Here is a 71,849-nt window from a genome sequence, read left to right as displayed (position 1 = left end):
TTACAAGTAGTCTCTTCTATTTTATGTCATTATTATCATTCTTTAAAAACTTTTTGGTTTATTTTTATTTATTTGAGTGTTACAGAGAAAGAGGCAGAGAGAGAGAGAGAGAATGGGTGCGCCAGGGCTTCTAGCCACTGTAGAGGAATTCCAGATGCATGCGCCCCCTTGTGCATCTGGCTAACATGGGTCCTGGGGAATCGAGCCTCGAACCGGGGTCCTTAGGCTTCACAGGCAAGTGCTTAACTGCTAAGCCATCTCTCCAGCCCTCATTGTTATCATTTGATCAGAGTTTCTAGAAGCCCTTGCTCTGTCTATCATGTGCAGACACTGAAGGAAAGCATAGCATATTAGCCAGAAAGCAGGCCCTCCCCAGACACCAAATTTACCACCTTGATGTTGGATTTCCTGGCCTCTATAAGGGTGGAAAACAACTGCAGCTTATAAGCCACCAGCTCGTGATATTTTGCTGGTAAAGCAGTGAGAGTGGAAAAGCAGTAGAAGCCAAATCACATGGGCCTTGTAGGCTGTTTCAGAGTTTGGAATGTATTCTATAAACTGTACGAGGTGATGTCACATCCCAAGATGCAGAGACCCAAGTGTGGTAAAATTGTTAAAATTCAGGGAAGAGCATCACGTTTAGAATCTTGAATGGAAATGGATAACTAAAGCAGTCTTTTGTGCCCAACCTCTATCATTAGTCAAAAATTAATTGAAATCCAAAACTTTGGAATTTTGCACTGGATGGTTTATGAAACCAAGCACATCTTTTTGAAATGGATTTAGCATACTCAAGGGAGCAGTTTTGATCCACTGCCTGTCTTTGAAAGGACATAGAACAGTATCACTCCTTTCTTTTTCTCTAACCACAGGTAATTGGAAATCACAAGTGATTCTTTTTTTTTTTTTAAATTAAAAAAAGCTATTTTATTTATTTACAAGCAGAGAGAGAGAGAGAGAGAGAGAGAGAAAATGGGCACGCCAGGGCCTTCAGCCATTGCAAATGAACTCCAGATGCATGCGTCTCTTTGTGCATCTGGCCTTATGTGGGTACTGGGGAATTGAACCTAGGTCATTAGGCTTTGCAGACACGTGTCTTATCTGCTGAGCCATCTCTCCAGCCCACAAGTGATTCTTACTTTATTGGTTTGGGCTCAGAAATGACTGTCCCTCCAACGAGTGATAATTTGTTGTGAAAGTGATCATTTATGGTGAAAGTGCCCTTTCCAGGTATCCACATTATGGTTACGGGTTGCAATTATGTATTACCAGGATTTTAAGCAACTAGGGAGAAACGTTTCATTGAGCCAGATTTTGATGCCATGGCTCTTCCTGTTGGCTATCTCGCTGCTGACACTGATAAGCATCTGCTCCCTGTTTTCCCAAACGGAGACTACTGGTGAGCGTCTTTGGCTTTTTAGTCATAACACATCTTCCTAATTCCCTTTTGCCTTTCCTGGAGCTGACCTCACTCACACTTTCGGGTCCCAGAGCATACTACTCTGTGCTTCTCCAAGAACAGCTCGGAATGTTTACCCAGAGAATTCGTTGATAGTTTGACTCATTCGTTTGTTAACATTATACGATGGAATGGAATCCTTGCTTCTCTCCAGCCTTGACAGTTCTTGGCAGTAATTGCTACTTACTTCATTGATATTGCCATTAGGGAGTTGGGGAGAAAACCACTCACTCTTCTTCTTACCCCCAGTCTTGACTCAGATATGCCTCCTCACGGGAAGTTTGTTGAGCCGCTTGTCTCTCATTCTCCACCCCAACAGAAGACCCCAAGCTCTTGTGAAAGCAGACCTCTTCCTATGCTGAAGCACATTCTCTTATTTCTGCCTCCGGGCCATTGCTCATTCATCCCACCAGTGTAGAACTTCCCACTCACCTCTGTCCAGCCAACATTTTTATTTTATTTTATTTTTATTTATTTATGACAGACAGAGAGAGAATGGACGCACCACAGCCTCCAGCTACTGCAAACGCAGCCCAGATGCATGTGCCACCATGTGCATCTGGCTTACGTGGGACCTGGAGAATCGAACCTGGATCCTTAGGCTTCACAAGCAAGTGCCTTAACCGCTAAGCCATCTCTCCAGCCCCAGCATTTTTTGTTTAATTAAAAACATATTTTGTATGGATACATCCTGTGGTGGTACCATCTTTTGCCTCCTCCTGGCCCCCATTCCACAGGGGCCTCCCCAGTGGGGTACCCGCCAACATTCTGTGTCGGCCTCCTTCACTCTTTCCTCAGGAGTCTGACTTCCCCTTGGACCACAGAGGCACCTCTTCAGATTTCCCAAAGACGGCAGCTGGATGCCAAGATCTGACTAAAGGGTTAAACCTGTGGCTAGACTGGGGAGAAAAACAGCTGTTTAGGGAAGAAGTCGGCAAGCAAAAGAAAGCCTGCACTTAGAAAACAGTTGTAGGGGCTGGAGAGATGGCTCAGCGGTTCAGGCACTTGCCTGAAAAGCCTAACAACTGGGGTTCAATTTCCCCAGTACCCACGTAAAGCCAGCTGTGCACAGTGGCGCATGTAATCTAGGGTTTGTTTGCAGTGGCTAGAGGCCCTGGCACATAGCATCCATTCTCTCTCCTCTCTTTCTGTCTCCTGGCCAATAAATGAAATATTAATAAAAGAAAGAAAGAGAGCTGGAGAGATGGCTTAGCGGTTAAGCGCTTGCCTGTGAAGACTAAGAACCCCGGTTCGAGGCTCGATTCCCCGGGACCCACGTGAGCCACATGCACAAGGGTGTGCACGCATCTGGAGTTCATCTGCAGTGGCTGGAGGCCCTGCCGTGCCCATTCTCTCTCTTTCTTTCTATCTGCCTCTTTCTCTCTCTGTCTGTTGCTGTCAAATAAATAAATAAAAATGAAAAATTAAAAACCAAGAAAGAACAAGAAAACAGTTGTAGTTTTTGCCGTGACCTCTACATTCCGTGACCCCAGGTGAGTGAGTCACTTCATTTACAGATGAGGTCCTCATCTGATAGGAGAGGGCAGGACGTCCTGTTTCTCAGAGCTGCGGGCAAACGAGGCCACACTGCTTGGGACTCAGTGCTTGGGACGCAGTAGAATCTTCAAAGAGGCGAGTTCTGTTCTATCACGTTGGAGGGAAGGGACTGGCCCAGACTTCCTACTTGCACCCAGAAACTCAGGTGAGTTAGTGTGCAGCTGGGAACAAGGACCAACAAGTGGGGAAAGGGCGAGAATCCTTGCAAGTTACAAACCACAGAGGGAAGAGGGTCAGCACTTGCCCAAGGCCTCCGGGTAGCATCAGAAGTGGACAGTGACATTTAGGAAGTTGTGTGAGTCGCAGGGCAGCCTGGGCACCAGCTAAGAATTCAACACGCAAGGACAGGAGCAGTGACCACGCGTATGCATGGCCTGTGGCCTTCGTTTCCTTAGGCCAACGGAATGTGGGCCAAAGTAACATGCCAGCTTCACGCGGAGGCCTTAAGAGCATGCTGTAGGCAGCTTCTGCTCCTCTGCCGACATCGCCCGCCAGCATAGCTGCCCCAACCCATCTGCAGACCAAGGAACAGGTACCCGCTGTTGTGTGCCCTGAGACTCTGTGGCTTACTGCGCAGTTCTGTGGCAGCAGTCGCTGGCTGATGCTCCTTTCCCTTCAGGACAGGCCAGGGTAGTAGTTTCAAATCACAATTCAATGGAAACACACGTATGTACTTGCACTCCTTACTGGATGCACACCTTCCCATCTGGATTGAACTCTCTAAGCCAGCAAAGAACAGGAGTTTCAGGGAAGAAGCAAAAGTCCTGTGAGACAGTTGTTAAAACATCATAGTAAACTGGGCATGGCCGTGCATGCCTCCAATCCTAGCACCTGGGGAGGCTGAGGCAGAAGGATCATGGTGAGTTCAAGGTCAGCTTGGAGCCACAGAGGGAGTGAGTTCGAGGCCAGCCCGGGCTAGAGTGAGACCCTACCTCAAAAACAAAACAAACTAATAGTGAGAGGAAAACTCTTCCCCCAGAATGTGGAGATTTCTATATTTCAGTACTATCAAACCTCGGCTTCTTAAACTGTGTTTCACATAGCTGAATGTGGGAGTCATGAAATATTTGGCAACAGTAACAGGTTCCTGAGTGTGCAAAGACCAAAAGTGATTTCAAAATCAGATGTGTAATGAATTGGAGGTCTTTCTGGCAGCACTCACCCGTGTTGCGTCACTTGACTTCACTGCAACCTCACAACGTCCACATTGGACAACGCATGCGCCATCATGTCACACCACACCCACCGGCAGATGCTGCCTGGAACACCTGGCCTCAGATCCAAGACAACTGTATGCTATTAGCCAGTGTTTTTTCTGCATATATGAAGCTTTCTGCTCTTATAGAAAAGTAATGATCTCATTATGGAAAACAGCATTTTCCTACCATTATTCCTTAGCATGTATCACATCAGTATACGTTTGGATTGGATTGGATTTGAATAATTTATTTTAAAAATTTCTGTTTGAGCACTAAATGAGACATCTTTGTCATACCCTTCAAGGCTCAGGGACCATTGCAGAAGAGGCTGCAGAAACCAGAGAAATAACTGCTTACCTTGCTGTCTTCCACCTTTGACAGTTATGACCTCACAGTGGCTGCTGCTACTTACACAAGACCCGCATAATAGGAGGGAAAAAATTATGATGTCAGAATAGAAGAAAGAGGGTCAGGCATGGTGGTGCACACCTTTAATTCCAGCACGTGGGAGGCAGAGGCTTGCTGTGAGTTTGAGGTCACCTGGGACTACAACAGAGTGAGTTCCAGGTCATCCCAGTCTAGAGTGAGACCCTACCTCACCAAACTGCCCTGTAAGAATTTTCTTAATGCTCATACCCATATATTAATGCTACTCTCTCTTTTGGTTACAGAAGCTTCTCTTTTCAGATGGCCATGACCACTGGGATGACTCAAAAGGCACCGTAGTTCTGAGGAATGACAGAGGAGTGCTAAGCACTGAAACATCTATCACACCTTCCAAGGCTCAGGGTCCATTGCAGAAGAGGTGGCAGAAATAATGTATGAGCCAAAGGAAGGGTAGGACTGTTTACAATGCAATCTTCTAGATACAAATTGGCTTCAATATTTATGACCTCGCAGTGCCTAGTACTACCTACACAAGGGCCTCATAATAGGAGGAAAAGATGATGACATCAAAATAAAAGAGAGACTAATTGAGAAGGGGAAGGGATATGATAGAGAGTGGATTTGTGAAGGGGAAAGTGGGTGGAGTGAATTATCATGGTTTATTGTGTATAATTATGGAAGTTGTCAATAAAAAAGTTAAAAAAAGAAATAAAAAAAAGAAGAGAGACTAGTTGGAAAGAAGAAAGGATTCACTGGAAGGGGAGAGGGAGAAAAGAAAGGGTGATGGGAAGGTTTATGATCATGGTATATTGTTTATACTGATAGTTGTTCATAAAAAGCTTTTTAAATATTTTTTATATTTTATTTTTGTTTATTTGAGAAAGAGAGAGATAGGTAGATAGAGAATGAGCATGCCAGAGCCTCCAGCCACTGCAAACAAACCCCAGACATATGCACCAACTTCTGCATCTGGGTAACATGGGTCTTAGAGAATTGGGTCCTTTGGCTTTGCAGGCAAGCATCTTAACTGCTAAGCATCTCTCCAGCCTGATAAAAAGTTTTTAAAACTGCTTTTTGAGTTGACTTGAGTTTCACTAAAAATAAATATTCTAGTTAGTATTAGGACATGATTTCTATCAAGAACTGCCATTTTGTGCTACATATTTATGCAAATCAATGTTCTCATCATTGGCCATAATAAAACAAAAATATTGGTCAACTCTGAAAAACACTGATGGTGGAATCAAACGTTCAGCCAAGATTTAATTCTTCTATGTGCATGTGTACACGTGGCTGTGTGCGGATGCTGTGGGATAATCTCAGTAACATTCCTCAGGCACTATTCAACTTTTTTGAGACAAGGTCTCTCACTGGCCTTTGACTTGTCAAGGAGGCTAGAATGACTGGTCAGGGAGCCCCGGAGATCCAGTTGTCTGCACCTCCCCAGCACTGGGATAATAAGTAGGTGCCATCATGCCCAGTGGATTTATTTTTTTACATGGTTTGTATAGATCAAATTTAGGTCTTCATGCTTGTAAGACAAATACTTTACTAATGGGGCTATCTCCTCAGCACAAGATTTAATTCATTTTTTAAAAAAATATATTTATTTATTTAGCTGGGCATGTTGGCGCACACCTTTAATCCCAGCACTTGGGAGGCAGAGGTAGGAGGATCGCCGTGAGTTCGAGGCCACCCTGAGACCACATAGTAAATTCCAGGTCAGCCTGAGCTAGAGCGAGACCCTACCTCGAAAAATAAAAAAAAAAAAAAAAAAACCAAATATTTATTTGAGAGAGAAAGAGAGACAGAACTGGTGAGCCTCTAGCCACTGCAAACAAACTCCAGACACATGCACCACCTTGTGCATCTGGCTTCACATGGACACTGGGGAACTGAACCTGGGTCCTATGACTTTGCTGGCAAGCACCTTAACCACTAAGCTATCTCTCCAGCTCCAAGATTTAATTCTTCACGTAAAATAAATAAGGAAATTTACCTTGGTAGTATAAAATTTTGTTTTAGTCTTTAATAAATTATAAAAGCATATGAATCTGGGCTAGAGAGATGGCTTAGCAGTTAAAGTACTTGCTTGTGAAGCCCAAGGACCCAGGTTCAACTTCCTAGAACCACGTGAGGCAGATACATAAGGTCATGCATGTGCACAAGCCGGCACACATGTCTAGAGTTGGATTTTATTGGCTGGGAGCCCTGGCATACCAATTCTCTCTCTCTCTCATAAAAAAATTAAAAAGTATATTTTTCAAAGGATTGTTTTAAAATAAATTTATTTGTGATTTATTATCAGTAAATGCTTGAGTTGTATACCTATTTTATATACTTACATATCTACGATCATGGGAAAATTTGTAAGGCAAAAAGGGGTCATAAGTGGAAAAAGTTTAAGAAGCTCTGGTATAAACAACATCATTCATTATTTGTATAAAAATGTATACTGTGTCCTGAAAAAGAACATTAGCCTTTCACAAGGTCACAGTTGGCACCACAATTAGTCCCTTAGTAGGCCACTCCGCTGTTCTAGCAGGCAACTGCTTCTGAGGGTTGGGAAGAGGGTAGAGACGTGAACTCTGGGCACGTTTCCTGCGGCACGTCTCCTCTGCTGCAGAACATTTCTCTGTTCAGAGTCAAAGTTCTACCTGCTGTCCTGAAAGTCTATGGAAGATGCTACCTGCCCAAGTCACAGTGGTCAGACTCCATGCACTCTGGAAAATACCAGAGAAAAAAACCGAAGGGATGAAGGGATTTTGGCTCCGTCTGAGAGTGTTCAGCCCATGGTCACTTGGTACCATTACTTCTGGGCCTGTGGAAGGGTAGAGCGCGCAGGCGGAAGGGCATGGGGGAGCAGGGCTGCTCAGCGTGTGGTGGGCAGCAAGCCCGCAGACAGAAGGGGCCAGGCAGAACCTTCAAAGCACACTCCCCCTGCCTTACTTCCCACAATGAGACCTCCACTTCCTGCTTTTTGTTTCCTTCCAATAACACCATCAAATGATGAACCCATCAGTGAATTAATCTTCTGATAAAGCCTCAGCCTTCCTGATCCAATCACTTCTGGAATCCCCATCAACCGGCAACCAAGCCTTTAAAGATATTTGACCCTTCAAGGGTGGCGGGATATCTGCTGTGTTGGTCTAAGATCTTTGGCATACTAACTGGGCTCAGATCCATTTATGCATAGCTCAGTGGTAAGTGCAGGAGGCAATCGACCTTCTCAGTGTCTTCAGCCTCTCTAGCACTGTTTCAAGTCTCTTGCCATCAAGCAGAACTGTTAGTCACCCAGCTATCCTGCATACCTCCATTACCGTGCTTGCATTTGGGGCCAAGCTGCAGAAGGATGGTGTGATGGTTAATCTCTGGGCATGTCTGTGAGGGATTTTCTAGATTAGATTAGATTAGTTGAGGTAGGAGGAACCACCCTGTCCGTGGGTGGCACCATTCCATGAGCTGGATTCCTGGAGGAAAAGAAGAGAGCTAGCTGGACGTTCAGCTTTTGTTGCTCTCTACCTCCTCCCTGCTGGCATAATGATGTGAACCTGACTTCCTGCCTCTGGCATGCTTTCCCCATCGATATGGACTCTATCCTCTGGAACTATAGGCCAAATGAATCTCTTTTTAAAATTTATTTTTATTTATTTGACAGAGAGAAAGAGGCAGAGAGAGAGACAGACAGAGAGAATGGGCACGCCAGGGCCTTCAGCCACTGTAAACAAACTCTAGATGCATGCGCCACCTTGTGTATCTGGCTAACATGGGTCCTGGGGAATCAAACCTGGGTCTTTTGACTTTGCAGGCAAGTGCTTAACTGCTAATCCATCCCTCCAGCCCCCAAATAAACTCTTTCCTTCCCTAAGTTGCTTTTGGTTGGGTGATTTGTCTCAGTACGTGATAGAGATGGAAAGAGGGAGTGAGAAAGTTGCCCCCTCTTGGTACCATTGGTGGCATTCAGAAAGTTGCCCCTCTCGGTGTTGCCTCCCCTTAGGCTCCTGGGGTTGCCTCTATGTCACCATGACCACAGGATCCTTTGGAAGCTGGAGCACGAGAGGTAGAAAGAGGGAGAAGTCCAGGGAGGACGCCGGCACTTTCTCTGAACATCAATCAGGACTTTCCACCCGGTTCTAAGGAGACTGGAGAACTTGAGAGCTTTCCTTGTAGGGCCCTTGGTCCCATTTCCAGATTTGAGACTGCACTGCAGGCTGGGCAAGGGGTACTGAGGGGAAAATATAGAAAGGTCAGCTCACCACCAGTTTGGCAGTCCTTTGCACGCCCCTTCCCCCCAGACCAGCCGGGACTCATTTCAGAGCTCTCACAAAGGAGCTGCCTGCATCCCGCCGATGCTTCACAATTGAGAGACACCTGGGGCCAGGGCACCCCAAAACCCAGTTTCTCGGTTTGCTTCACACTTGTTTCATAGCATGCTTGTCATCACAACATTCTGGGGAAGTATCCAGACTTGTGGGTGTAGGTTCAGTTTTCGTTAATACGTTGTATCAGAGAGAGAATTCTCTTGTTTTCTCCCCGTCTGTAACATGTGGACTAAATATAGCCATGATTCATGTATTAACTACGCATCCATTTAATTTCCTGGGGTAAACAGAGCCATAAAACTTCTCCTACCTCCAGGCAGTCTTGATTTCGGCATTGAACTTTGTCAGGAGCTTTGTTCCTTTTTTATTTGAACAATCTCTGGGCATGTAATTATGAGGTTGCTGATGAGTATGTATAGTAAAAAACAAGTTTTCAGATTAGTGAACCTTTTCTGCATTTAAAGAAAAACACTTTCCTTCCCACAGAAGCTCCTGATAGAGATGACATTCCTACTGGGTCACTGAAATTGTAAAGTAAGTTTTGTCTTTAATCTCCTTTCTTCTTCTGACATGTTAGATAAAACATACTACTCAAAACATTGTATTCTAAAATAGCTGTTTTTATTACCAGAGTATTATTTTAATGTTACTAATGATGCTGTTGAAACATTGAAAATTAGCTTCCCAACAGCAATTACTCTTCATGGAGAACTTAATCCACCTTAGTAACTGTAGATGTGTGTATTTATGTATGTCAGGGGGGCATTTCATGAGCTGGGTATTTTTTTGGAGGAAGGAGTTGTTTATTTTTACTTTTCTGCATTTTCAAGTAATGTATGACTTCAGAGGAGGTATCACTTTTATCTGACAAAATAATACTTATAAAAATGGCTGAATTTATATTAGGGGTTTAGAAAAATTGTTGGATATTTTATTTTGAGGCAGGCTGTTACTGGGTAACCCAAGCTTAAGGCCCTTCCGTCTCAAGTGCTGAGGCAACAGTTGTACACCCCACAGCCAGCTTGGAAAACTGGGTCAGGAGCCTCCTTAGGTCTGTAAACCCATCACCCATTGGCTTCTCCATCTGGGTCTAGTGAGCTCATGTGCACAGGTTATGATCATCACTGTTCTACTTACTCACTCCCAAAGATTTATGGTGAGAATTAGATGAGGAGAGAAAATAAAAACCCTTTACTTATTTATAACATTCTGTGCCTGCATGGACCTCATACAAATACTGAAATTATAATAATGAAAAATTCAATAAGAAAAGGAAATATAATTATTGCTGTGGATATCATCCCTTTGGGGTCATAATTCTGATATATGAGTTAAAATTATAGCATTTAGTTTTTTAGTGTTCTTTTATTCTGGAATCAACCTTGATGTAATATTCCCTGAAGATCACAGGTCAAAGGTCTGGCAACCAGCACATACATGTATTTGTTTGACTTACCCAAGGTTAGCCTATGTAGCATTTTTAAGAATGAAAAATTCACTGGGCGTGGTGGCACACGCCTTTAATCCCAGCATTTGGGAGGCAGAGGGAGGAGGATCGCTGTGAGTTTGAGGCCACCCTGAGACTACATAGTGAATTCCAGGTCAGCCTGGGGTAGAGTGAAACCCTACCTTGAAAAACAAAACAACAAAACAAAGAAAGTAAAACTTGTGCTGGAGAAATGGCTTAGTGGTTAAGGCTCTTGCCTGTGAAGCCTAAGGACCCATGCTCAATTCTCCAGATCCCATGCAAGCCAGATGCACAAAGGTGAGGCAAGCATAAGGTCACACATACCCACTAGGTGGGGCAAGCGTCTGGAGTTTGATTACAGTGGCTGAGGCCCTGGTGCACCAATTCACTCTCTCTCTCTCTTTCTGTCGCTCTCAAATAATAAAGAAATAAAGAAATAAATAACAAATGTAAACCTCATGTACTTAGCCAAAGGGGAATTAAAGAAGAACATGGGACATGGATGAGTGATTGATGTTAGCAGTTGTCCATTCCTTGAGCTGAACAAGAAGTTGGTCCCTCTTTGCAGGCCGTCTGGCTGTGCACCTGGGCTGGTACACTTGCTGGCAGGACCTGCTGGATGAGAAAACATTGAGTTAGAGACCTTGTGGTTGACACGTAAGATCAACTTGTCTTTACATGAATTCAAATTTTGTTTTCAACATAATTGTTGGCTTTTTGAAAAATTTATTTGCACATGTGTATGGTATGCACCAGGGGTCTTTTGTCACTGCAAAGGAGTTCCAGACATGTGCCTTTTTTTTTTTTTTTTTTTTTTTGAGGTAGGGTCTCATTTTAGCTCAGGCTGACCTGGAATTCTCTATGCAGTCTCAGGGTGGCCTCAAACTCACAGAGATCCTCCTACCTCTGCCTCCCGAGTGCTGGGATTAAAGGTGTGCGCCACCATGCCTGGCTTACATGTGCTATTGTGTGTGTGCATGCTGGGAACTTAACTCAGGTCAGGAGGCTTTGCAAGCAAGTATCTTTAACTGCAGAGCCACCTCCCTAGCCCAATCAGTGATTTGCCGTAAGGACTCTGATTATCCTTGGATCATCTTTTGATCATCTTTGGCCATCAGTGTCTGTGACGACTCTGTAGAAACAACTTGTATTTACATTAAGCACTGTAGAATTGAAAGCTCTATGGAAACAAAACAAGATAAGACATGGATGTAGAAGTATTTCTGAAAGCAAATGCTTAATGAACCAATTCTCGTATTGTTTCAGCATTTCTAGTGACATTCTAGAAAGCTGTCATCAAGCTTCCTCTTCAAGGAGTCACTGCATATGGTGAGTTTGTCGATCCTAATGACAAAAGAGATGGGTGCTATTCTTCATCTGGAATTCACTACTAATGTGTGAACTCAAGAAACAGTTCAAATGGGTTCTGTGGAAGCAGGGTGTTTTTCTTTGTGCATGTAGTATGGTACTGGGGAGTGAAGGAATTTCATTAATTCCACGATAACCAGTCTTAAATCTGGTAAGAAGGCATTAAAAAAAAAATACTTTTAGCTGGGCATGGTGCCGCACGCCTTTAATCCCAGCACTTGGGAGGCAGAGGTAGGAGGATCACCATGAGTTGGAGGCTACCCTGAGACTACAGAGTGATTTCTAGGTCAGCCTGAGCTAGAGTGAGACCCTACCTCGAAAAAAAAAAAAATCCCTTTTATTTATTTTCAAGCAGAGAGAGAGAGAGAAGAGAAGAGACACTGACAGAGAATGGGCGCACCAGGACCTCTAGCTGCTGCAAATGAACTCTAGATGCATGTGCCACTTTGTGCATCTGGCTTTACAAGGATACTGGGGACTCAAACCCCAGTCACTAGGATTTGCAGGCAACCACCTTAACTGCTGAGCCATCTCTTTAGCCCAAGAAGGTATATTTTTGAGTAGGAATATGGCTTGAGTCTGGTGTTCATAGTTCATAGGTAGAAAAGAAGGATAGTAGGTCCTATGGATTCACAGAAGAGCACATGATGTCAACCTTCAAAGAAATGTCACCTAGATTTATTTGTTTGTTTGTTTTTGAGGTAGGGTCTGCCTCCCCAGTGCTGGGATTAAAGGCATGCACCACCACGCCCAGCTTCCATCTAGATTTCTTTAGAGATGACTGCCATACATGACACATAATTAGAGGTAGACTTTTCAGTGCAATGAAATTGTGCTGACTTTCTGGGGTGACATCAGTGTTCACCTTTAATACACTGCAAAACTAAATCTTCTAGTTTTTTATTTGTTGATAATCCTTAGAAAATGTTACTTTAAAATGCATTTTCTGGGGCTGGAGAGATGGCTTAGCGGTTAAGCGCTTGCCTGTGAAGCCTAAGGACCCCGGTTCAAGGCTCGGTTCCCCAGGTCCCACTTTAGCCAGATGCACAAGGGGGCGCACGCGTCTGGAGTTCGTTTGCAGAGGCTGGAGGCCCTGGCGCGCCCATTCTCTCTCTCTCCCTCTATCTCCTCTATCTGTCTTTCTCCCTGTGTCTGTCACTCTCAAATAAATAAATAAAAAATGAACAAAAAATATTTTTAAAAAAATGCATTTTCTTCCTTTTCCCCTTATCCCTTCCTTTCCCTTCTTTCCTTTTGTGAGGTAGTGTCACATTATATAGCCCAGGCTGGCTTGTAATTCACCATCCTCCTGCCTCTGCCTCCTGAGTGCTGGATTTATAGGACTTTTCCATACCATACCCGGCATAGAATTTCTATCTGTAGCTGGATGTGGTAGGACATGCCTGTAATCCTGGCACTTAGGAGGTGGAGGCAGGAGGATCAGTAGTTCAAGGCCAGCCTGGACTTCATGAGATTTTGTCTCAAAATAAATAAATAAAAAAATAGAGCCCAGTGTGGTGGTGCACGCCTTTAATCCCAGCACTTGTGAGGCAGAGGTAGGAGGATTGTCATGAGTTCGAGGCCACCTTCAGACTACATAGTGAATTCCATGTCCGCCTGGGCTAGATCAAGACCGTACCTTGAAAAATCAAAATAAATAAATAAATACAAAATAACTCTCTTGCTTTGGGCTAGGTGCCTAGCTCAGTAGTAGAGCAAGGTTGCCTAGTCTGCACAGATTCCTGGGTTCAATCCTCAGCACCACACCACACGCACAAAGAAAAACACCCTGCTTCACAGAACCCATTTGAACTGCTTCTTGAATTCAATAATACCTACACTGACTGGACATTTCTGCTCTCATATATACTGTGTCCCACTTTCCTGTACATGCAAGAATTACATGTACACACCACAATGTAAAGTTGAAAGAGGGAAAATTGAAATGTTTTCCTATAGCAAAAACAAAATGTAATTAGTACGCGTATGTGGTATTACAGAATTAAACTTGAGAGAAAAGTAACTGACTTTGTATAGTAAAAAGGAATCTAGCTTCCTTTGATATTAAAATCATAAATAATTAATGCCTACCCATATATCTCTCTTGACATACAATTGAATCATCAGAGGACTCTATTAGCAAAGAAGTTATGCGGGTAGTTTTCCCCCAAACCTGGCTCTGTCGTTCTAAAATGTTAGGTAGTAGGTAGCTCTTTCCCTCCTTCTCAGAGAAAATTCTTCCATGCAAGAACACAAAGACTAAAGATCTGTTTACTGACACATCTCTTTCAGCATAATTATGGCTTAAATCAGTAGTGTCTTGCTCATAAGGCTAAGTGATGTTCTTCTGTTTTGTTTACAGGGAAGAGCTATAGGAAAGGCTGTTATTTCTAAATGTTGCATGCTTTTGTTTGTGATTTGGTGGTAGATGTGAGAGACCGTGGAGTCAGAAAAGTCCTGTTGTTGATTTAATTTGTAAGTCTACATTTGAGTTCTTGGGTATTTTCAGGCACTGAATACAAAGACTTGAGGGACCTGGGGAAAGACTAGGGCTCCAGACGTGAGACCATTTCTGACAGGGTCTGCTCAGTGAAATTGTTTTTAAACTGTTCTTGTCTGCTTTTGAGAAAGGGTCCCACTGGGTAGGCTATGTTGTCCTGGACATCACTATGTAGTCCAAACTGACTGCAAACTCTGGACGATCTTCCTTCCTAAGCCTCTTCAAGTGTGGGCACTGTAAATGTGTGCCACTGCGTCCAATTTGAACTATTCTTTTTTTAAAAAAAATTATTTATTTATTTATTTGAAAGTGACAGAGAGCAAAAGAAGCAGAGAGAGAGAGAGAGAGAATGGGTGCGCCAGGGCCTCCAGCCACTGCAAACGAACTCCAGATGCGTGCGCCCCTTTGTGCATCTGGCTAACGTGGGTCCTGGGGAATCAAGCCTCAAACCAGGGCCCATAGGCTTCATAGGTAAGCACTTTACCACTAAGCCACTCTCCAGCCCATGAACTATTCTTTTTTATAAAGAATATTTTAATATTTTTATTCACTTATCTTCAAGGAAAGAGACAGAGGAAAGAGTGAGTATGGGTGCCTTAGGGCCTCTTTATTTTGTAAATGAACTCCAGATGCATGTGTCACTTTGTGCATCTGGCTTTATGTGGGCACTGGGGACTGGAATCCAGGCTATCAGGCTTTGCAAGCAAGCGCCATTCATTTTCTCCAGTCCCTTCAACTGTGTGTGTGTTTCAAGGAAGGGTCTTGACCTGGAACTCACTCTGTATTCCCAGGCTGGCTTTGAATTCACATCACTCCTTCTACCTCTGCCTCCCAAGTGCTGGGATGAAGAGCATGCACCAGGCCATTCTTGTCCTTGCATTATGTAGCACTAAGGAGGAACTTGAATTTGCGGAGCTGGGAGCCACACCTGCCTCCACTTTCTAAGTGGTAGGATTACAGGTAGGGGCCACAATGCTTAGTTCATTCAGTGCTAAGAACGGAACTTAGGGCTCTGCACATGCTAGACAAGCATGCTTCCAGCTTAGTTTCATCCCCAGCTTTCATATGCTAATTTTACAAGGCTTTTTTTGTCTAGAACTCATTCTCCTGCCTCAGTTTCTATATATAATAACCATATAAATCTAAGCCCCAAGTACCCATCCATGTAAAGCCAGATGCTCAAAGTGGCTTATAACTTGTAAATTAAAAGAAAAAACAGAGGACTGGAGGGATGGGTTAATAGTTAAGGCATTTGCCTGCAAAGCCAAAGGACACCGGTTCGATTCCCCAGGACCCACATTAGCCAGATGCATAAGGTGGTGCATGTGTCTGGAGTTTGTTTGCAGTGGCTGGAGACCCTGGCACACCCATTTTCTTTCTCTCCCCCTTTCTCTCTGTCAAATAAATTTAAAAATAAAGGAGATTTCTTTTTTATAAAAGAATATAACAAAAAGATCATTCCCTCTGACCAAATAGGCTTTATCCCAGGAATGCAGGTATGGTTCAAAATGCACAAATCAATAAATATAATACACTATATAAATGGACTGAAGGACAAAAATCACATGATCATCTCAATAGATGCAGAAAAAGCATTTGACAAAATCTAACATCCCTTCATGATAAAAGTCCTACATAAACTTTAAGCAGAAGGAACATATTCCACCATAATACAGGCTATTTATGACAAACCTACAGTTTGAAGCTTTTTCACTAAAATCAGGAACAAGACAAGGGTGTTCACTGTCTCCACTTTTATTCAATATAATACTAGAAGTCTCAGCTATCGCAATAAGGCAAGAGACACACATAAAAGGGATACAAACTGGAAAGGAAGAGATGAAATTATTATTTGCAGGTGATATGAGTCTATACATAAAAGACCCTAAATACTACCAGCAAACTGTTAGAGCTGATAAACACTTTTAGCAATGTAGCAGTATACAAAATAAACACACAACACCCATCGGCTTTCCTATATACTAACAACAAACATGCAGAGGATGAAATCAGGGAATCACTCCCATTCACAATTGCATCAGAAAAATAAATAAACTTTAAAACACACAAGACAGAAATTGCAGAAGACATTTGGAAATGGAAAGACATCCCATGTTCTTGGATTAGAAGAACCAATATTGTGAAAATGTCAATCCTACCAAAAGTAATTTACATATTTAATGCAATCCCCATTAAAATTCTAATGGCATTCTTCACAGAAATAGAAGAAAAAATTCTAAAATTCATTTTGAAGCACAAAAAATCCTCAAGTAGCCAAAACAAATTTGAGCAACAAAAATAAGGCTTGTGGTATCACCAGGCCCAATTTTAAACTATATTACAAAGTCATAGTAACAAAAACAACATGGTACTGGCACAAAGACAGACACGTAGATCAATGGAACAGAATAGAGGACCCAGATGTAATTCCAGGCAGCTACAGCTATCTGATTTTTAACAAAAATGCCCAAAATATTCATTGTAGAAAAGACAGCCTCTTTAACAAATGGTGTTGGGAAAATTGGATATCTATATGTAGAAGGAGGAAAATAGGTCCTTTTTCTCTCTCCATGCACAATAATCAAGTCCAAATGGATCAAAGACTTTAATATCAGACCTGAAACTCTGAACCTGCTACAGGAAAGTAGGGGAAACCCTTTAACATATTGGAATAGGCAAAGTCTTTCTGAATATAATCCCAGTTGCTCAGGAAATAAAACCACTAATCAACCACTAGGATCTCATGAAGTTACAAAGCTTTTGTATAACAAAAACACTGTGAATAGAGCAAAGAGTCAAACTACAGAATAGGAGAAAATCTTTCCCACTATACATCTGGCAGAGGATTAATATCTAAGATACACAAAGAACACAGAAAAATAAATAATAAGAAATCAAACAACCCAATTAAAAAATGGGCTATGAAACTAAATAGAGAGTTCTCAAAAGAAGAAATGCAGATGGCATATAGACATCTAAAAAATCTTCAGCATCCTTAGCCATCAGGAAATTCTAATTAAAACTACTTTAAGATTTCATGTCATTCCTGTCAGAATGGCTATCATCAAGAAAACAAATAACAGTAAATTGTGGCAAGGATGCAGAAAAACAAGAACCCTGCTACACTGTTGCTGGGAATGTAATCTGATACAACCTGTGGAAATCAGTGTGGAGGTTCCTGAGACAGCTAAAAAATTGATTTACCATATGACCTAGCTAGACCACTCCTAGGCATACCTAAGGACTCTTCTCATTACCTTGGAGATATTTGCACATCCATGTTAATTGCTGCTCTACTCACAGTAACTAGGAAATAGAACCAGACTTTATGTCCCTCAACTGATGAATGGTTAATAAAGATGTAGTACATTACACAATGGAGTTTTATTTGGCAGTAAAGGAAAATGAAATTATGAAATCTGCAGGGAAATGGATGGATCAGGAAGGGATTATATTAAGTGAGGCAACCCAGGCCCAGAAAGTCAAATGTCACATGTTCTCTTACATATGTGGATCCTAGCTAAAATGTTTAGACTTGTGTGTGAGGCCAGTAAGCTAGAAAAGAGCTGTAAGAGAGGGAGGAGGGGACTCAAGGGGATGGCATTGTATATATGTAACTAGATGAACAGATTTGTGGGGGTGAAATAGCCTTAGTGAGGTCAGGGGAAGAGACTGAGTAAAAAGAAGGTGGGGAAAGAGTTAATCAAAATTCAAGAAATTGTGAATAAGCCATATGAAAAACTAGTTTTTTGAGTAATGGCATACCCAGAAGCCATAGACTGTTGCTAGAAAAACTTTCAATGCCAGGGGTGGGACACTTTCCAGTGAGTTGTTGGCCCGGGAGGTCTCTGATGCTCCCAAAACATTATAGGCTATTGCCAAAGCTCTTGGTTTCCCACCAGAGATAGATGATAAGACCCTATTACTGAAGATTCCACATGCCTGGGCTGCAAGGTCACTGAGAAATCAGGCTGGGCCTAAGCTGAAAACCTCCTCCCTGTAGATCAGCTCACAGAAAGCTGGAAAACATTGCACTGCATGTAGTCCTATGGGAGGCAGAAGTTACCAGTGGTGAAAACAGCGGATACTATAAGCCTCAAGTTTGGCCAGCCAGGCCAAATGACTCAACAGGTGCGATAGTGGCATGTCTGTTATGGGGGAAACCAACTGCTCTCTAATTGGACTGGAGGCCCACTCTATGGGAGGGAATACATGCCTGGTACTGAAAACCTAATCAAAAGCCTGTGATGGGGGTGATCATGAGCATTAGGAGGGTAATGCCTGCTCTTGTCTGGCTAAGTGCATATATTATGCTCACCAAACTTCCCTGTAAGCGCTTTACAAAAGGTACATACCCGTATGTTAATGTACTCTCACTTTTGGTTAAAGACGCTTCTCTTTTCCTATGGTAGAGACCACTGGGATGACCCAAGAGGCAATGCAGTGCTGAGAAGATGTGACAGAGGAGTGCTCAGCACTGAAACATCTCTATCACACCCTCCGAGGCTCAGGGTCCATTGCAGAAGAGGTGGCAGAAAGAATTTAAGAGCCAAAGGAAGAATAGGACTCCTTACAATGCAATTGCCCAGAAATTGGCCTCAGTATCCATGACCTCACCGCGCCTAGCACTACCTTCATCGGACCCTCATAATAAGAGGAAAAGATGATGATATCAAAATAAAAAGACAAATTGAGAGAGGGAGGGGATATGATAGAGTGTGGATTTGTGAAGGGGAAGGTGGGGGAGGGAGGAATTATCATGATTTATTGTTTGTAAGTATGGAACTTGTCAATAATAATAATAGAAAAGGCCCCGAGGCAGGAACATCTTTGGTGTGTTAGGGCAACAAGGAAGCGAGTGTCACAAGACACCAGTTTGAGGAGAGAGGTATAGGAGGCCGGAGATTCAGCCTCAGGGGCAGGGCTAGCTGAGCTGGTATCATGGGGAAAGAAGGCCACAGTGAAATAACAGCTTAAGGCTGGTAGCCATGATGAAGGAACATGAGGAAGTTCTTCTGTTTTCTCAGTGTCCTAAGAAGTGCCAAGAATGAGGTCAGGGTCAGAAAAATTGGAATGCTAGAGAAGAGGATGTGATATCTGGAGCGTGTCACCATGAAGGCTGACACAAGCCTCTGCCATAGGGTGGCTGAGGTGGGTGGAAATCATTAGAGAAACTAAAGAAAGTAGCGTGCTGAGGAATGGAGTGGATAACGAAATCAGCAAGATGACAAGACGAGCCGGGAAGGGAATGCCCCAGTGAAGCAGGTGCTAGAAGGCGCACAGGGGAAGCATGACTTACAAATGCAGAGAGCAGCCGGGCTGTTTAAAGCCCCGGATTTCAAAAGAGCTGAGGGTGTTTGCCGGAGATGAGTCAGAGTCTCATTTTCATGATCAGGAATTCGAGGTACTGATAACGGAATAATTTGAACTAGTTCCATCTGATTGCCAATATTTTCATTATAGCAGCTCAGGTCTGGACTGGGATTCTGGCTTTGGAACCCATATTTCAACATTCTCTTATCCTTGCTGAATCTGGCTCCCAACCGGTTGCTGGGATCTAATGTAAATGATTGCTTCCTGTGACCTATCATGGAAAATCTCTAGTACATAAAAGCTGAGATACTAGTATAACAAAGTTCCTATGGACCTGTCACTCGGCTTAAATAATTTCTATTTCAAGGCTCATCTTCAGTCTTCCACACTCCCAGTTTCCTACCATTTCTATTATTTTGAAATAAGTCTTTGACTACATAACATTTTAACAGTATTTCAATATTTCTCTAAATGTTAAAGAATTACTGGGTGTGAGGGCACACGCCTTTAATCCTAGCACCCCAGTAGGCTGAGGTAGGAGGACTGATGCGAATTCGAGGTCATTCTGGGCTACAGAGTGAGTTCGATTCCAGATTAGCCTGGGCAAGAGTGAGATCTTGTTTCAAAAAAAAAAAAAAAAAAAAACTATTATTTTTGAGATTGCATCTAAGGTAGATAGGGTGATGCATGCCTGTAAGGTAGATAGGGTGATGCATGCCTGTAATTCTAGCTGAAGTACAGGACTAATACAAATTTGAGGCTAGCCTAGATGACATAGTGAGTTCCAAGCCAGCCTTGTGCTAGATAAGACTCTGTATCAATACGTGGGGCTGCCTGAAGACATGAAGTCATAAGTGTCGCGTGTATTTTGCCTTTAAAACACTTCTAGGCCAGGTGTAGTGGCACATGTCAATAATCCCAGCACCTGGGTGGTAGAGGCAGGAAGATCAGAAGTTCAAGGTCATCTTCCTCTACATAGTAAGTTGGGGAACCAACCTGGGCTACGTGAGAGCCCCTGGCCAAAAAACAAACAAACAAACAAAAAATAGTGATGGTTTTTCATCACTGTCAACTTGAGTGGATTTAGAATCGTCTTGGTAGGAGATTGAGGCACACTTGTAGGTGCATCTGAGAGGGCATCTCGGAACAGACTTAGGCGGAAAGACATACCGTAAATGGATATAATAGCAGCATCCCATAGATTTTGACCTTGGATGGAATAAGACAGGACAAGGGAGGAAGCAAGCTGAGCATCGAAAGATGTTTATTCTAAGATGTGGGCAAGTAGCCTCATGTTCGGCCACCACACCTTCCTCACCAAGATGGACTGTATCCTCAAACAATGAGCCCAAATCAATCCTTTCTCCCTTAAGCTGCTTCTTGTCAGAGGTTTCGTCACAAAAGCAATGAGAAAAGCAACTAACACAATACTAAATTGTGTCCTATTTTTAAATTTTTAAAAATGTTTTTATTTATATATTTATTTGACAGAGAAAGAGAGAGAGAATGGGCGAGCCAGGGCCTCTGGCCACTGCAAACGAACTCCAAATGCTCTTGAACCCGTGTGCAGCTGGCTAACGTGGGTCCTGGGGAATCAAACCTGGGTCTTTTGGCTTTGCAGGCAAGTGCCTGAACTTCTAAGCCATCCCTCCAGCCCCTACTGTTTTAAAAAATTATTTATTTAAAAGAGACAGACCAAGAAAGTGGCAGATATAGAGAATGGGTGCCCCTGCCACTGCAAAGATACCCCAGGTGCATGTGCCACTTTGTGCATCTGGCTTTACCTGGGTACTGGGAAATCAAACCCAGGTCATCAGACTTGCAAGCAAGCACCTTTAAACACCGAGCCATCTCTCCAGCCTTGTATCCTACTTTTGTTATTTTTTTGAGAGAGAGAATTGGCACACCAGGGCCTCCAGCCACTGAAACAAACTCCAGATGTGCAGTACCTTGTGCATCTGGCTTACATGGGACCTGAAGAGTCAAACATGGGTCCTTAGGCTTCTCAGGCAAGCACCCTAACCACTAGACAATCTCTCCAGCTCCCTGTATCCTACTTTTAAAATCAGTCTACATTTTCAGGATGCAGTTTCACATTTCCTTTTTTTGAGCTACGGTCTCACTCTAGCCCAGGCTGACCTGGAATTCACAATGTAGTCTCAGGGTGGCCTAGAACTCACAGCCATCCACCAACCTCTGCCTCCCACGTGCTGGGATTAAAGGCGTGTGCCACCATGCCTGGCTTTGTTGTTTTACTCAAATAGACTTAGTTAAATAAGAATACAGGATTTGGTTCTAACAGCCTGGAAGAAGAAGGCATGGACAATTCAAACACCGTGAGAGACTTTCCAATGCTCAGCTACATTCTCCACAGATTCATAAAACATTAACTCTTCTCGGAAAGGTGATAGCTAATTTATAACAATGGAGGTTCAAGCAAGTGCAAGAACAATTATAGCAAGTACCTGGGATCTATTTCTGTTCATGAAAATGCCACAGGGGTGCAGTAGCTTTGCATTCAGAAGCTAGGGTTGATTTTCTGTTCTCTTATTATGGTCAACTTAAGAAAGTAGCAATATACCTCCTATATATGTTCAGGGACTGTGAAATATCTGTGAATATTCCAAAACCTTAAACATTTCCAAATGTTAGGAAACACATGCACATTTAGCAAGTTCTCTTCTCATTACTCTGGCTGGAGATGGAGAAGAGATAAGGAATGGTGCAAATTGCCAGACGCTATTAATTATGAAAGATAAAAACTGCTGTACGGAAACCAGGCCGTGTGAGTCTCACGGAAGTTGGGTGCATTTAGCATTAGGTTTTACCAAGTACTGATGGATCTGCATGGTGGAGCCAGACAGACAGGTCTACACCACAGGATCCCTGAGAAGCAATTTAGGGAGAGAACTGGAAAAACGCCAGAGCTAAGCTTGCCTTTGGTAGCACTAAGAGTACAATGGAAGACTGAGCACCAGTGAGACATGAACACACTCTGTCTAGCAAACCACCGTTACCGCGCACAGACGGCCCTTCTGTGACTGTTGGGCTGAGCCCCTTGCCTCGACCTGCCCTGCTCTCGCCCCTCTCAACTTGACTCAGTCCTCTCCCATCCCTAGTTTGGCTTCCTGCCTTTCTGAAGCCCTATTGTGCCATAGCTGTTCTATCTTTTGCCACAGTGCCAACACAGTCGTTAACTCATGGGGCAGCAAAATGATTTCCAAGTCACTGAGAAACAAGTACAAACACTGGAGTACCAGCCACCCCCTAATTTTCATGGGAATCTGCCAATTAGAAAGCTACAGCTATTGGGGTAACTGAGTGAATAAGTAAAAACTGTCAAAACAAACAGTTTTTAAAAATATTTTATTTTTATTTACTTATTTACTTGAGACTGAGAGAAAGAAGCAGAAGGAGAGAGAGAGAGGGAGGAGGGGGGAGAGAGCGAGAGCACACAAGCTGGGGCCTCCAGCTGCTGCAAATGAACTCCAGATGCACACACCACCTTGTGCATCTGGCTTATGTGGGTCCTGCAGAATCAAACCTGAATCCTTTGGCTCTGCAGGCAAGCGCCTTATCCTCTAAGCCATCTCTCCAGCCCTCAAAACAATTTTTAGGAAGTACAGCTTATGATCACATCTTGTTACTGTGAATTATATTATGTATAACGTAAGTTCTGAGGGTACTGTTTCTTTAGAATTAAAGTTTTACAAACTTTTTACTGAACTGTAGTGTATACGGAAAAAGAGGATTTATATTTTTAAGGTGAATAGTGAGCGTCACATGGCCATAGCTACACTATAAATGTGCTGTGACTTACTAAGAGTTAAAATTGTGAATTCCTCTGCTAGAACAGTCTGTCTCAAAGTGGCACTAAGCACACTTGTGCTGAACCACACCAGACTTAGCTCTGAGTACTGTCTGGAACAGTGCATGACATATCACATTGACCAGTATGCTTTCTGATTCCTGAACATGTTGACAAATTGAATTAAATATATATATATATATATATATATATAGAATATATATAAATACACATACTGTGTATATGCAGCCTATAGTGTTCTTAACTGTTAACTACAAAGGATAAAGAAGATTGTGCAACTGAGTTGGAATGGAAACAATTTCAGAGATAGAGATCAAATTGTGTTTGTAGAAACCATTATTGGCAGCTCTGCTATCAAGTCATTTCCTGTGGGAATATTTCACTGGGAAATATTTTTATGCCTTGACTATTAAATAACCTTGGGTATATGGAACAAAACACTAGAGAACAACCAAGATTAACGCGTGAACATCACAGTGTGCATTTTGTATTTAGAACTGAGATATTAAAGTTCCCTATTCACCTCTGAAAGAATTTAAAAGCAACCAGAATATAATATGGTCTAGTGGAGAGTTGCGCAACAGACTGGAAATTAAAGCCATTTGTTTTCTCAGTTAAAATCACTATTAATTAAGAATGTTCAGTATTTAAGATGCCGTATTTATACCATGTGGGAATACAGCAGGTAGCTGTAGTTGCTGCCCTTAGAGAGCTTATGAACTTTCCTATAAGGGAGATGGGATGTGTGTACTGATCGCATAAAACAAAGAAACAACGACAACTAAACACCCAGTACCTAGAGGAGTACCTACCCATGTACTACTGAGACTGTGCGTGATGGCTAAGCAGGAGTGAAGCCAAGTGCCCCGAAGACCTTGAGCTGTCCACCTGAGATCAGAGGTGACTAATGGTGCAAAAAGGGATCCCCCTCTTCCTTTATTTTATTGAAACAGCCTCACTAGATAGCCCAGGCTGTTCTCCATGAACCAGACCCACTGCTTCAGCTTGTTTCTGCCTGGTGCGATGACAGACCTGCGCCACCACACACGGTAGGGTGGGGAAGACTTCTGCAAGTGTAGGTGACGGGGAACCTATTCCCAGAGAGGAGAGAGAGCAGGGAGAGAGGGGAAAGAGAGGGGAGGAGTGGAGGGAGAATATAGCCGTGCCAGGGCCTCTAGGGGACAGCTGCTATTTCCAAATTAGTGCTTCTCTACGCTACTTGAACTGAAACGAACAGTTAACATTTTTGTATTTTAAAAGCATATAAACATAGTCCCCATTCCACGGAGGGTCCTGCTCAGCGGGGTTACGGGTAATCACTGTGGGGTCATGAATGCTGAACTTGTATTTTTAACGTGGTAGGTCTGCAGTCAGGACACTGCCATTTGTGCCTCCACTTTCCGAGTCTGGTTGAGGTAAGAACTGATGATGGATGAACATGCATGCCTTTTGCATTAGAACGAAAAAAAATTTTTTTTTTTATAAGCAAGTCCCTTTTCTCAGCCCCAGACTTGACTTTTGGACAAAGTTTCTCTTCTTCCTCTTTGGGGGGTGCGGGGAAAGGAACCGCTGTAAATTCCCTTCCAGCAGCTCCGGATGCCGCTCAGCGCTGGGGACTTTTCGGGTACACCTGGCCGGGTGAGGTACACCTGCGCCACCCGGCTTCCCCTCGGGCCACCCGGAGGAGGGGTGTGGTCGGTGACCGGGCGGCCTCCGTGCGCCCCTTCCTCATTCTCTGACTGCCAGAGAGTCCAACTCCTCCGCCGCCGAGCCCCGGGACTCACCTTCCCGCTCCACCGTTCTCCCTCCCGCGCCCCGGTGCGCTCCCCGGTTTTCCCGCGCCTTTCGCGCCCACCCCACCCTCGGCGTCTACCCAGCGCCCCCCGCGCGCGCCCGGCCGTCTGTACCTGCGCCGCGCGCGCGCGCGCACGCGCGCACCTCCAGGAACGCGAGGCGGGCGGGCGCGCGCGGCCCGACGGCCCCCTGCGGAGCATGCGCACTGCGGCGCGCGCGCCCTATTCCTCCTCCCGCCCCCCCCCCCCCGCCCGCCCGTCCCGCCATCCCGCGGCTGAGTTATGCCAAGTATGTGAGGAGCCGGCGGCGGCGGCTATGGGAAGCCTGGGCCGCCGCGGGCTCCACCGCCGACGGGGGGACTCTGTTCGGGGACGCCGAGCCGGGTTCTCGAGGCCGGAAGTGGAGGAGCGGGTGGGGATGGCCGAGCCCGTGAGGAGGACTCCGTGCAGACCCGGCGAGAAGCGCGGTCCCGAGCGGCCGGCGCGGCAGCCATCCTCCCCGTCGCGGTCCCCGGGGCCGCTCGGACCTCGCTCGCACGGGGAACCGCACCGCCTCCCGGCGGCGGGCCGCGAGCCGGGCTCGGACGACAGCGGCTCCGACGGGGACGAGGACGCCGATTACTACGAGAACTTGCCCGGCGGCTCGGCGTCCCGGCCCGAGCCCGAGGGGGCGGAGGCGGAGCGGCGGCCCCGGCCCCGGCCCCCGCCTTCCCCGGCCGCGGGCTCCTCCCCGGGGGCGGAGGGTGGCCTCGGGGAGACGGGCAGGCTGCAGACCCAGTTGCGTGAGGCCTATTATCTGCTGATCCGGGCCATGCACGACCTGCCCCCGGACACGGGCACGCGGCCGGCCGGTGCCCGACTGTCCCGGCGCGCGGCCGCCGCTGGCCGGCGGGGACGCGGCGACCGCCCTCCGCTGCAGGTGTCCCCGCCCCGCTCCCCTCCGAGGGCACCGGGGGCGGGGAGGCGACGGCCGCTGCCTCCGCGGATGCGACTGTCCCGGAGCCGGAGTCTCGAGAGTCTCCCCGCTGGCTCCCAAGCCTCGCCCCCCTCCTCGTCCCCGTCCGTCCCGCTCCTCCCGCGCTGGCCCAGCGACGGCTGGGTCGGGTGCGGGCCGCGCGGGGACCGAGACGGGCGCCCGCCACGTGCCGGCGCGATGGACGGCTGGAGCGGCGGCGCCCGCCCGCCCCCGGCAGCACCCGCCGCCCTCCTGCCGCCCGGGTACCGCGGGCACCCGGCGGCTCGATCCCCGGGAGGTCCTGGCGGAGACCCTGCGGCTTCGTCTGTGGGACGCGGAGGCCGGGAGGACCGTCGGGACGGGTCCACCTTCCTCAAGCCGCCGGCGGTGACAGTCAAGAAACTGCAGAAGTGGATGTACAAAGGGCGCCTGCTGTCCCTGGGGATGAAGGGCCGCCCCCGTGGGCCATCCCCCCAAGTGCAAGGGACCCCTGCGGCCCCTCCAAATCTGGACCCTTGGAAAGTGCCCGAAAACCACGTCTTCTCGGTGTCTCCAGACCAAAAGATCACTTTGACAGGTAGGAGGACACTGCGCAGGCAGGTGGCTTTCGTGTTTATTACCGGGTGGGCTTCTGTCCCTGCCGGTGTGTTTGCCAAAATTGTGTGTGTGTGTGTGTGTGTGTGTGTGTGTGTGTTTACTTTTATTTATTTATTTATTTACTTAACATGTTTGCACGGACTCTGTCCCCCTTGCACCGCTCTTCTTTCTCCCTTTTTCCTATGGGTTCTTTGCTTTTCTTTCTTTTTAATTCTAGCACCAGCGTGTCTACTCCCTTAGTACAACAATGCGTAAAGGTTAAGTTCACCACAGGCTTTTTCTGTAGGTTTAGGGATGGGCGGTGCTGCCTTGATTTTTCTTTATAGCTCTAGGCAAATCCAGAGACTTTGGCGAAGTTTGTGAGCTTGAATTTGAGCCAAGGTAGAATTTTACAGGCTTGATAAACTGTCATTTTACTCATTAAACTTTTTTGGTGCACACACACACACACACACACACACACACACACACACGTCAAATCAAAACAAACCCAAAGTGTACGAATTCTTTCACTTGTGGGAAACCAAGACTATTGGTATTTTAATGAAAAGAAAATGTCATTCGTGTACTTTTTTTTTTTTTAAGCCCAGGCACTTTAGGTCATTTCTCAACTTGAATCTTATTTGTAGTAGGAGTGAATTAGTATCTTTGTTAAAGTATATTTGTCCTTAACTTGCGCTCCTTAGTTTGCATGTGCACGATTTTTTATTATCGCTTAAGTAAGTTTAGGCTGTCAGTTTCAGAAATCCCTTACTAATTAGTGTTGCAAATATCAGAAAATTATTGTGAAAGAAACTGAGGTAAAACAACATAGTTTTTTGAGCTACAATCTCAAATCTAAAAACTTTTAGTGAGCGTAAAGAGCTCGATGTTAAAAAATCTTTTAAAAATCAAATGCAGAAATGTAAAAGCATTTGGCACTTTCTTTGGTAAGAGTTACAAATCTTACAAGTCCAGGCTAATACACATTAACTTTATTATTATTAATTTCATTTTTCTCTTTCTTCTTTGAGGTAGGGTTTCACTGTAGCCAGGCTGACCTGGAATTCACTATGTAGTCTCAGGGTGGCCTCAAATTCATGGCAATCCTCCTACCTCTGCCTCTTCAGTGCTGGGATTAAAGGTGTGCACTACCACACCGGGCTTCACATTAACTTTATTTAACCATTAAATATTCAACCGTGGGGAGAAACAAAGTTCACAAAAGTTGTAATTAAACTCAGAGGGGCAGTGAAATAATTCGTTAAGACTTTTTAGATCTGTAAATCTCTATATACTAGTCAACTTTCATACCCAAGTGCATGTTATTTCACTTGAGTGAAAGAAATAGAATGTCGTTGAAGACGTGTGTGCTTCATGCCAACAAATATGTGTTTCTAGGACTAAAGTATTTGGAATTATTTATATTTTGCACAATATTTTGGTTCCCTTAATCTTGGTTCACTTATGATAATTTGAATTTCAATCATAAAGATCTGTGTAAACTTTAATCAAATATTTTGCCCTTTCGTTGCAAAGGTTGAGCATTTGCCATCTAACAGTGGCCTCAGTAATAGTATAAATATTCAAGGACTTAAGTAAGTGTATTTCCTCAAAGAGTGAATTTATTGACTTTTGTACTAAAGCATTAGAGATGAAACTTAATCAACTCTAAAAGAAGTTAAAACCAAATATCACAATGACTGTGTTTTGTAAGAAATCTAAGCAAAAACTGTCACCATGTCTGACCTAATTTTACCATTGTTAAAGCCTTTCAAATCACAAATTCAAATCTCTTGTAGGAAACATGAAAATAATTTGGGTAATTTTCAGATATCTAGTATATAGATCTGTAGAACTTTTTTTCAGTCATTTTATTTATCTGCAAGACAGAGAAGAGAGACAGACAGAAAGAATGGGTGTGCTAGAGCCTCCAGCCCCTGCAAATGAACTTCACATAAATGAGCCACTTTGTGCATCTGGCTTTACATGGGTACTGGGTAGTTGAACTCGCTTCGTTAGGCTTTGCAAGCAAGCACCTTAACTGCTGAGCTATCTCTTCAGTCACTTTTTTTTTAAATTTAAAATATTTTATTTACTTATTTGAGAGAGAGAAAGAGGCAGATAAAGAGAGAATGGGTGTGCCAGGGACTCTAGCCACTGCAGACAAATGCCAGATGCATGCACCACCTTGTTCAGCTGGCTTCTGTGGGTAGTGGGGAATTGAACCTGGGTCCTTAGGCTTCATAGGCAAATGCCTTAACTGCTAAGCCATCTCTCCAAGCCCTAGATTTGTAAAACTTAATTTTTTTTTTTTGTTGTTGTTCTTTTGAGATAGGGTCTTTCTTTAGCTCATGCTGACCTGGAATTCACTATGTTGTCTCAGGCTGACCTCACGCTCACAGTGATCCTCCTACCTTTGCTGACCAAGTGCTGGGATTAAAGGTGTCACCACCATGCCCAGCAATTTTTTTTTGTATTTTAATTAATTAATTTATTTGCAAGCAGAGAGAGGTAGAAGAGAGATAGTGAGAATGGGTGCACCAGGGCCTTAAGCCGCTGCAGACGAGCTCCAGAGGCATGTCCCTGTGTGCATCTGGCTTTACGTGGGTACTGGGACTTGAACTAGGGTTGTTAGGTTTTGCAGGCTAGCACCTTAACCACTGACCCATCTCTCCAGCCTGTTGTAGAACTTTCTGTTTTTACTTCTTTAAAACTATTTATTTATTTTTTGAGAGAGACAGATAACAGAGAGAGAATGGGCATGTCAGGGCCTCTAGCCGCTGCACATGAGCTCCAGATGCATGTGCCACCTTGTGTGTCTGGCTTACATGGGTTCTGGAGAATTGAACCTGAGTCGAAGGGATGTGCAGGCAGTCCCTTAACCTCCGAGCCATCTCTCCAGCCCTTGCAGAACTTTTTAAAACAACATTAAAAAAATTTTTTTTTGTTTGTTTTTATTTATTTATTTGAGAGCAACAGGCAGAGAGAGAAAGAGGCAGATAGAGAGAGAGGGAGAATAGGTGCACCAGGGCCTCCAGCCACTGCAAACAAACTCCAGACGTGTGCGCCCCCTTGTGAATCTGGCTAATGTGGGTCCTGGGGAATCGAGCCTTGAACTGGGGTCCTTAGGCTTCACAGGGAAGCGCTTAACCGCTAAGCAATGTCTCCAGCCCTTAGAACAACTTTTCATGATGGTTAGTTGCCCTTACTAAGACCATTCTGGATACTTCATGTGATTCTTATATCATTTTAAGCCCTCCCAAAGATAAGACAATTGTCATTTAACAACAAAACAAAGAGGTCTTGGGGTTTGTAGAAGATCTCTCAGCTGGTATTCAGACTGTTAACGTGAATCCAGTCTCTGGTCTCATGATTCCAAAACCCCTATTTATATGAGGGCAAAGAGACTCCAAAGTTCTTTAGAGGTTTGATCCAACTAATTTTATTAAGTTGCTTGGCCTGAGGAAATGAATGGAATTTTCAAAAGGGTTTTGAGGGCTAAGTAAATTCCTCAAAATGTCAAGGAAGAGGAGGGAATCCAAGAATAGGTTCTAGAACTTTTAAAAAAAATTGATTGCTATATCCATTTTTTTTAACCTTTACCTTTAAATGTTTGCTTGATGTTGATGTGATTTGGGGTATAGTTTTTCTGTTTGTTTGTTTTTCTGAGGTCGCATTTCACTTTCTAGCCCAGGCTGACCTAGAATTCACTATGTAGTCTCAGGGTGGCCTCGAACTCACAGCAATCCTCCTACCTCTGCCTCCCTAGTGCTGGGATTAAAGGTGTGTGCCACCATGACCGTCTTGGAGTACAGTTTGAATCAGGTTGTTGGGCTTGTTATGTAGCTGAGTGGTAGATAGTGCGTGCTTAGTATATTCAAGACCTAAGGTTCCATCATAGACCTGCAAATAAATAAGTACATAAAATAAAAACAGTTTTGGAAAACATAATACCAAATCCAACGGAAGCAATAGATTCCTAGTTGTATAAAACATGATAAATATTCCAAAAGGCTTATACCATATTTTAATATCATATACATGAGTATATTATCCTTTAGAATACAATCACAATGTAGACTCAAAATGACTATATAGTGGAATAGATAACCAATCTACATAAGTATCTTGAAAATGTCTGAGACCATTATGACAAATGGAAGCCAAAGTGTTTTCCTATTTTGATTTTTGGCTTCCACCAGGAACCATCAACCCTCTAATGGTATTATAATGTCAATATCTGATGCATTTAAGTGTATAGTCTTCACAAGTTGGCCAATTTGTTCCTAATTGGGACAGTTACTTAAGAAATTTAAAGTCATTACACATAGTAAATATTGGCAAGTTTCTGCAAGCCTTAAAATTATGATGGAATCATAATTTATTTCCCAAGTGTACTTCATTAGAAGTCTTTATAAATAAGTTTTAATTAGTATCCAATTCTTAGAAATATATTCAGAAGCACCAGGTTGAGCTATGTTAGTTTTACTTTGTGTTAAAGCATAATTAGCCGCCTTTGACCTGCTTTTCTTGCTACGTGATCTTTGGAAGAAACTGTTGACAGGGTTTCATTTGTTAGCATTTTATCTTCAAATTTTTGACAGTTCTGTAATTAGCTGGTGTGGTCTGTAACCATCCTAAGTGAAGGTGACTGTGGTGGAGGTTGCCACTTACTTTTCTCAAGTATTTGAAATGCTGTCTGATTTCTTTGTATCATACTTCATCCTTTCTGGGTTGCTGCCCTGCCCCCCCGCCCCCCCAATTAGTAGCAAGAGGCATGTAGACTTTTTGTTTTAGTTTGTTTTTAGTTTTTCAAGGTAGGGTCTTGCTCTAGCCCAGGCTGACCTGGAATTCACTATGGAGTCTCAGGGTGGCCTTGCACTCACAGTGATCCTCCTACCTCTGTTTCCCAAGTGCTGGGATTAAAGGTGTGCAACACCACTTTTGGACAGTCTTCAAGCTTTAAATCCCTTTCTGAGAGAAGTTGGCATTGTGGCCTTAGAAACAGTGCAGGACTTTTTTCTTTTTCTTTTTTTTTTTTTTTAAAGAATGCCATGGAACATTGGAGTTGCTTGTAGCTGGAAAAGTTCAAGAATTACAGATTCAGGAGAAAGTAATGTGTTGACTTGGAAGTCCTTAGTTTCTAGACCAATGATTCTGAGATGTCTGTTGATCTTTTGAGAATCAGGCTGTTTTCTAGACTTTTCTGTGTTCATTGTTTTAGAGTGGTGCTTTCCAAAGTTAATGCATATAGGTTCCCTGAAAATCTTGTTCAAGTATATATTCTGTCCCTGAGGAGTTTCTGCATTATAACAGCCTTTTATTGTAGACTTCTAATGTAATGCTTTTGGTAGCCCACACTTAAGAGTAGTAAGGTTCTAGATAGAGTTGCTCAGAAGTTTTGAAAAGGCAGTCTTCCTTTTTCTAATACCATATACATTTAATAGAGTAAAGCACTTGATTGCTTTCTTTCTACTTCATCTTATTTGTATGAATTAATACTTATTGCCTATAGAACATGATGTGTTTAGGTAGTTCTTCATATTAGTCTCACCTTGCACTAGTCACTCTTAGTGAGATTTTGGGATCTTCCAGAAGGGAATATAATAACAGTGGTTAACAGAATTGAGATTCTGGGTTTCGGATCAGATTTTACCATTGACCTGTCTTGTGACCTTAGACAAGTAAGTCAACTTCATGTGGTCTCTGTCCTCTGTGTGCTATGAGCCTGCAAAGATAATGGCTTGGTGTTGTGTCTGACAGACACTTAGAGTCCTTATCAGGAGGAAAGGCTGCAGGCTTTGTGTGAATACTGTCGCCCCAGGTCATTGGGATGCTGGGTGGAGAATGAAAGATTGGGAGCTGAGGGCTTCTTACCGCCTGGAGCTCAAGCTGGAAACCCTGTCAGGGGCACTTATTATTTATTCTGCTCACCTTTTGTGCTTGTGTTTGCTCTTCTGGGTTTCTTTTGTGGAGCTGTGGATCCGAAGCAGTCTCAAAGTTTCCTTCTTTTATTTTCTAGTCTCCAAAGCAAGCAGACAACTTGAAAAAGAAAAAAAAATGCTTCATCTCTTTCTACCTCCTTTATATTTTTATTTTATTAGAGAGAGAGAGAATGGGCATGTCACGGCCTCCAGCAACTACAAACAAACTCTGGACGCATGCGCTACTTTGTGCATCTGGCTTACATGGATACTGGGGAATCGAACCTGGGTCCTTAGACTTCACAAGCAAGCACCTTAACTGCTAAGCCATCTCTCCAGCCCCTACCTATTTCTAAGTTTACCTGGGACACACACTTTATTTTAAAATTTAGGCATGGATTTAGATATCTAATACCATGTTCATAAGAATACTTTTATTTGGGGCCAGGCTTGATAACACGTGCCTTTAGTTCCAGCACTAGGGGAGGCAGAGGTAGGATGATCGCTATGAGTTCGAGGTGAGCCTGAGACTACAAAGTGCATTCCAGATCGGCCTCGGTTAGAGTGAGACCTTACCTCAAAAAACCAAGGGGGAGAATACTTTTATTTGGATTTTTACTTTTTTTTTTTTTAGTATTTAATTTTTATATATTATCTGCTAGAAAGAGAGAGAGAGACAAAAAGGCAGAGGGAGTGGGAGATAATGCTTCAGGACTTCCAGTCTCTGCAAATTAACTGCTAAGTGAAAGCAATAAAGAGAGTAGAAATTGTTAAAAAATATTTCTTTTCACTGGGTGTGGCAGCACATGCCTTTAATTTCAGCACTCTGGGTGGCAGAGGTAGGAGGATTGCCATGAGTTTCAGGCCACACTGAGACTCCATAGTGAATTCCAGGTCAGCCTGGGCTAGAGTGATACCCTACCTCAAAAAACAAAACAAACAAAAAAGATTATTTTATTTATTACAGACAGACGGAGAAATAGAGGAAGTGAGACTGGGCATGCCAGGACCTCTAGCCGCTGCAGAGGAACTCCAGATACATGTGCCACCATGTGCATCCAGTTTATGTGGGACCTGGAGTATTGAACCTGGGTCCTTAGTAAGCTTCACAGTTAAGCACCTTAACGCTAAGCCATCTGTCCAGCCCTTGAATAGAAATCTTTTTTTTTTCTCAATTTTTATTAACATTTTCCATGATTATAAAAAGTATCCCATGGTAATACCCTCCCTTCCCCCTCCCCCCACTTTCCCCTTTGAATTGAATAGAAATCTTAAAATGATAAAAAGATGGGCTAGAGAGATGGTTTAGCAGTTAAGGTGTTTGCCTGTGAAGCCTAAGGACCCAGGTTCAATTCTCCAGGTCCCACGTAAGCTGGATGCACCTGGTGGCACATGCATCTGGAGTTCCTTTGCAGTGGCTAGAGGCCCTGGCATGCCCATTCTCACTTTCTCTCTCTCTTTCTCCCTCTATCTATCTCAAATAAATAAATAAATAAAACATTTTAAAAAGATGACTGCATGGTGCACATTTTCAGTTGTGTAAATGCATAATTGCTTGACTTGCTAATATATCTGGGGCACTAGTTAAATGTTCAAGAGTCTCATGCTCTGCTGACTGAGCTCACCAGGCTTTACTTAAATGTTTAATAATGCTATCATTTGGAATTATTATGAAATAATTATCAAGAAGAAATGGCTTGAGTAGCTCACCACTGTGTAGCATATCATTCTTAGTGAAAACCTGCAAAAATGGTCATTGCTGCATTCTCTTCCAGATTTTCAAAGAATGGCTTTATTTAGAATCTGAAAATTATATCAATGCTATAACATGTATAGTTATAGGAGGATAGGTTTGTGCCTTGTAACTTTGTATACTTAGTCTTAAGTTTTTCCTTGTGCCTTCTTATAAGTGAAGCAGAATTAAGCATCAAGTTTAGCACAAGGAGGGAAAGGAAGAGTGCATATAGCTTCTCATGGACATGGATTTACATCTGCATCCATCTTATATTAACTGAGATAAAAATTAAATGTTCAAAATAGTTTATAAGTAATTGCTGAGTAGATTAGCTTGTGTGTGTGTGTGTGTGTGTGTGTGTGCGCGCGCGTGCACAGATGTGCGTGCTCCTGCCATGTGTTCAGAGGCTGAGGAGGTGTGCTGGTGCTCTATTACTTTTCACCTTGCTCACTTCAGACTGAGCACGTCACCAACCCTGAGGCCCAGCAGTTCTCAGTTACACTAGCTAGACCCACGAACCCTGGCCGTCCTCCGGTCTCTGTCCCCCACACAGCTCTAGGGCTTCAGCCGTGTGTGGGCAGGCTGGCTTTTTATGTGAGGGCTGGGGACCACTCAGGTCCCTGTGTTTGTGCAGCAGGTGGTCTTCCTAGCCCACGTTCACTTTTTAAATTTATTTTTACTTATTTATTTGAGAGTGACAGAGAAAGAGGCAGATAGATAGAGAGAGCGAGAGAATGGGCGCACCAGGGCCTCCAGCCACTGCAAACAATGCGTGCGTCCCCTTGTGCGTCTGGCTAATGTGGGTCCTGAGGAATCGGGCCTTGAACCGAGGTGCTTAGGCTTCACATGCAACCACTTAACCGCTAAGCCATCTCTCCAGCCCCCCAAGATCACTTTTAATAACTGAGTAACTTTGGTCTTTGTGAGAATTCTAACTATGTCAGTACTTATTTGTAAATTTAAATTCAGCATCATGTATATTGCAATATCAAACTACCTGGTTTCAAGCATTTGTAGCTTATTTCCTTAAAAACAGTTATAGTGTGTCTTATAATGTAATTACTCCTTCTACTATTACACTTTCATTAAACATATTAGTTATATCAACTTGCTTAAATACAGGATGCTAATAGCTTTATTTTTTATTGTAGTACTTTGGAATGTAGTACAGGTAGGTGCATGTTTCAGGAATCATGTACAGTGCACAGTATTCAGAAACTCTGAAGGACTCTAATGTGTCCAGATAAATTTTGGGTAACATATGTGTTAGAATAAGATAAAACAAGATGTAGTAAATTAAATAGTTTTACATTTTTTTCCTTCAAATTTATAATTGTGTCAAAACGTTTGTACATAATGTCCTGTGCAGGTCTCGTATGCCATTAATTGATTCGTGAAGTAGATCTAGATCCCAGCATGCTTGGCAAGAGAGTGTGATCACTGAGAACCTAGAAGTCCCTGCGATTTTTTTGAGCAAGTGGTTAATTTTTGGTTATTTTTTGATATGAACAAAAAGGCAAAGAAAAACACTGGAATCTTCTGTTTTCATAACTAAATTTTAAGAATGAAATCGAGTTAGGATATATTGGGTGTGTGTTCCACGTTTGCACTTCAGCCCTGGGCCGTGGAGATGGTCACCCCTCCAAGTGCGCTTGTCTGCTGACCACAGGTGCTCTCCAGGTTACTTAGCTTTTCTGAGTAACACTTTTAGTTTTCAGTATTAAGGGCCACCTGATAAGGAACTGATGATGTCCTGCGAGCTGCTTATTTCCCTACTGTTAATGGAAAGCATTCTAGGGAGAGGGACAAGAGAGTTAAGCATACTTAATTTTGAATACTAAGACCTTACCTGGATCCCTCATGTGTTTGAGGCTCACAGTAATTCTCATGCTCATTTCACAGGGTTGCTGTAGAGGCTCAGTGAAGTTTAGGGCTTCCCTACTGCTTTTTGTCCTGCCTGCCAAAGTCACTCTTCTGTTCAGTAATAAATGGCTGACATAGTAGTTCACTGAAGCTTCCTTTCCTTAACTGTTTTTTTTTTTTTTTTTGAGGTAGGGTCTCGCTGTAGCCCAGGCTTACCTGGAATTCACTATGTAGTCAGTAGATAGCTACTGTGAGGTCATGAATGCAATGGCCACTGTGTGTTTTGAAGACAGCATTCTAAAGCACTCTTTCCCAACCTTTGGCTCGTACATTCCTTCCATCACCTCTTCTGCAGTGTTCGTTGAGCCGTGGAGGGCGTGATAGAGGAGTCTCCTTTAGCTCTGAGCACCGCCGTCACCGTCACTTCTTTTCAGCACTTCTCCTTCCCTTCTGATTGCTAGTCTAGCTTCTGCAGATGGTACAAACTGAACTTAAACCCACATTTGTGTTGCAGGTTGTTTTGACTGATCTGCTTGGTTGGGTACGTGCTTAGCTTTTGTTGTTGTTGTTGTTGTTTTTTTTTTTTTGTTTTTGTTTTTTTGAGGTAGGATCTCACTGTAGCCCAATCTGACCTGGAATTCACTATGTAGTCTCAGGGTGATCCTCCTACCTCTGCCTCCTGAGTGCTGGGATTTAAAGATGAACACCACCATGCCCAGCTATGGTTAACGTTTTGAAAGACAAAAACATAAATTTACGTTTTAGTTTTTAAAAAAATTTTTTTTGTTTATTTTTATTTATTTATTTGAGAGCGATAGAGAACAAGAGAGACAGAATGGGTGCGCCAGGGCTTCCAGCCACTGCAGAAGAATTCCAGATGCGTGTACCCCCTTGTACATCTGGCTAACGTGGATCCTGGGGAATCGAGCCTCAAACTGGGGTCCTTAGGCTTCGCAGGCAAGCGCTTAACTGCTAAGCCATCTCTCCAACCCACATTTTAGTTTTTTGAGGTAGGATCTCACTCTAGCCCAGGCTGACCTGGAATTCCCTATGTAGTCTCAGGATGGCCTTGAACTCACAGTGATCCTCCTACTTCTGCCTTCCAGTGCTAGAATTAAAGACTGCCTGGCTAAATTTACATTTTTAAAGGATTTTTTTTTTTTCAGTAGAACGGAGGTGCTGAATGCCTTGATTTTCATAAACTTAATTTTTGTTTGTTATTAAGCTTCTCATAGCTGAATGTGTTTAGTTACAGTTAATAAATCATTATTTTTTTTCTTTAATACTGAGTCATCTATATGCACACTCAATGTGGTTCTCCTTTAATTATCTGTATAGTGATTTATTTATTTGATAGATGTATATTTACTTACCTTACTGTTACTGTAGCCCACATAATACAACTTTTTGGAAATGTGATGTCTTCTTCTTTTTGTGTGTGGTGTGTGACATGTAGGTAGTATGTGCATTTATGGATGCCCAGTGAGTACACATGCAGAGGTGTATTAGTTACCTTCTTGTTACTGGGACAAAACATGTGACAAAAATCAGTTTAAGGGAGAAAAGGTTCGTGTCAGTTTATGGTTTTAGGAACAGTCCGTCATGGGGTAGGCATGGAGCAGTAATTTGAAGGAGCTTGTAGCAGTTCCTCAGTGAAGGAGCAGAGACAATGACTCATTTTTATGCAGTTGGGGCCCTTGGCTCATGGAATGCTGCCACCCACAGCCAAGCTGGTCTTCCCATCTCTACTGACCTCATCCAGAAAAGCCCTAACTGGCATGCCCATGGACTTCCTCCACGGTGACTCTGAACCCTATCAGTGTGACAGTCAGAGGTTAACCATCCCAGAGGCTCGAGTAGAACGTCACGTGGTCTCCTTGATTGTTCTCCTTGAGCGCCGTGCACTGAGCCTGGGTCTACTATTTCTGGTTGGTCTGGCTGGCCAGAGAGCCCCAGTGATTCTCCTGTCCCTATCCCTTCAGCGCTAGGATTGCAGGCCTACCCAGCCAGTGGCGTTCTGTGTGACTGTTGGGGTTGATTCAGGTCCTCCTTCTTGCACACCAAGTTCTCTGACCTGCTGAGCCACCTCCCTACTCCAATTTTGTCGTTAGACAAAGAAATGTTACGTTCTTAGAGTCTTAACCACAATGTAGTAACATATATATATATATATATATATATATATATATATATATATATACACACACACATATATATGTACACATATATATATGTATGTATTATGGATGTGTACACATACACACTTAAATATCTGAGGTCTTCTAGGCTATGACTAAGGGCAAGGACTGATTTGTTTTATATTTTTAGCTACTACTTAGGTTTAGGTTTGGCTAATCACGATAGCAGTTGTATTGGGTGCTATTGTAACCCCTCAGAGACTCCTTCCTTCCTTCCTTCCTTCCTTCCTTCCTTTTTCTTTCTTTCTCTCTTTCTTTCTTTCTTTATTTTGCTTTTCGAGGTAGGGTCTCACTGTGGCCCAGGCTGACCTGGAATTTATTATGTAGTCACAGGGTGGCCTCCAACTCATGGCGATCCTCCTACCTCTGCCGAGTGCTGGGATTAAAGGCGTGCGCCACCACGCGTGGCTTCTCTCTTTATTTTTACCTTAGATATTTAGAACTCAGGCTCTGTAAGATGTTACTGTGCAGTGATTAGGAAACCAACCTCCTGCTAAGATTTTAATAATCAATAAGACATTTTTTGTTAGGTTATTTAAAATCTTTATGTAAAAAGAGAAATATTTTTGTGCTTTCTAATTAATGTCTTCTATCTTTGTAAGTAGGGAGTTGGGATTACACAAATACTAAAAGCATACTCTTGTATATAGTACACTCTATGGAAGTGCTTCTTAGATTAATCTGTTTTGCTTAGGCTAAGTCTTACAAATATGGTTTTTATAGATGGTGCCAAATTGTATGTGCTTTTTCTTAGAATGATTTGACATTTATGTTAGCAGTTATATTTTTTCAAACTTTATTGACAAGCTCCCTTCACGTCACAGTGAGCCCTGGTTGTAATCACTCACCGCCCTCCTTTGTCCCCTTCCTTCCGCTGAGCCTCTTCTCAACTAGCTTCTCTGCCACTGAGACGCCGTTTTTTCTTAGCCAGGTCTTGTGTAGGCAGTGTCAGCCGCTGTGAGGTCATGAATGTAAAGGCCACTTTTGTGTTTGGAAGGCAATATTCCAAACCCTTCCTCCCTTTCCTTTGGCTCTTATATTCTTTCCACCACCTTCTGCACTGGCGCCTGAGCCTGGAAGGGTGTGATAGAGACGTCTCACTTAGCACCGAACGCTCACTGTCACTTCTCAGCACTTTGATAACTTTTGAGTCTCCTCAGTGGTCCCCCTCATCTGAAAAGAGAAGCTTCTTTAACCAAAAGTGAAAGTAGCATTGTTACATGAGCATAAATATAAATATTTAGAGGTCAGTTTAGTGGGAATAGTATGTGCATTTAGCCAAACAGTGGTAGCTTTCCCATAAGGGCATATGACCTCCCTAGCCATAGGCTTTTGATTAGATTTTCAGTACTGGGTATGAATTCCCTCCCATGGAGTGGGCCTCAGAGAGCAGTTGGTTTCCCTCATTAGAGACATGCCACCATTACACTAGTTGGTACATTTAGCCTGGCTGGCCTGCTCTATAGCCTGCAGGGTCCACTGCTGGTTAAAGCCATAGATGACTACACCCCCCCTCCAACAGACTACATAGCATTTTCCAGTTGTATTAACAGCTAGTCATCTAAAGAGGTGGATTCCAGATGGTCTCCAGCCTGATTTTCTATTCCTGAAGCCCAAATATCTGAGGTCTTCTGCAGTAGGGTCTGTGCTTCCAGTGGTTTGAATGTAAAAGTATGTCCCCTAATGCCTCGGGGGTTTTTGGTTAAGGTTAAAGTCTACAGCAGCATGTTGGAGGAGCTGTCGCTGGGGTTGGATCTTGTAGTCCAGCACTAGGTGTGTTCAGAGTCGTTTTTGAGCTCTGGCTGCTTGTGCTTGCTGGTGGTGGTTTTTCTGTCTCTGTGCTGTGGGTGCTGGAGTGAGCTCGCTGCTTCCGCCGTGGTGGAGCGTTCCCCCGATGCTGTAAGCCTGAACTGCACCCTGTCTGCCCATGAGCTGCCTGCGGTTGGTGTTGGTGCAGCAACGAGAAAGTGACTGCGATGGCATCTAAGCAGTTGGATGTCTAAATAATAGATGTTATATTTAGATGGAAAAACAATATTTTTGGTCTTATTTTGATCTGAGTGTGATTAATATCACTTATTTTTAAATATTTTAATAAATGGCCTGAATTGACATGTCTTTCATGTTAACCTAGCATTATTATGTTCCATCTTTTCTCCTTTAAAACAGACTTATTTGAAAATGTTTATGGTTCTTCAGTGAAGAGGAGAGAACTTGAAGACCTAAAGGATGACACTGAACTCAGAGATCATAAGCCACTTAACAGCATCACTGTTTCCAAGAAACGCAATTGGCTCTATCAGAGTACCCTGAGATCTCAGAGTGTGGAAGAAAATAAGAAATACCAGGATCGAGGTCCTTTACCTGTTTCACCTTTGTCCCCTCCTAAACATCAGCTATCACAACCTTCCTTCAGATCAACAGAAGAAAACTTTACGTATATGGTGTGTAATGTGCCCAGCTCTTCACCATCACGAAACTGTCCTTTAGACTTCACTGAGGAAAATGATGCCGATGATGAAGGAGAGATATGGTACAACCCCATCCCTGAGGATGGCGATCTTGGCGGATCCAGTGCTTTGGGTTGTGGAGAGGCAAACCCTGCTGGTCAGAAGCTTCCTGCTCTGTTTGTTGGTGACATGAAGAGAGTAGAGCCATCTACTGAAGATGTGTTGTGCCCTGGCCAACACACAGGTGATGCTCAGAGCACACAATCAAATGGGATGAGTCCTGTAGATCCACTGTATTCTGTGGAAGCTATGCCGCAGTGTATGCAAAGGCCTGGGCACAAGACACATGAAGGAATGATGGATGACAGCCCCGTGATGAAATCTGTGGTTGCAGGTAAAGACGACTGTAGATGTGCCTTTTCTGGTCAGTTCTTTGATAGTTGCTAAAGTAGAAAGTGTCTACTTGCCTTATAAAGTAAGCACTTGTCAAAAATAAAAATAAAGCTGCATCAGATATAGGCCCTTGCCTGAATAATCACTTTACTGCTGAGCTGCACCCTAGCCTACTAAATATTTTAATACATGTGGAGGTTTATTTTTATCACAGGCTTGACTTTATAGTTTGGTATGTGCTTTAGTATGTTTTGTTTTGTTTTTAAATTTTTATATAATTTTTCAGTCTATGACTTAATATCTTCAGTTTATTTTTTTATTGTTTATTTATTTATTGAGACAGGGTCTTGGTCCAGCCTATAAAGACCTGGAACACACTCTGTAAGCAGACTGGCCTTGAACTGATGGCAGTCCTTCTTGCTCTATCTTCTAAGTGCTGGGATTAAAGGCATGAGCTGTCATGCCTTGCATACTTTCCTCAGTTTTGAAACTTGCTAGCTTTTTCCAGTTTTCACATTTAGGTGAATGCTGATTACACAATTCTGCTCTGTGCTTCCCCGAAGAACTTTAATCACATGTACCTTCCATATCTTTACGTCCTCCTCCCATCGTTTTTCTTTGTGCCTCACTGAAATTGTTAGGTATCTCGCAGTTCTCTAATTTCTTTATTATTATTGTTTATTTATTTGAGAGAGAGAATAATATAAGAAAAACATATAAGAAAAACATAAGAATGGGTGTTCCAGGGCCACTGCAAACAAACTCCAGATGCATGCGCTCCCTTGTGGCCATGTGCTAAATTGCACACTTGCATCACTGTGCATCTGGCTATGTGGGTCCTAGAGATTTGAACATGAATTCTTAGTCTTCACAGGCAAGTGTCTTAATCACTAAGCCATCTCTCCAGCCCTCTAATTTATTAAAGTCTATGAGGTTTTCTAAATTTTTAGTTTTCGTAGTTACACTTTTTAAGATTTCAGTTTCTTATAAAATTTTTCATACTGTCATTTTCCCCTGACCTATTTTTAATTTTTTTTTTTTTTTGAGGTAGGGTCTCACTTTAGCTTAGGCTGACCTGGAATTCGCTCTGTAGCTCCAGGCTGACCTTGAACTCACAGTGATCCTCCTACCTCAGCCTCCCAAGTGCTAGAATTAAAGGCATGCTGCACTATGTCTGGTTAGTTTAATTTTTTATTAGCAATATTAATTTTGCAAAGTAATGAGTGTGTGTGTGCCCTCATGTGTCAAAATATACATGTGGAGGTTAGAGGACAAACTCAGGTGTGATTCTTTGCTGTCCATCTGGAAACAGAGTCTCTTGTTTACCCCTGTGTTCAGCAGGCTGGCTGATCCTGAGTTTCTGAAGAGTCTTCTCTCTCCCTCCCATCCTGCTGCAGGCATGCTGCAGTTACAGATACTCAAGTAGCCACTGCGGACCTTTACGTGGGCTCTGGGATCTGAACTTGGGTCCTCACACTTACATGACAAGCACTTTATCCACCGAGCTGTCTCCCCAGCTCACTTTACTCTTTTTTTTTTTTTTTTTTTGAGACAAGGTCTTGATATATAGCTCAGGCTGACCTTGAACTCTTGTTCCTCTTTCCTTAGTCTCCTGAATATTATAGTACTGTAGGTGTTTACCATCATGTCTAGCCTCGTTGTAGTGTTTTATTCTTTGAGACAAAAGTTACTTTTCTTTAAATTAAAAAAGAGTAGAATCATGGAGAGTAGAAGAAGGCAGATATGCTCTTTGTAAACCTTATTTTGTTTTATATATCCATTTACTCATGCCTGACCTGACAAGTAGGCTTTTAATTGTACTTAGAGTCATTAGTTTAGGCTTTTATGCCTGAGTTTTCCCATGAGCAAAGGAGAGGAAGCAAAGAAAAGAAACAAGTGGTAGAAATAAAAGCCTTGTTAAGGGCTGGAGAGATGGTTTAGTGGTTAAGGCACTTGCCTATGAAGCCTAAGGACCCACGTTTGACTCTGTAGATCCCCCATAAACCAGATGCGCAAAGGTGAGGCAAGTGCAAGGTTGCACATGCCCATTAGGTGGCACCAGCATCAGGGGTTCAATTGCAGTGGCTGAGGCCCTGTCAAGCCAATTCTCTCTCTTGCCATCTCTAAAATAAAAAAAAACAAATCTAAAGCCTTGTTAACTAAAGGCTACAATAGTTATATATTATATAAAAGGAAGTAGTTGAATTATCTTATATTTTAGGTTAAGTCATATCAAATTGCTAATATTCAACAGGTTTTGGTTTGTTCAATGAAAATATTTTATATAGCTCAATCTAATCATTTGTTTTTCCTTGATTTTTTTCTGATGTGCTTCTGTTAGTGCAGATATGCTCCCATAGGAAACAGTGTGCGTGCGCTCGCGCGCTCTCTCTCTCTCTCTCTCTCTCTCTCTCTCGGTTTTTCTTTTTTTTATTATTTTTAAAAATTATTTGTTTACTTTTATTTATTCATTTGAGAGCAAAAGACAGGGAGAGAAAGAGGCAGAGAGAGAGAATGGGCGCACTAGGTACTTCAGCCACTGCAAATGAATTCCAGATGCATGCATTACCCTGTGCATCTGGCTTATGTGGGTACTGGGGAATCGAGCCTCAAACCGGGGTCCTTAGGCTTCACAAGCAAATGCTTAACCGCTAAGCCATCTCACCAGCCCCCTTTTTTTGGTTTTTCAAGGTAGGGTCTCCCTCTGGCCCAGGCTGACCTGGAATTCACTATGTAGTCTCAGAGCGGCCTCAAACTCATGGTGATCCTCCTACCTCTGCCTCCCGAGTGCTGAGTGCTGAGATTAAGGCATGCACCACCATGCCCAGCTTTCTCTCTCTCTCTCTCTCTCTTTAATTCTCTTTTACACAGGCTCTCACTGTAGCCCAAGCTTCATGGAGGTTAGTTGGGTTGATGCTTTCTAATCATTTTGTCTGTTGAGCTGGTATTCAGTGGTAATAGGTCGACCCCAGTCTTTTATAATGGTACTTTTTGTTTCATTAGGATCAGTTTCTGCTCTGTGCAGTTGACTGTTCCCACTGTTGAGCACATTTGCCAGGTTTACTTAATTTAGCCTGGGACATAAATTTTTGTTTAAGGGTTTTCATTTGGAACTTGCTTCTCATATATATTTTGTGCTTTTATTAGCTTAATTGTATTTAAAGTGAATGTTGAACTTGGTAATATTTCAATTTGTGGGTTTTATAAAAAAAGCATATTTGTTTTTATAAATTCACTCTTGTCTGCAAAAGTTGATAACGTACAGTAATTCATTTTAACAATTAAACACTTCAGTAGGAATTATTTACTGACAGTCTATAAATAGAATCAGAATGTTAAACTCCTTAATAATTTAATAAAACCCACAGAAATTTAATATACTGAAAAGTTTTCCACCTTATGCATAATAGATTAATACTTGTAGGCTACAGTAAGACCTTGATTACTATAGAATGCTTTAGATCTGAGAACCAATAAAACTGTTTTGTGATTTGTAATACAAGGGTCTTCTTTGTACACTATGTTAAACACTCTATTTCTCACTAACTGTTTTCCAGAAAAGCCCCATGTGCGCATGTAAAATACTCTCTTCTCTATGAAGAAACTACTTCTTTGTCATTAGGATACACAGAGATGGGTGGAGGAAAACTGTTCCATTAATACTTCAAAGAAAGGCCATTTGATCTAATTAAAAAAAAAAAACACTTGTACATTTTAATCATAAAAGAGTTCACATAGATTAGCTTCTGATATTAGTAACATCATTAGATTTTTATCTATGCCTAGTAGACAAATCTGAAATATTAACTTAAATTTTAAATAATTGTTATGATGCCAACCCGTTTGTTTGTTTCTTTTTTTTTTTTTTTTTTTTTTTGAGGTAGAGTTTCATTCTAGTCCAGGCTGTCCTGAAATTCAATCCTTCTACCTCTGCTTCCCTAGTGCTGGGATTAAAGTCATTACCACCATACCTGGCTATTGCTGTGAATTCAAGGCCAGCCTGGGACTACAGAGTGAGGTCCAGGTCAGCCTGGACTAGGATGATAGCCTACTGTGAAAAATAAAACAAACAAACAAAAAACAAGAAAAAAAAAAAAACTGATGAACTTAGGCTGGAAGGATGGCTCAGTCGTTAAAGGTACTTGCTTACAAGGCCTGCTGATCCAGTTTCGACTCCCCAGTAACCTTATTGAAGTCAAATGCACAAAGTGGTGCGTGTATCTGGAGTTGGCTTGCCGGGCAAGAGGCCCTAGGGAGCCCATACTGTCTACCTATGTCTCTCAAATAAAAAATTGTATATATATTTTAAAATATTTCATTTGCAGTTGCTGAAAGCCCTGGGGTGCCCATTTCTTTCTCTCTCTCTCTCTGCCTCTTTCTCTCTCAAATAAATAAATAAAATAAACCAAAAAAGAAGTTAAAAAAAAAGGACTCTTGGCTGCCTAAATTATAAATTTATTTGGTTTTTGACTTTTTGTCAGCCATCACTGCTTTGTGATAATATTTAACTGAAGACTATATATACAGAAGAAATATTAGAGTTGTGTTTCTAATTAAAATACACATTTAAGCTAGAAGGATTTTCTAGTTTTCTCCAAACTGTTAAGACACCACCTGAGGCCATACAATCACATGCTCTCTTGTCATGGAACATTAGAAGGAGTAAAGGAGCATGGGTACCCTTCTCCTGTCCTTCAGAACTGCTGTCCCCTGAAAGCCCTCTGGAGACGCTCGCTGCACTGCTTGAACATGGGCATGGAGATTGACCTCAGCTCCTCATGAAATATCCCCATCGAAGTGAAACAAGAATTTCTTTTTAAAAATATTTTATTTTTATTTATTTATTTGAGAGAGAAAAGGGGGGGGGAGAGAGAGAGACTGAGAGAGAGAGAGAGAGAGAGAGAGAGAGAGAGAGAGAGAGAGAAAGAAAGAAAGAAAGAAAGAAAGAAAGAAAGAAAGAAAGAAGGAAGGAAGGAAGGAAGGAAGGAAGGAAGGAAGGGGAAAACAGAAAGAGTGGGGCATGCCAGGGCATCCAGCCACTGCAAATGAATTCCAAATGCATGTGCCACCTTGTGCATCTGGCTTAAGAGGGTCTTGGGGAATTGAACCTAGGTCCTTTGGATTTGCAGGCAGGCACCTTAACCGCTAAGCCAACACCCTCCAGCCCTGAAGCAAGAATTTCTGTTTCTTTCAGGTCTTGTCTGTTTAGGAATGAAGGATCACTGCATACCACTTTATAACAAATATCTTTCTATCCTTTTTTTTTTTTTGAAGGTCCTAGGAACTTAGCTGCTACAAGTAGGACCGAATTGGGAGTCACGGAGCCACCTTCTCCAAGTCCTGGCCCTGCAAAGAAAGGCAGTTCTATTAACTGGTCTTTGCCTGATAAAATCAAATCTCCACGCACAGTGAGAAAACTGTCCATGAAAATGAAAAGGTTGCCAGAATTTAGCCGAAAACTGAATGTTAAGGGAACCTCACACTATACAAACAGTCCAGATAACACCCATCCCTTGTCTCAATGTCACTGTCGAGAAATTCCTCATACTGTCATTCTGCCTTCTGGGAACCCAACGCCAGCTGCTAAAAGGAATGTTATAAGCAGGTACCATCTTGATACCACTGTATCTTCTCAGCACAGCTACCAGAAGAAAGCCTCAGTGAGCTCAAAGTATTCCTGCAGAGGTGGTTACCTCAGCGATGGAGACTCACCTGAACTCATAACGAAGTCTAGTAAACATGGATCGGAAAACAAAATTGGAAAAGGGAAGGAAATCATTACAAACAGTTGTAACAAAAATGAAATAGACATCGATGCTTTTAGACATTACAGTTTTTCTGATCAACCCAAGTGCTCACAGTACATATCTGGACTCATGAGTGTGCATTTCTATGGCGCGGAGGATTTGAAACCGCCCCGGATAGATTCCAAAGATGTCTTTTGTGCAATTCAGGTTGACTCAGTAAACAAAGCAAGAACAGCTTTGCTCACATGTCGAACAACATTTTTAGACATGGATCACACTTTCAACATAGAAATTGAAAATGCACAGCATTTGAAACTAGTGGTGTTCAGTTGGGAGCCCACGCCAAGAAAAAACCGAGTATGCTGTCACGGAACTGTCACTCTCCCCACTTTATTCAGAGTGACAAGGACTCACCAGCTGGCTGTCAAGCTCGAGCCTAGAGGTCTTATTTATGTGAAAGTGACACTGATGGAACAGTGGGAGAATTCTCTGCATGGCCTAGATAAAAATCGAGAATCAGTAATATTTGGTGTTGATATTCAAAAAGTTGTAGAACAAGAGAACGTGGGCTTGATGGTGCCTCTCCTGATACAGAAATGTATTGTGGAAATTGAAAAGCGAGGCTGTCAGGTATTGCGTCACTGGTTCTCTGCCTCCTTTGTTGGTTGGTTGGTTGATTGAGTGTAGGTCTTGGGAGAAGGCGTTCAAGGTAAGGTAAGGAATTTTAATGTAGACATTTCCCATTCCTAATCTTTTAATTGTGTTACTGTTTAAGGTGTAATTCGTACTTTAATCGACATGATTTTGAGAGCGTGCTAGATGGTCTTGTGTTGGGATATGGTTTTATCACTAGAAACTGATTATAATCGCATGTCCAGAAAAAGCTGATAACCTTGGGAAAGGCTAATTCACTTGAGAAATGTTTTTGATGATTTGAAATTCTGTGAAAGTTCCAGCAGTGAAGCCTATAACCTTTGGTCCTAAGATTAGCTCCCTGTCCTTCAAAGCTGTGTGCTCTCCGTCTTCCTCTTTGAATTCATAGACTTTCCTGTCACTTCACTCTGGGTGGCATATAAGATGAGGAGAGATCCTACTGATATGAACACACCTCAACCCCTTTTAGGCAAAATAGGAAGGCAGTTACAGCCTAAAAAAGAAGCAAGAAGGATGGGGAGATGGCTCAGTAGGTAAAGGTGCTTGCTTGCAAAAACCTGACAGCCAGGTTTGATTCCGCATTTCCCATGTAAAGCCAGATGCACAAAGTGATGCGTGAATCTGGAGTTTACTTGGAGTGGAAGGACGCCCTGGTACATCTATCTATTCTCTCTTTTCCTGTCTGTCAAATAAATATTTTTTTTAAGAAGAAACAAGAACCTTGTGTGATTGTAATGATGTTCAAAAATTTGCCCAGTTAATTGGCCCTACCTTTATTCTCCTTAATACACGTGGATGGTGGCAGTGAGAAACAGCATGTCACTGAGGATCTTACTGAGGTATAAAACCTATATGTATTCATTTTTGTGACATGTTGAGCCTAAAGACCATTTATGTTCTGAGACATTTTGTTTTAGTGCTATCAGAATTTACAGTGAAAAAAGATAAAAGACACAAGGAAAACATCACAAAATCTAAAATGTTTATTTAAAATATCTTTTTGATCATGCTTAAAAAAATTTTTTTTGTTTATGTGGTGGTATGATCAAACCCAGGGCTTCATGTATGTTAAGCAAAACTCTTAACAACTAAGCCACATCCTTTGCCCTAGAATACCTTTTTGAACTTCAAGTGGGAACTGCAGAGCCTGCACAGGGTAATGTCATTTCATCTTCAGATACAGATCACCTGGATTCTGATTTCTTCGGATTTTGTGTTTGACACAGGGTATATTGAACTTGTGGCAATCCTCCTGCCTCAACCTCCTGAGTGCTAGGATGATAGCTTTGTGCTTCCTCACCTGGCTTTGAATTCTTTATTAGTGCTTAGCTGTGTGGTGTGGGTGAACCATTTCTCTCTTCGGACCTTATTTGCTCACATATGTAAAAATGGGGGCAGCGGCTTCTCGAAGCTACGCGTAGAGTACACGGACTTCTGAGACTGCTTCAGCTTAGGTACATGATTCTGTCTCCCAATTATGTTGTCTTTGTGGAGTGAAACTTTTTGTCAGTTACTTTTCTTTCTTGGGTTTTCTATTTCCTTCATTTTATTTTCCAGGCATTGTGTAAAGAGCTCAGAGATTAGGCAGACTTTAGAGTTAATGATTAAACAGAAACTTTGCAGTTGAATATTAAAGTAAGTAACTTAAGTGGCACTATTATTTTTAATTCATTTTCTCAAGTATTTATAAAGCAGATATATAAGGCTGATAATCACTTTTCTTTCTCTCTTTCCTTCCTTCTTTCTTTCCTTCCTTCCTTCCTTCCTTCCTTCCTTCCTTCCTTCCTTCCTTCCTTCCTTCTTCTTCTTTTTTTTTTTTGAGGTAGGATCTCACTCTAGCCCAAACTGACCTGGGGAATTCACTGACCTGGAGTCTCAGGGTGGCCTCGAACTCACAGTGATCCTCCTACCTATGCCTCTCGAGGGCTGGGATTAAAGGTGTGTGCCACTACACCTGGTTTTTCACTTTCTGGATTTTTCACTATGCCTTTCTGATATGATTTGACTGGCCCTGATATATGCTATTCTTGGTGTAAATGAATCAGGATTAGTTAATTAGGAAATAAACCTTCTTCCTAGTGTATTCCTTGGTTCTCCATGTTATGCCTATCCTTTGGATATAATGTAGTCTTAGGTTCTTGACCGGCTTTTAGCTAATACAACTAATCATCTAAGTATTTTGGATATTATTGACCTCTGCCTGTTATTGGCACTATCTCATATTAAGACCCATCTCTCCAGTATGTTCTAGTAGCTCTTATGAAATGGAAGAGACTCATAAGTAAGTAAATCTGGAGATTTCACTGGTCTTCCCCATATTCTTGATCACTTACAATATTTTATGGTAATTCATGCTATAAATTTTTGTGGATTGTTTTTGCTTTTTCTGTCTTGACATATTTTTTTCTCCCTAACTCATCCTTGAGTTCAAAGTAATCTTTGATTTGGAAAAATTGGGGCTGCTCCCTTACTTTCCTTACATTTCTTGAGGTTTATTCTTTAAATTGACTCCTACAGGTTAATCAGAAATGTTTGCTTTTCTTCACACAGAGACTAGGTTGGTTTTCCCTTACTGGACACACAGGGAACTTCCTAGGACGTGTTTGAAGAGCTAGCAATGCTTACAGAAGAAACACTTTCCAGTGCAGGCTCTAGAGTGAGCAATGTCTGTGCAAATTTTCAACTTGGAACTTTATTTCACTTTTGTGTACTTTAATTGCATGCCATTAAGATGAATTTGCAAGGTTCGTGTGATTGTATTATTATGTATATTTTTTAACTTTACCATAATGTGGCCATTTTATTTCTAGGTAGTGGGCCTTTATCGATTATGTGGCTCAGCAGCAGTCAAGAAAGAACTTCGGGAGGCATTTGAGAAGGATAGCAAAACTGTTGGTCTATGTGAAAACCAGTACCCAGATATAAATGTAATAACAGGTAATAAATGGATTTTATTTTATGTACTCACTGTGGAAAGATGGCATCTACAGGAAAGACTGAGGACTGAGGAGATGGCTCCCCAGCTAATTGTGCTTGCTTGCAAAGCCAGCCAGCCCATCTTGATTCCTCTGCACCTATTAAGGCCAGATGCAAAATGGCACATGTGTCTGGACTTTGCACCCATACACATACAAATAAGAATTTTTAAAAAGAGAGAATTGAAATGCTTTTTTTTTAACCTAAATTTGATTTGGTTTTATTCTGACATATTACTTCCATGTTGTTTTTTGTGAGGCTATATTAAGATAGGATCCCTGTTCTTAAACGGACAGCAAGTGATGTGGGGAGTAAGATCTACATTCATCTCACTAGTAGCTAGCAGATCTGTACCTTCAGGGAGGGATAACAAATGTTTCAGAAGTTCACTTTGGAACTTAGGTGTTGATTGACTATCTGATTCACAATGTAGATGATTTACTGGGCAGAGGGAATCCATTATAGATTTCCGAGTGAGGTCATTAGAGATTGTTTTGAGGGAGCGATGCTAATCTGGTGACCATGGATGGACTGAAATTAAAGAGAAGAGAGCGTCAGGAGCCAGTGTGGTCTCTAGTAGGGCCTGGCGGGAGGGGAAGGTGAAAGGCTGTGTGCTGAGGGAGGGCCTGGGCATGATGCTAAAGCGTAGCTCGTCATGTGCCAGGCACAGAAGTAAGAGCTGGGTGGGATGTTGTTGAAAAAGACCGTTGTTAGTTGAGTTGTGTATGCATAGCATATCTGAAGGAGGGCTGTAAATGGATTTGTCAAGCGAAGGTCAAAGTACTCATCTGCTGCTAAGGAGAAGATGCAGGTGAATCTGAGGGGGCTTTTAAATATTTCTTTATTTAAAGGCAGTCTCAGTAGGTAGCTGAACAGTCCTGCTTGCTGAGGTTGCTGGCCAGCGCCACCATGCATGCTGCGAGGGCTCTTTTCTTTATCCGCATGCTGACCCGTCGTGTAGCAGGGAGACAGTATGTCTAGAGAGGAGGCTGAGTGATGGAAGTGAGTTAAATCCTTGAATCGTCTGTAATGTTTGAAGAGACAGGCACTTTGGAAGTTTCAAGCTCTGGAGGCAGGCAAGAAAAGAAGGAAGAACCCTCCAAAGATACCGAGAAGAAAGGAGTTGGGAGGTGGGAGAGCAGAGCTGACAGGTTAGGAAGGGGCGGAGAGGAGTGCTCTTCTGTGGAGTCACGGGATCAGAAAGAGCTGTTTCCATTGGCCAATCTTAGTGATAATCTGCAGAATCTGTTTTTTTTTTTAATTTTTATTTTTGGCTTATAACTGTTTTTTCTTTACGTTTTAGTTAATGACATTTTCAAACATATACAGTGATCCATCCCTGTTATTCACCACCGTATTTTCATCGTTCTCAACACATGACCACACACTTCTCCTTATGTCCCCCATTTGGTCCTCTTCAAGCCTGGATTATTGGGAACAACCCAGGGCTTTAGTCCTTGCTTCCGTGCGCCTCCTGGGGTCCGGTGGTGGTCACTCTTCTCTCCTGTCAGCTGCCCTGCTTCTTTCTATGCTGCTGCTTATCTCCTCTGAGGTGTTTTCTTACTTTAAATACAGTTGTTTTAGTGAGAATGTGAGGGAAGTTTACTTTGTCCATAGTAAACATTTCAAGCTGTTTTCTAGAATTGAGGCTTGTCCCTGAATGCTGAATGACTATTTTCAAGAGCACTTAACACATACTCGAGAGTATTGGAAACTGATCCTAAGCATTGTAATACTAAGAGAAAACAGACCAAGGTGATTTTTTGTTCATATGAATTTAAACAGATCAAAAGGCTCTATGTTTTGTAAACAAAGAGTTTTTTTTTTTAAAAAGAGGTAATTTCTAAAAGGCTATTATTAATGTATTATTTGAAAATCATAAAAGGTACTTTATGAATCCATTAAAGAAATATTTTGTAGATACAAGTTTCTAGGAAAGAAGACTAAACAAAAGTGAAATTTTGTCTCTGAGAAGCTTTGGTTTAGAAATAAAAACCAGGGTTGGAGAGATGGCTTAGCAGTTAAAGCACTTGCCTGCAATGCCAAAGGACCTTGACTTGATTCCCCAGGACCCATGTAAGCCAGATGCACAAGGTGGTGCATGCATCTGGAGTTCATTTGCAGTGGCTGGAAGCCCTGGTGCGCCCATTCTTTCTCTCTGTCTCCCCCTCTCCCGCTTTCAAATAAATAAACAAACAAAATACTTTTTAAAAAACTGTATTAAGTATATATGATTTAAGGGTGAAATGGTGTGGTCTGAATTGTTTATTTGCTACAGGCAGGAATTCCTAGGTTTGGATATTGGCAACACCTGCAGAAGACACGAGTGGTAGATTTCTAACATTCTTTCCTAAAAACATGACTTTCTAAATACACTTGTTGAATATTTCTTAGCTCTGTTTGTATTATTCCATTTCAGTAAAGCTATTTTAAAAAAATAGAACTGTTTTCTTTCTTGATAAAGAGCCAGTGAAATGATTTAAAAATTACCTGAGAAGCATCATTGGAATTATAATAAATGCATCTAAAATCATTGTGGCTCAAAAGAAAGGGTATTGTTGACACAGTGAATTGGCCAATATTGTGTTTATCCATTCCACATGAGCTCACATTTCTAAGTAAACGCTGAAATATAAATAATAGCCAAGTAAGCCCAAAACCCGAGAACCCGACGAGCCGAGTGATGCCGTCTGGTCAGTGTGTGTGTTCTCAGCTGTTTTGTCTGGAACACAAAATGGAATGCCCGACAAACTCATTTTGTATGTTTCTTTAAAGCAAGTTCAGTTTTTTTGTTTGGTTTAGGTAGGGTCTCCCTTTAGCCTGACTGACCTGAAATTCACAATGTAGTCTCAGGCTGGCCTCAAACTCACAGCAGTCCTCCTACCTCTGCCTCCTAATTGCTGGGATTAAAGGTGTGTGCCACCATGCCCAGCCATTTTCTTTTTGGAAGTAGGGTTTTTCTCCAGTCCTGGCTGGCCTCAGACTCTCTGAGACCCTCCCACCTGTGCCTCCTGAGTGGTAAGTAGGTTAAAGTGTGTGCCACCACGGTACAAAATTTAGTAAAAAGTTAGATTTTTCTCATCTACTCAGGGTACAACTGCTATTTTGACTTAAGGTTATATTTTCAAGCCAAGTCTTTTAGTCATTCTAAGCGACTTTAACATACAAATGACGATCATAACACTAAATTCTCAGTCATCCAAAGTGACTTGTTTATTTACTTACTGAGACTGGATCTTGCTATGTAGTTTAGGCTTGCCTCCAACTTGCAGTCTTTCTGCTCAGCTCTTAGTGCTAGGATTACAGTATGTGCCACCTCTCACGATCCCAAATGACCTTTATATCAGCTCTACTTTAATGACATCTCCCTTAACGCCTTAACTGCTAAGCCATCTCTCCAGCCCCCAGGCCCATTTTAAATTCGATTATTTCCTTTTTTTATTACTAAATTACTAGGTTTCTTTGTTGTGTATTTTGATTCAAGTCCTCAATTTGATACATGGTATATCATTATTTTTGCCCTGTTGTATGGATTTTCTTTAACTCTCTTGATGGTGTCCTTTGAGGCAAAAATGTTGTTAATTTTAGTGACTTCAACTTTTTTTTTCACTTGCAATTTTGGCATTGTATCTATGGCATTTGTTTAAATTAGTATCATGAAAGTTTACATTATTTTCTTCTAATAACTTCATAATGCAGATCTGTTACCTCTTTGGAGTGAACTTTTGTGCATTGTAGAAGGGATTTAATTAGTCGTTTGCAAGAGGACATCTGTTTGTTCTAGCATTTGCTGACCATACATGTGAGCACTTATTTCTGGGCTGTCGTTCCTGCTGCACTGCTCTGTCTGCCCACGTTGATGCCTGGGTCCCAGTGTTTTGATGACTGAAGATCTGCAGTAAGCTTTGAAATTGAGAGAGATTGCTCCTTCCATGTTCTTCATTTCCAAATTTTTAGGCTATTCTGAGAATTTTAGGCTCAGTTTATAAGTTTCTGTGAAAAAGTTAGGTGGGATATTTATTACTCTAGAGTTGGGAAATCAAACCCAGGGCCTTACCCCTGATGGGCAGTGCTCTATCACTGAGCTGTGCCCCGAGCTGGGATTTGCATAGGATTTGCAGTGAAGCTATCAGTGTCTGGGGAGTAGTGATGTTTTCACAGTATTAGGTTTTCTGATCCATAACCATGGGCTGCAGTTACATTTATTTAGATCTCTAGTATCCAAATGTGATTTTTAGTTTCCAGGGTAAACATTTGTAGTTCTTACATTTTTTTCCCCGATGTGTTTAATTCTTTTTGATTTTATTGCAATGGAATTCCCTCCCCCCTCTTTTTTTTTGTTTTTTGGTGAGGGTAGATGGGCACTAAGGATTGAATTTAGCAAGTGTTTGTCACTGAGCTGTATCTCTAGCTCCTGAAACTGTTTTCTTAATTTCCTTGTCAGAGTGTTCACTTTAGTGTATAGAAATAAAATTAATAAATGGATTTTAAATATCGATTTTATGCTGTGCCAACTAACCAGTTGTAGCATTTCTTAGTTCATTCTCTGGAGTTTTCTGTATCAGCTTATGTCATCTGCAAACAGAGGCAGATCTTTTCCATGTTTCTGACCTAGGTGCTACACTGGAGCCTCCAGATAGCATTGACTAGAAGTGTCAAGAATGGGTAGCTCCATCTTGTTCCTGATTTGACGAGCAAATAGCCCCAGCTGCGGGCAGCTTCCCTTTAGTCTCTGTGCTTCGGCCTGCAGGACGTCTTAGCGGCCGCCCAGCATAGCTAGACTGTCTGTTTGCTCTCTGCTCCTGGAAAGTCTCTTCAGCAATGAGCTGGGGAAATTTTGGCCTCGCCCTGTGTGGCTCCCATCTCTCAGGGTCACTGTCTCGATCTAATATCCAATGTCTTGCAGTTTTTTGAATGTATCTTTAAAAAAAACAATAAAGAATTATTTATTTGCTGTAAGTGTAAAACACACACATACTAGGGTGTTTGGAGAATTGAACACTTTGCAGGCAAGTGCGTTTAACTGCTAAGCCATCTCCCAGCCTTTTGTAGGTTTCTTGTGCAGTGTTTTCAGTCTTTACAAGAAAAAGGTAAGTGTGAGTGTGGACTCTGCCACACCATCTTGCCTTGAAGCCATGGACTGGTTCTCTAGCCCGTGCATGTGTTACTGAAGCTATGAGGGAAGAAACCCACAGTCACCTGAGCGTACGTCAGGACAAGAATAGTACATCCCTGCACTTGAAAATTGCCCAGTCCTTAGTGGTGCTCATGGAGACTTCTGTCCTTGTACCCTGTCTTGCCCACTGTGCTTCTGCTCCCCCCACTCTCCTCTTTTGCCCTTGGCATCCTTTAATTCCTTCTTTCTTCTCTCAGGCTCCACATCCCCTGTATTACTTAGTGATGGTCCTGCCTCCTAATGATCAGATGGACGTGATTTCTCATGCTGGGTTTGCCAGTGTTTCTTCCTTCATCCTTTGCACTTCCCGTTTCCTTTCTTTCCTTAGAGATGTTCTCTTCCTCACATCTTGGCCTGGCTTAATCCTTCCTGTGTTCTCAGGAGTCTTTTCTTTCCCCCTGGGGACTTTGCTCAGTTGAGTACACTCCCTTTCTCCTCGGTCTTGGGAACCTTTTGCTGTCTTTTCTAATGTCCATTTGTTTTCCAGCCAACTGTCTGGCTCATGTCCTTTATTCCCCTGAAACTGCTTGCCAAGGTTGCTGACTTCCTTTTCTGCTGGATATTTTTTGGTCCTTATCTCACATTGCCTCTAGATCATTGTTGCCTGTACCTAGTTACAAACCTTCCGCTGCGGACTCACAGGAGGACTTTGCGAGGCAGTGCCGCCTCCGAGACCAGGAGGCCCGCTGAGTGCGCAGTGCTCCCCTCCGCGTTGCTGCCACGCCCCGCTACCCCGTTACTCGAGGGTGTCCTCCGGTACCACCTCCTTCCCCAGACATGCTTTCCTCCCACCTCCATCTCTGCTCCTGGCCGACCTGGCCTGCTGTCGTTCTTTGTTGCCGTGGGAGAGCTCTGTTCCCTGGAGAGAGGTTGCGCCTCGGCTTGTCTTCTAGTCTTCTCTTGTGTGCGCATCCCTGGTGATCCCGGTTGTCCTGAATGCCCTTGTTTGCACAGCTATGTCTTTGGTTCCCTCTCTCCCAGGCCTCGGGTTTTTATATCCAGCAACTCTAAATGTTCCACTGGCACTGTAAGCTAGCTCCTTGTGTTCGGAGGAAGCTTCTTCCCACCTGTGAAGCCGTAGGTACGTAGGTACCGCGGCTGGGGAGACAGCTCAGCTGGTGAGCAGCAGTGCTTGCTAGGCCAGTGTGCAAAGCTGCGCCCCTGCTGAGAGGAGCAACAGGATTGCTGGTCTTACTCGTCAGCCAGTCAGCCTGAGGAGCAGTGAGCTCCAGGTCCACGAGAGCCCGCCCAAAGGATAAGGGCCATCAAGGAAGACACGTGCCATCCTCTTCTGGCCTCTGCATATGTAGCATGTGCACCAGGCTGCACGTGTGCATGTACACATGCACACACAGTCCACATACTATACAAACACGCCGACAGTCAAAGTGAGCCACTGAATTGCAGTGCCCTTGCTCTCCCTCTTTCAAGTGACAGCCCGTATCCACCTGGTGCTCCAGCCAGCAGAGCAGAGAAACGCTGTCATTTCCTGACCCTCGGAATCACAGAGGCCCTTTTGACTTGGCAGCCTTGCTTTAGAAACGTGGGCTGCAGACACAGTGGTCTTCATACAAAGGAGTGGTGTGCAGGGTTATACATGTGGCATGTTTTGGGAGAATAAAAGGGACAATCCCGGGGCTCACCTTCGTGGGACTGAGCACCCCAGTCTCTGGAAGATGGTGATGTGGCCGTCACAGTGACTGAGGCCACAGTCTGTGTCGGAGATGATTCAAGGATGTGAAATGAAAAAGCATGGAATAAAGGAGGACATGCTTACGTTTGCATAAAATACTAGAATGCCACATAAAAAGTGATGAACTTGTTACTATTCAAGACTGTCAAATGAGAACAGGCCGAGTTTTCATGTGGAGAGCAGCTGTTGAATCTGTCGTGATACGTATTTAGGGTTAGGGAGCGTAAGCTCTCGCCTGTTCTCCCTTGTGAACGAACACGTTTCCTCAGTGCGCCGTCTGCTCTGCTCTGCTCTGAGTGCTCGCCCCTGCGGCGCCCTGCTTCCCTCTGCCCTCAGCAGTGACTTTCCTCCTGCAGTGACAAGGCTGGCGCTTTCTCGCCTTCCTTTGCTTTCATCCATTTGGTTTCAGGGAGGTCTTTTTCTTGTCTGACAGGGTGGCACTAGAGATTATCCAACCATCCAGTCTAAGGCATGTGCCTAGTATTAGAAAGGAAATGCACTGACATGCCTCATTTATTGGCATGGGCTTTGGACCATTGGTACTATTAATTAAAAGTATAGAAATTCAAAGTTGAGATAATTTATCTTACATTAATCAGTCTCTCTTACTTTCTTGATTTCTGTTGTACAACAGAGTCAGTGTATCAAGAATAACTTATGAGCTGGAGAGATGGCTTAGCAGTTAAGGCGCTTACCTGTGAAGCCTAAGAACCCATGTTCGAATCTCCAGGGCCCATGTAGGCAGACGCACAGTGACACAAGTGTGTCACACATGTGCCACAAAGGGGTGCACACATCTGGAGCTTGTTTGCAGTGGCTGAAAGCCTTGGCACACTCATGTCCTCCCTCTCTATCTTGCTCTCAAAAAATAAAAATAAAAAAAATTTAAAAAAGAATAACTTATATCACAACTCTACTGTGTGTGGTCATTGGAATTTATATGTGTGCATTGTGGCATACTTTCAAAACAAAGCTAGATACTGAAAGAACACAAAATGCTATTGTTTTGTGATAATATGCTTTATGTTTTTGGTTTTATTGTTTTCAGAATATTAAAAGTTGACTATAATAGTACTTAACATTAAACAAAAGCTCACTGTAGTTCTTGATTTCACTCTGAAGACCAATCACCAGCCATGTGGTTTGTTTCAAGGTGTCCTTAAAGATTATTTGAGAGAGCTTCCTTCTCCTCTGATAACAAAGCAGCTGTATGAGGCCGTATTAGATACAATGGCAAAAAGTCCTTTGAAAATGTCGTCCAGTGGTTGTGAGAATGAGCCCAGTGACTCCCAGTACACTGTTGATCTGCTAAATTGTCTGCCAGATGTTGAGAAGGTAAGCATAATTGGTATCCATTGTTCCTGAAAGCCAGCAAATGATACTGGTGATTAGTTGCATAGTTACAGTATTTTAGATCCGACATTAGTGACGCTGGGGTTTAAGCTCTGCCTTCACCACTTCTTTAAATAGTATATCTCAAAATCAGCTTATGTTTATTTAGCCTAGGCATGAATGTGCCTTATAAGTTTTTAAAGTATACTATTATCTTACGAAAATAATGTTTTAGAAAAATTGAGAAGAAACAGAGAAGAATGTAAAATTATAACTATCAATATCCAAAGGCAGCTATAATTAATACTTAGTGTGTTTCCTTTTAGTATTCTAAAAACACAACAACTGTTGTATGTGTGGCTCAGTTGTGGACCCCTCCTTTTCTTGCCTCTTCCTGCTCATCCCTCCCCCACATCTAATGTTGGCACCACCTTCATCAGGTAGGCCTGCAGGAGAGACAGCTGCCTGGTCGGCAGAAGCAGCCCTGGCCTAACTCACTGCTGCTTTGAGAAAGGCTGGCTGAGCTTGACTCAGGAGGCCAACTTTGCCAACATTTCTTGTCATCTGGAGGCAGAGAGGGCAAGGATGAGTGGCCCCGAATGTCCTGGGTGCCTCCTCTGGGTGGGGGAAGAGGATAGCTAGAGTACTAGCATTAAAGATGAGAATGCTTCCTCCCCAGGGAAACTACAAGTGCCACTTTGTCTTTTTTAAAACATGAGTGCCACTTTTAGGGGACGAAATAAGTGTCAGGAATTTAAAGCTTACGATCAAAGTTTTTTATGAGTGTTGCAGTCTGTCACATGAATTGACTCATGCTGTTAACATTCTTTTGGAAGCACTGCATATTTGGAGTACATTTTACCTAATTTATCACTCTTTCCTTTGATATAATGTTTTGATTTTGAAACCATTTGTATATATTTGTACATGGAAATTCCTTTTTAGCTGTAGTAATTTTTTTAAAGTAAGATTTGTACTCTATAGCTCAGGCTAATAATTTTTTTTAAGTAAGATTTGTACTCTATAGCTCAGGCTGTTCTAAAACTATGTAGCCCAGGTTAGTCTAAAACTCATGGCATTTCTCCTGACTCAGCCTGAAAAGTGTTGGAATTACAGGCATAAGCCACCAGCCTGGCTGTAGTAACTTATATGTAAAAGGATTTCAGTGCTGTGAACATTTAAAGGCTCTTAATAGATGTATTCATACCAAATTTCACATTTCGAAACACAGTTGAGGGCTGGAGAGATGGCTTAGTGCCTACAAAGCTTAAGGACCTAGGTTCAACTCCCAGAACCCATGTAAGCGAGATGCACATGGTGGCGTATGTGTCTAGAGTTTGTTTAAAGTGGCAAGGGGCCTTGGCATGCTCATTCTTCCCCCTTAAGTAAATAAATAAAAATAAAATATTTTTTAAAACACAGTTGAAATGTTTGGCCCATCTTACTTAGTAAGACAAGCAATACCCTGTCTTACTGGAGATAGTTTCTTCCTTTGCTGTTGAGCGTTAGCTACCATGTTTAAGTCTGTGTAACTGCTGTGTGCAGGTGCTGCACGATTGCAGCGCAGCCACAGAGTGCTTTGTGTGGGGCACCTGTTGGGAGTGAGCAGAAGCGCACACTGTGGTCTATGCTTTACTGTCTCGAGGACAGGGTCTTGCCATGTTGCCCTGGCTGTCCTGGAACTTGCTATGTAGACCAAGCTGGTCTTGAGTTGTGGCAGTTTTTCCACCCTAGCTGCCTCAGTGCTGGGATGACGGACATGAGCCACCACACCCAACTACTTCACTTATTTTGATTTCAGAACATCTCTTATAATCTTCTCCAGCGTGCATTCTCTTCGTTCCTTCTTTTTACCCCCCAGCACTGGGCGAGCGTTTACATTGTCGTTCCCCACCATTTCTTCTTCACGCCCCAGCCAGCGCCAGTCTGCTCCTACCTCGCCTCTCTGGCCTGGTGCTGCCAAGACCTCTGTGACCTCCCACCGCCAGGCAGCACTCCCTTTCAGCTCTAGAAACACCACTTTTCTTTTTCAATAAGATTTTGAAATTACAGTCTCAATTCTCATTTCTTCAATAACATTTGTAAAGAAGAAATTGCAGCTCACTTTTAAAAATGGTGATCATATGCCACTACTTCACAAAGCACCATTCTTTCAAATGTTTTAAAACCCAGTAGCCATTTCTCTTTTTTTGGTTTTTCGAGGTAGGGTCTCACTCTGGCCCAGGCTGACCTGGAATTCACTATGTAGTCCCAGGCTGGCCTCAAACTCACAGCGATCCTCCTACCTCTGCCTTCTGAGTGCTGGGATTAAAGGCATGTGCCACCATGCCCGACTTTGCCGTTCCTCTTTTTAAGCCAACTTGCCTTATTAATCTAAAACAGGTTGTTTTTTTTTTTTTTCAGGAAAAAATTCTAAAATTCAAACTGTACTATTTTCCCCCTTTCCTTAGTTTTGTCTGCTTAAAATACTTACTAGTTAAGAAGCATGTTGGGAAGAAAAAAAGAAGTGTTTACGTTTATAGAATATGCTGTTCACAGTAGATCTGGCCATGTTCTGACATGATAAGGCTTCCTAGTCTGGGACGATTTGGCAGTGATCTGTGCTCAGAACTGAACTCTTCATCCCACACAGCTCTGCTGACATGTCTGAGACAGCTGATGATAGATGCATTTTCCTAAGGGCTCCAATTAAAATTTGAAAATCACAAGTGTTTTTAAAAGGACAGATAACTACTTAAGGGACTAAATAATGCTTAGACATAATTTGGTTTCTGTGTAGTTTCTATAAGAAAATATTTTCCAGGTTCTGAACATTCAGATTACTACCTAACCTTTGAAATAACCCTCTTATAAGGTTTTTGTGTGTGTGTGTCATAAATTGTACCTTCATACTGATCCCTGGATGAGCATATTCAGTAGAATATCCTTTCATTTAAGGCAACTCTAAAGATGCTGTTGGATCACTTGAAGTTGGTGGCTTCCTACCATGAAGTGAATAAGATGACCTGTCAGAATTTGGCTGTGTGCTTCGGACCAGTGTTGCTAAGTCAGCGGCAAGAGACCGCCGCCCACAACAACAGAGTCTTCACGGATTCGGAAGAGCTTGCAAGTGCCTTGGATTTTAAAAAACACATTGAAGTTCTTCATTACTTACTTCAACTCTGGCCAGGTAAATGATCCTCTGGAAATATTTTTCTTTTGCAGTGATAGGGTGTATGAATAAGCTAATCATTTAATGCCCATATGGGATCGAAGAACACTTTTTCTAGGTTTTCCTTTTTTTAATATTGAACAATTGACAGTTGCCTTAGAGTTTTCAATGTATATTTTATTCCTTTACTGAGGACATCATAGGCAAATAGGTTATTGTACATTTTGGATTTGGTCATCTCTAAGTTCCAGTTAGCATTCTGACTTTGGCATGCTCCTCAACATTGGAGGTGGCATTGCCTTTTGTTATATTTCTTTCATAAGTTTATAGATGCATATGAGAAATAAACCCAAAATTATGGACATAAGTATCAGTACAGCTCTTGGCACATAATAGTCAGTTGAATATTAAGTCTTCTCATTACTTGTTCATGTTTTATGAAGCAGGATTCATTTTCCTCCCTAAGTCCATTCCTTGACAGATTTACAATGTTAATGGTCATTTCTTCAAATTAACCCAGTTTGAATTGGCAGTCTGACATTTTGGTTTTTCTTATCTATCCAGCTATTCCAGTCAGTAACAAAAGGCTGGCAGTTATTTTCCTCATGTAGCTTAGACAGCTTCAGTTCTAACGAGAATATATATTTCATTTATTGATTTTTAATTTTTTTTGTTTATTTTTACTTATTTGAGAGTGACAGAGAGAGAAAGAGGCAGAGAGAGAAAGAGAGAGAGAATGGGCGTGCCAGGAACTGCAGCCATTGCAAATGAACTGCAGATACATGTGCCCCCTTGTGCATCTGGCTTACGTGGGTCCTGGGGAATTGGGCCTCAAACCGGGGTCCTTAGGCTTCACAGCCTGAGAATATGTATTTTAATTGTGTGTTCCATAACGGATCTTTAGAACTCCCTGCTTCTCTGTCTGTGCAGTGTGTTAGCCTCAGCGTGAAAGAACTTAAGATGCTTAGTGGTAAAAATGCTGTTGCCCCAGTCAGGGTAGATCCACATCTGTACTGTGGCACTTGCCAATAGGGTGAACTCATGCAAACGCGGCAGCTTCTCTAAGCCAAAGTGTCACGAAGATTGCTCAGCTGAGGCCATGAGCAGTTGTTAGCACAAAGGGAGCCCTCGGGAAGTGTTCTCTGGTCCTCTTATTTTGTATGACAGGGAGACACCAAAGTGCAAAGGAAGAGCTGATCTAGTCTTCTAAAAATAAGTCTGAGTTTTAAAAGGAGTTAAAAATTAAGAAAAAAAAAATTTACTCACACTGGCAAAGTTACAATTTTACACAGGTTTAAAATTATTTCTGACTTGTATTTTATGTTTACTCATTTTTACTAATTACTTAAAAAGTCCTGAATCAACATTTTCTGGGTAACTGGGTTGATTTCTGCTCTTGGGGCCAAACATAAAGAATCTCTAACATTAATTTTTTAAAAAATAATTTATTTATTTATTTATTTAGGGTTTTTTTTTTTTTTTGAGGTAAGGTGTTACTGTATGTAGCCCAGGATGACCTGGAACTCAATCTGTAGTCCCAGGCTGGCTTTGAACTCACAGTGATCCTCCTACCTCTGCCTCCTGAGTGTTTGGATTAAAGGTGCATTGCCACCATGCCCAGCCTCTCAGGTTAAGTTTTTAAATATTATTTATGAGTGAGAGAATGGACACACTAGGGCTTCAGCCACAGACACAAACACCACCATGTATATCTGGCTTACTTGGGTTCTGGGGAACCAAACCTGCGTCCTTAGGTGTCACAGACAAGTGCCTTAACCACTAAGCCATCCCTCCAGCCCTCTGGCTAAAATTTTAACTGTGTGTTTTCTCACTTTTCCTACAAATGGTAATCAGCAATTTGTAAGTATTGTAGTATATATCACTAATTAGAAGAGCAACCTTTGTATCATAATCACAAGTGAAAACTTGTCTGCATGGAGAAACTATTACTTCCTGAGTTTTGTCATTAGCTGTACATCAGAACGTACTTGTGGTAGGCACCTACTCTGGGGTGAGGAGGCAGAAATTTAAATTATATTCTGTTATAGAAAAAACAGGTTCAAGGGCTGGAGAGATGGCTTAGCAGTTAAGCGCTTGCCTGTGAAGCCTAAGGACCCCGGTTCGAGGCTCGCTTCCCCAGGTCCCACGTTAGCCAGATGCACAAGGGGGCGCACACATCTGGAGTTCGTTTGCAGAGGCTGGAAGCCCTGGCGCGCCCATTCTCTCTCTCTCCCTCTATCTGTCTTTCTCTCTGTGTCTGTCGCTCTCAAATAAATAAATAAAAAAATTTAAAAAAAAAAAAAAAAGAAAAAACAGGTTCAAGCCAGTGTGATGGTGTATTCCTGTCATCCCAGCCATAGGCAGGAGGATCAAGGCAAGGCTGGTCTTGGCTACAGCATAAGTTTGATGCTATCCTGGGCTACATGAGACTCTGTCTCAAAAGAAACAAAAAACAATCATAGAAGATTCAGATTTTATATTTTTCATTTATCAGACATATATTTATTGCACATTACTGCATATCAGAGCCGCTCCTATAACCGTCCTGTACTCACCCTGATAGCAGGCTCATTTTCACATATCTATTGCCTCTGGATATTAAATACTTGTTGAGTTGAACTCAGTAGTTTATTTTTTTTAGTCAAAGCCAAAGGCTAGACATGGCAGTTCCTTTATCTGACCCCCCCATCAGCTTTATTAAAGTATAATTGGTAAATAAAAACTAGGTTTTTTTGTTTTGTTTTGTTTTTGTGGTTTGGTTTTTCAAGGTAGGGTTTCAGTCTAGCCCAGGCTGACCTGGAATTTACTATATTGTCTCAGGGTGGCCTCGAACTCACGGTTCACTGCGATCCTCCTACCTTTGCCTCCCTCGTGCTGGGATTAAAGGCTTGCGCCACCATGCCCAGCCCTCATGTTGATGTTTTGATAGAAGCATGCCTTGTGAGATAATCAGTCATTGGGATAGTAACATTCAGCCCTTGAGTTACCATTTTCTGCTGGGGAAGTGGGTAGCAACAACCGAGACCTGCCCTGTCTTTGTATACCGTAGTGACATCTGACACAGTCGTGCTTCTCCATAGCTCCCTACTATTGCAACTCCCACGCTGTTTTCCTTCAATATTTGGCTGTTTTAGAGTCTTCAAATACTTGAGCTCATGCTGTATTCATCCCCCAGTCCAACGCTGTCCCTTCTGGGCTCCTGTGGCGGGGCTGGTATTCATCCTTCTGTGCCTCCAGTTTCATCCATGTGGCAGACAGGAGGATTTCTTTAACTATTTATTTATTTACTTGAGAGAGAGAAAGAAAGTGTCAGGGCCTCTTGCCTCTGCAAATGGACTCCAAACACATGAGCCACTTTGTGCATCTGGCTCTATGTGGATACTGGGGAAGCAGACCTCGGCTGTCAGGCCTTGCAAGCAAGTGCTTTTAACTGCTGAGCCCTCTCTCCAGCCCAGCAGCAGGATCTCATTCTTTGGTGTAAGAGGATGTCGTCATGGATAGGCTCTGTTTTCCTTTTTATTATTTTGGTTAGTGTATAGAGAGATGGATGTCATGGTGACATTTTTGGACATATATATTAGCTTTTGTTCTTACTTAGCCCCTTTTCATTTTCTTCCTATGCCCGCCCCCCTTTCTGGTCCCCTTTCTTGCCAGAATATTTCCCTATGGCTTTTGTGACATATATTCCATTGTTTTCTTTTTAAAAATTATTTATTTTATTTATTAGAGAGAGAGAGAGAGATTGGCAGATAGAAAGAGAATGGGCAAACCAGGGCCTTCAGCCACTGCAAACAAACTCCAGATGTGGATCCTAGGGAATTGAACCTGGGTCCTTTGGCTTTGCAGGAAAGTGCCTTAACCACTAAGCCATCTTTCTAGCCTCCCATGAGTTTCTTTTATCCCCCATCCCTCCTTTTAGACCTCTTCCTCTCCCTCTCAACTTTCATGTGTTATACACATTATATATAATCAGATTTCATCTTGACTATACTTTGTATGTGTGCATGTGGCTGCGAGTGGAACCCGGAGGATAACCTCGGCTGTTGTTCCTTGGGTGCCAGCTACCTTTCCTGAGCCAGGGTCTCTCACTGGCCTGGAGCTCACCAACTAGACTAGACTGGCCAGCTAGCGAGCCTCAGGGATCTGCCTCGTCATGCTTGTCCAGCTCTGAGATCACATGTGTGCAAGTGTGTGTGCCACTACATCTAGCTTTTTTCTGTGTGAGTTCTGGAAATTGAACAGTTTATACTTACAGACCAACCATTGTGCTAACTGAGCCATCGCTGTCTCCTCAGCTTCTCATACTCTTAGCATTTTAATCACAGCTATTTAAGCAGCTGCCTCATGTTCAGCATCTTATTCTAAAGATCTTTACTGCTGACTTTAATAACTTCTTTTTCCATAACTGGTTATTTTCTTTAAGCACCCAGACAAAGGACAGAGAAAGTCAGAAATTGAGGGAAACTAGCTCTGCCCTCTAAACTACCTGCTATTAAAATCAAGTAAATAGGGTTCAGGTGCTGACAGTGGCCCACAGAATGTGTGAGGTGGCCAGAGCTCCTCCCAGTCCTTTTGTGGGAGGCTTCTGTAGGCACAAAACAGTTACTTCCAGAGCATCCTGTGTTCTGTTACTTTTTAAAATTTCATTTGGGTAAGAAGATAACTTACTTTGAAAGATTTCTGTTTGACAACCCTTGTCTTCACACACAGTGGCCTGGATATCTGTGACCTCACAGTTTCTGGCACTACCTTCACAAGACCTTTCTAGTAGGAGGAAAAGATAATGGCATCAAAATAAAGACAGACTAATTGAAAAGAGGGGCACGAATGATGGAGGGTGGATTTGTAGGGGTGGGAAGGGAATTTCCATGGTTTATTGTCTGTAATTATGGAAGCCGTCAATAAAAAATAGTTTAAAAAGATAGGGGGCTGGAGAGTTAAAGTGCTTGCCTGCAAAGCCTAACTACCAGAGTTCAATTTCCCAGTACCTTCGTAAAGGCAGATGCACGAAGGGGCACTTGTGTCTGAAGTTTGTTTGCAGTGGCTAGAGGCCTGGCACATCCATATTTCTCTCTTCCCCATCCCTTTGAAAATAAATAAATAACAATGTAATAAATTAAGACAATAACAACAACAAGGCTTGTCTTCAAAGAAGCCTATGGCATCAGCCATGCAAGGTGAAAACCGTCCACCAGTAGCTGTTCCCATCGTCTTCCACCAGGCCCAGAGGTCTGCCAATAGCTTTGGGGCCAGATGAGCCGGGGTTCTGGCAACAGTGAAAATATATGTCCCTTGTCCCCAGAACAGTCTTCTTTTCATATATTTTTAATGCATTGTAATTTTATTTAAAAAGAGATTAAAAAGCAAAAATATACCTAAGGTTTCTGTTTAAAAGTGTACTGAATGGGCTGGAGAAATGGCTTAGTGGTTAAGACACTTGCCTGCAAACCTAAGAACCCAGTTTTGATTCCCCAGTACCATGTAAAACCAGATGCACAAGGTGGCACATGCGACTGGAGTTAGTTTGCACTGTCTGGGGGCCCAGGTGCATCCATTCTTTCTACCTGCCTCTTCCTGTTGAATAAATAAATGTAAGATTTTTTTTAAAAAGAATACTGAAATTATTAAGAGACTCCCCCCCCCCCCCCCCCCGCTCACTTTCCAGACAGGAAAATGGACTTGGTGAAAGGACAACTCCTAGATTTTTACTATTCCTACACTCCATGATAAATAGATTTCAGCCAGGTTTTGTTTTTTTTTCTTTGAGGACAGGGATAGTATCACTTCTGTACTAGTCCTTTTTTTTTTTTTTTTAATTTTTTATTTATTTATTTGAGAGCGACAGACACAGAGAGAAAGACAGATAGAGGGAGAGAGAGAGAATGGGCGCGCCAGGGCTTCCAGCCTCTGCAAACGAACTCCAGACGCGTGCGCCCCCTTGTGCATCTGGCTAATGTGGGACCTGGGGAGCCGAGCCTTGAACCGGGGTCCTTAGGCTTCACAGGCAAGCGCTTAACCGCTAAGCCATCTCTCCAGCCCTGTACTAGTCCTTTTTATTCTTTTATTTCTCCTCACTTGATTGTAGCTTTTATAAGGTCATTGGTTATATTTTTGCCCACTTGTATATTCTTAGATCTAGCAGAATACTTATCCTTAGTAGACAATCAATATATTTCTGTCAAATAAAGCAATTGTCCTACAAAAGTTAGCATAGCAAAAAAATATATATATATCTTAGGGCTGGAGAGATGGCTTAGTGATTAAGGTCTCTTGCCTGCAAAGCCAAAGGACCCAGGTTTGATTCCCCAAGGCACACATAAGCCAGATGCACAAGTAGTGCACATGTCTGGAGTTTGTTTGCAGTGGATGGATGCCCTGGTATGCCCATTTTCTCTCTCTCTCCCCCTACCTCTTTCTCCCTCTCTCAAATAAATAAATAAATAAAATATTAAAAAAATAAATCTAGCCGGGCGTGGTGGCGCATGCCTTTAATCCCAGCACTCGGGAGGCAGAGGTAGGAGGATTGCTGTGAGTTCGAGGCCACCCTAAGACTACAGAGTTAATTCCAGGTCAGCCTGGGCTAGAGTGAGACCCTACCTCGAAAAACCAAAAAAAAAAAAAAAAAAAAAGGTCAAAAACATAAGGGAAAATAAATTTCTTAGTATTACTACAGTTTGAAATTTTTCAGCAACCTTATTAGATGTAATGTTGTTTGATTCTGTTGAAAGTGGGTAGTGTGTAAAGAAAACCAGAACTTTTTCTTTTGGGGTTAAAATAAGCCATTTCTTTATAAATTTAGTAGGAAAACATTCTAATTTCACCGGTTTAAAAAGGCAATGACAGTGCTGGAGAGATGGCTTAGTGGTTAAGTGCTTGTCTGTGATGCCTAAGGACCCCGGTTCAAGGCTCAATTCCCCAGGACCCACGTTAGCCAGATGCACAAAGGGGCACACGCATCTGGAGTTCGTTTGCAGTGCCCATTCTCTCTGTCTCTCTCTCTCTCTCTCTGCCTCTTTCCCTGTCTGTCACTCTCAAATAAATAAAAATAAACAAAAAAAAGAATTTATTTTTTAAAAGGCAGTGATGGACTTTTCAGAACTTGAAATTTCAGCTTAAAATAAGTAAAATGTCAATTTAATTGGCATCTTAGACGTCCTTCCGAGTAATGACACAAAAGTAGAACTTGAATAGTGTTTGGCTAAACAGTCTTAAGAAACTGGCACCAAAGAAATCTGGTTTTTACAATAATGTCAGAAAACAGAAGCACACTTTGACCCAGAGTCAAAGGATGGGTGGAGGGTGAGAGAGGTGGTCTCCTTGTTCAGTCATGTGCAACAGAACAGCAGACACATTCGCTCTACGTTGTGTGTAAGCCGGTGTGTTACCCCTGGTTGACATTCTCTTTAACTTAGTAAGGGATTTATAAAACACGGACTTTTGCTAGCTGAACAAGCAGTCAGAAAGAGAAAGGTGTTGTGAATAATCTTTCATGGCTAAGGCACAGCAGCCCACTGCTTTATACAAACACGCACGTGCACATTTTCTGGGGACAAGATCTCATGTAGCCTGTACCGGCCTCGGGTGCTGTGCAGATGAAGGTGAGCTTCTTGAACTGCGGATCCTCTCGCCTCTACCTTCATCTCCTGGGATTAGAGGCACGTGCCACCCTCCCTGGTTGACGTGGTGCTGGGGTGGAAGTCAGGGCTGCATGCATGCTGGGCAAGTACTCTCGAGGGAACAACATCCCTAGTTCCTGTCTCAGCTTTTTAATTTTATTTTTTGGTTTTTTGAGGTAGGGTTTCACTCTAGCCCAGGCTGGCCTGGAATTCACTATGGAGTCTCAGGGTGGCCTCAAGCTCACGGCAATCCTCCTACCTCTGCCTCCCGAGTGCTGGGATTAAAGGCGTGCGCCACCACACCTAGCCTCAGCATTTTAACTTAAGTCTGTTTTATATGCAGAAGAGCAGTGCACCAATACTTCGCTTAGGGTAAGGAGTAAAGCCTTGGATCGTTTGAAGTTGTAAGTGTCTGTGGCACTCTCTTTCTCTCGTGTGGCCAGCATGCTGTCAGGATATACAGTGGGGTTTACCTCAATGCAAAGAAAGTTATTTGGGAATGTTATTTGGAATTTCTAACCAGAATTGAAAAATAAAATATCTGTACTGTTTCCAGGCACTAAATGAAGACTCTTATTAGCTAATGCTGTTTAATCAAACTCAGGTAACAAATGCCCAAGTCTAGTATTCATGCATTTTCTGAAGGTGGACTTTGGGCTGCGTAGAAAATGCTCACAGTGCTGCGATGCCCAGAAGCTGAGTCGGGCCTCAGAGTGGCCCCTGCCGACGCCTTTGCCGCACTGAGATGTTTACAGACAAAGGAACTTTTTGTTTCATTTGTTTGTACACCCACATGCCTTGCCTGCTCTTTGCTGTGGCCTTTAATTTAGGAGAAGCTACTGGCTTAGCTACTTGTTGAATTATATCTAGTTAATAATTAACTTGCACAGAAAGTTAACCAACATTGGAAATGTTATTTATTTGGGAATGTTATATAGCATGAATTAGTGCCACTGAACATTCTGTTAGCTTCTGTGCCTAATCTTAATTGAGTCTAGTGGTAGAAAACATTGTTGTGGAATGCTTTCTTTTGATAGTGTGCATGTCTTTGTTTAAATGCATGTTTGTAGTTAATGATTAAATGGCTTTATTTTTTAACTCTATTTTTTTAAGGTCATTTTTATTTCTGTTACCTAAAGTAAAGTTATTGCTCATTTCTAGTGCAACGTTTAACTGTCAAAAAATCAAATAATCTGAACCCGGAGCAGTCATCTTCTCTCAGTTGTCTGAGGCGGAAGAGAGACCGGCCTTACGTGTGGAATCTGAGCAGTCCCAGTTCCTCGGGCGTCCTGAGGCCCAGGCCCACCAGACTGGACAGCGCGCTTAGCAATCGCTATGCGGGAGACTGGAGCAGCTGTGGAGAAGACTATGTTTCAAAAGGAAATGTCAAGGATGTGGATTATGATGATGTGCCTTTAGATGATAGAGAGGATTATAGCAAACTGGATGGACCAGAAATAATGATCAGAGAGCAAATCCCCGGGTCCAGAGAGTGCACCCTTCAGACATACTTGACAATGCAGACAGTCGAGTCCACAGTGGATCGGAAAGCTAACCTCAGAGACCTGCAGGAAAGTATTGACACTCTGATTGGCAACCTGGAACGTGAGCTCAACAAAAACAAGCTGAATATGAGTGTGTGAGACTGACAGGTTTTGTTGATTAGTAATATCCTAAATTTCGAGTCAGTTCTCCTCACTTTTCTTTTCTTACATTTCTCAGTAGGGCTGCTTTCTTTTCTTTTCTTTTCTTTTCTTTTCTTTTCTTTTCTTTTCTTTTCTTTTCTTTTCTTTTCTTTTCTTTTCTTTCTTTCTTTTTTTTTTTTTTTGTTTGTTTTCTGAGGCAGGGTCTCATGCTAGCCCAGGCTGACCTGGAATTCACTATGTAGTCTCTGGGTGGCCTTGAACTCTTGGCGATCGATCCTCCTACCTCCTGAGTGCTGGGATTAAAAGCATGTGCCACCATACCCAGCCCTTTTCTTTTTTTTTTTTTTTTTTGAGGTAAGATCTCACTCTAGACCCAGTTGACCTGGCATTCACCAGTCTCAGGTGGTCTCAGGGTGGCTTTGAACTCTCAGTGATCCTCCTACCTTGGCTTCCTGAGTACCAGGATCAAAGGCATGAGCCACCACACCCGGCTCTTTTTCTTTTCTGTGTCTTCCTTTCCTCTCTCCTTCTGTCCCCTCCTTCCTTCCTTCCTTCCTTCCTTCCTT

At 42.6% G+C, this 71,849-nt stretch overlaps 1 protein-coding gene and 1 long non-coding RNA gene across 3 annotated transcripts; one reads left to right on the top strand and one right to left on the bottom strand.

Annotated features, from left to right (window-relative positions):
- Positions 1–8,453: 8,453 nt before the first annotated feature.
- LOC123455948 lies at positions 8,454–10,998 on the bottom strand. 2 transcript variants are annotated; one of them, XR_006634242.1, is made up of 3 exons: positions 10,848–10,998; positions 9,235–9,326; positions 8,454–8,827 (listed from the first exon to the last, which is right to left on the bottom strand). It is a non-coding gene; the product is annotated as an uncharacterized LOC123455948 (long non-coding RNA). The 2 variants fall into 2 exon arrangements; XR_006634243.1 differs by having other exon boundaries at positions 10,857–10,998.
- Positions 10,999–24,998: 14,000 nt separating this feature from the next.
- Syde2 (synapse defective Rho GTPase homolog 2) lies at positions 24,999–71,395 on the top strand. Its single transcript, XM_045138682.1, has 7 exons — positions 24,999–26,727; positions 40,619–41,293; positions 46,567–47,669; positions 50,504–50,630; positions 58,692–58,873; positions 61,808–62,039; positions 70,799–71,395. The coding sequence occupies exons 1-7, from the start codon at positions 24,999–25,001 to the stop codon at positions 71,278–71,280; spliced, it is 4,530 nt and encodes a 1,509-aa protein (XP_044994617.1). The 3' UTR covers positions 71,281–71,395.
- Positions 71,396–71,849: the final 454 nt, after the last annotated feature.

Source organism: Jaculus jaculus, chromosome 19, assembly GCF_020740685.1.
Source record: "Jaculus jaculus isolate mJacJac1 chromosome 19, mJacJac1.mat.Y.cur, whole genome shotgun sequence".
In the NCBI taxonomy this organism is placed as follows: domain Eukaryota; kingdom Metazoa; phylum Chordata; class Mammalia; order Rodentia; family Dipodidae; genus Jaculus; species Jaculus jaculus.
The sequence above is the reverse complement of the archived record's forward strand: the minus strand, read 5'-3'. Positions and strand labels throughout refer to the sequence as shown.

What these genes read in the sequence shown, in the direction of transcription:
- Syde2 (XM_045138682.1), top strand. Translation starts at nt 24,999, where the DNA reads ATGCCGCTCAGCGCTGGGGACTTTTCGGGTACACCTGGCCGGGTGAGG. An exon ending in GTCTGCCAGATGTTGAGAAG is followed by an intron (nt 58,874 to 61,807) that starts GTAAGCATAATT and finishes CTTTCATTTAAG; the next exon opens with GCAACTCTAAAGATGCTGTT. An exon ending in CTTACTTCAACTCTGGCCAG is followed by an intron (nt 62,040 to 70,798) that starts GTAAATGATCCT and finishes GCTCATTTCTAG; the next exon opens with TGCAACGTTTAACTGTCAAA.